The 71,835-nt window shown below is 32.1% G+C and overlaps 1 protein-coding gene across 2 annotated transcripts; it reads left to right on the plus strand.

The window, feature by feature from the left end:
• The first annotated feature begins 7,279 nt into the window (after positions 1-7,279).
• LOC140439842 (prostaglandin reductase 1-like) lies at positions 7,280-42,447 on the plus strand. Of its 2 annotated transcripts, XM_072529996.1 has the most exons (6): positions 7,282-7,501; positions 18,130-18,235; positions 29,340-29,519; positions 35,597-35,870; positions 37,863-37,968; positions 42,199-42,447. In XM_072529996.1, exons 1-6 carry the CDS (start codon positions 7,396-7,398, stop codon positions 42,426-42,428), a joined length of 1,002 nt encoding a protein of 333 aa, XP_072386097.1. In that variant the 5' UTR covers positions 7,282-7,395; the 3' UTR covers positions 42,429-42,447. The 2 variants fall into 2 exon arrangements, with proteins under 2 accessions (XP_072386098.1, XP_072386097.1); XM_072529997.1 differs by lacking the exon at positions 29,340-29,519 and having other exon boundaries at positions 7,280-7,501.
• Positions 42,448-71,835: the final 29,388 nt, after the last annotated feature.

A 71,835-nucleotide genomic window follows, 5' to 3' on the forward strand; every position in this document is an offset into this window, starting at 1 on the left:
TCAAATAGATTTGGAATGTGGCAGTTTATTTCTTTAATTCTCCTGAACAGAACCGTCACCATGATGATAGGACGGTGGGTGAGGGTCAGCTCGGGTGACCTAAGTATCTTCGCTTCCAGAACTTTGGCCACCCTTTTGGACCCACTAAAAACCCGAACTGGGATATCTGCCAGAGAACTTCAAACTAAGAGGGGAACTTAAGGTTCAAATCTGATTAAAAAATAATCTAAAGAGATAGTAGGAACCTAAAGGTGACAAATATTTAAAAAGTGGGTGCTTCAATGACAAAACATAGAGATAATTAATTATTTATTATTATTATTATTAACATAGAGTTAATAACCGATGTAATAAAGAATAGTGAAATAAGACGTATGTAAGTATTTTCAGTAATCGCTTTATTGTAAATCACGTGAATCATAATTATTAACAAAAATCTGTTTTATTTTTATTGTAGTGCTTTATGATATACAATGTTTTTTGTTTGATTACCTAGTGAATATACAAACAAATCTGATGGTTTTCCAACACGAGAACAGCAACATACAATAATTGACCAATGAAAGAAACATGGGTTTTCTAGATTAATACCACAAACATCTAATGATTGCCCCTGAGATTTATTTATGATCATAGCAAAATAAAGCCGCACTGGAAACTGTTAGTCGTTTAAATTCAAATGGTACATCAGTAGGAGTCATTGGGATGCGTGGTATCAAAACGTCAAAAAAATCCTTTATACTTTCCCTTCAGTATAGTTGCTTCTATCACGTTGTTCAATAATTTTTTTATCGCTAACCGTGTGCCGTTGCAAAGATGTGGTTGGTATATTTCTCAACATTATAACTACCGATCCAACCTTTAATTGAAGATTGTGAAGTGGCAATCCTAGCAAATCCAGCGAGTTTAAAAATTCAGGCGAATAGTTAACGACATTATCTCGGTTAGTAGCCGAATCAACTGATTTATATATCCTCAATTCGCCTGTAATTTGTTCTTGAATTTTGAAATTTAATTCATTTACATCTATATTTTTAGCAGCCAGTACAGCCAGTTCGCTTGACCAATCATGGTTTTTGCAATTTTGAGCAACATCTGGAAACACCTTTTGAATAAGTTCACCTTTTGATCGAGTTAACTGACAAAAACTTTCAGGAGAGTTAATGCAACCAGTCAAGGTGTCTATAGGAAATTTGCCATTACCAATGTCAATGAGATGTTTAGAGAATATGTCTCCATATTGGTCATTTTGCAACTCTACATGCATATTCTTGCTTAAAAGTAATACCTTGACATGTTTTCACAAATTGGAGGACTTTAAACATGCATTGAGTTCATCAGCTGGCGTTGATGGTGGAATATCTGGCAATGTTTGACGATAATCTCCTGCTTATAAAATCATTGCACCACCAAATGGGTTATGATTGCTCCATAGATCTTACCTGTTCGTGTATTGGAAAACCATCAGATTTGTTTGTGTTTTCACCAGGTAATCAAACAAAAAACACTGTATATCATAAAGCATTATAATAAAAATAAAACAGATTTTTGTTAATAATTATGATTCACTTGATTTACAATAAAGCGATTATTGGAAATACTTATATACGTTTAATTTCATTATTCTTTATTACATCGGTTATTAACCCTATGTTAATAATATTAATAATAACAAATAATTAATTATCTCTATGTTTTGTCATTAAAGCACCCACTTTATAAATATTTGTCACCTTTAGGTTCCCACTATCCCTTTAGATTATTTTTCAATCAGATTTGAACTTTAAGTTCCCCTCTTAGTTTGAAGCCCTCTGGCAGACATCCCAGTCCGGATTTTTAGTGGGTCCAAAAGGGTGGCCAAAATTCGTGGAAGCGAATAAATGACACTCACACACCGCCCTATCATCATGGTGACGGTTCTGTTCAGGAGAAAGAAAGAAATTCAGAAGAATTAAAGAAATAGACTGCCATATTCCAAATCAATTTGACAGAACGAAGTCTGTCGGGTCCGCTAGTAATTTAATATAAACTTAATTGAATAGCGATAAAGTTCAAATTGACTCTACATTAAGTTAGAAAATATTTGTATGGGAAAAAGATTTATGGAAAAATTTTATTTTTACTTATTAAATATTCGAAATTATTTGAATTTTTCTTGCTGTAAAAACCATCCTTAGACTTCAAGGAACATTTTAAAAAAAGAATTGTTAAGATTGGTCCATGCGTTGTTGAGTTATGCGCTTACCAACACATTTTGTGATTCATTTTTATATTATAGATAAAACGGAGTATTATCTTTTCGTTATCTGAGGCATTTTTGCTATCATATCTACCATCTAAAGTCCCTTTAACATACACTGATTCTAAAGGTCTATCAAGAAGGTACTACAGATTAAATAATATCTTGAAGCAAATCGTTTTATAAACTGCTTTAAAAACCATTGTCTCATATATTTTATTAATAAGAGTATGCCTCATTTATTTACGTTTTAAAATTATATTAAACTAGCTGGAACGCCGTGTTGCCTTAAAATTAAATAATGTATCAAAGTTGAATAAGCTCCTCTTTCGAGTCTGTTAAAAAAGTAACAGAAATCTCTGGGTAATAAAATAAATCCGGTCGAGGTGTCAATAGCGACTTTACCATTTCCAATATCTAGCAACTGCTTTGAAAACACAATAATAGCACCTTGATTTTGTTGCAAAAACACTCACATGGTATTTGTGAATTTATGCTTCTTTACATGGCTGGAGAGTAATTATTAAACAAGGAACTGTCTGAAATAGAATAATGTTTCTACTAAAAATGTTTTTAATTGTCACGAATATATTTTAAAGTTCTGTCCAGTCCCTGTAATGACCTCTTGTGGACCAAGGTATATCCATTCCAAACAATTAATTTGCATACCTGTAAAATCTTCGCCATTGCTCTATTTTTGACGATGTTGCAATATGGTGTTATATTAATTTGTATGTTTAATGCTAGTTTGAAGGCAAAATTTGCAATTCGTCCGCCTTCCAATAAAATTGCAGATATTCCAGATGAAGCCAACGCTAGGGCTACTGCGATCTGATCCTTGCCAATAACAATAAAATTAGTAGTGGTTTTTCTGTCCATCATGACTCAAGTAAATTTCACTAGATCCAATATTTACAGCCTCTATCAAAGTATCGTACGCAATCCTTTGTTGTTGAAAATTTGTAACAACTATTTTAACAAATGCTTCAGTGTTGAATTGTTGTTTTCTTTGTAACTGTTATTATCTTTTAGTAAGTTAAAAGGACTTTACAAGAACTGTCGAATAATAATGGTGCGCCATACATTTTCTTTGAAAGATGTATTAAACTACATAAAAAAAATATCCCTTGATAATAAACTAAAATAAAAAAACAAACAAAATAAAAGATAAACCAAATAATTTAATTAGCATACAACAGGTCTGTTAATAATTGTCAAATTTCAGATTTGATATTATTATATTTTATTTTATTGTATTCTTTTTTATTCTATTTTATTCCATTTTATTTTATTCTATTTTATTTTATTTTAATTTAATTTTATTTTATTTTACTCTATTTTATCCTATTATTCTAATTTAGTTTATTTTATTTTAATTTATTTTGTTTTAATTTAATTTTATTTTGTATTATTTTAATTTCATCTAATAATATTTTATTTCACTTTATTTTGCTCTATTTTATTCTATTTGATTATATTTTATATTGGGCATTTTATTTTAATTTTATTTAATTTTGTGTTGTTTTATTTTATTTTTATTTAATATTATTCTAATTTTATTTTATTTTATATTATTTTAATTTATTTTTAAATTTTGATAGCTGACATCAAAATAAAGCGTTTGAGCTCAAATTGCTTAGGCAAAATGTTGCTAATTTTCGTTCTACAGGGTGATTAATTAATATTTATTATATATTATTTTTAGGGGTATATTGAAAACTATTTAACCGATTTAAGTGAAATTTGGTATCAAATAACTTTGTTATTTAGTATGTTTAATATAAAAATGATATTAGTTTTACCATTGACACTAGGTAGCACTACCTATTATAACATTGGTTCATTAATGTGGCCATTTTTTTTGTCCGCCCTGTATAAACATTCTAGGAAAAAAAACATGAAATAACATTTTATTCTACACAAAAAAGGTATTCCTGTTTCAAATCAAAAAAGTACACTGTTTTCGAAACAAACATATTTTGTTAATGATACGCATGTCTGTATTTGATTTTTCGCAAAAAAAGCAGGTACCTAGGTATGCTGTGAACTTAATGGCAAAGTAAAGGCGTAAGTACGAATTTGTTTACTATTTGTTATCAAAGTGCAGTGCGAGTCTATTATTATATAAAAAAAAGAACATGTGTGTACTTTGTACGCTGGTAAGAAGTTATAGTTCTATTATATGATTTCAACGAAATAAATATATTTTAAACAGTTTATTTGTGTTTTATTAAAATATTAAACTAATTTTAATACTTACAAGTTTCCTAAAAATATTCTTAAATAATACCGAAAATAAAAAAAAAGTAAGCGAGGCAATAACATGACATGTTCCTAAGCAGTCACCCATCTAAAACTTGACCCCGGTTGACACTGCTTGAGTGCTTGGCTCCTGTTTTCAAGCGACAACAACTGTTATAAGCCAGTATGCTATGGCCGTAAAATTCATACTAAAATAAATTATTTTGACAGATTATATCTGCAAATAATATTAAGATTGCCTTTTAAACGTCTTTTCATCATAGTTTAATATCTATTATCATATTTCCGACGAAGACAAATTCAAAGACACAAAACTTATAAAATATATTTTTTCACACTTTATTTGTACTGATACATACGTAACTTTAAAGATTTAGCAACTAACTTTATACAGCCGGTAAGAGCGTAGGTACTTCATACTGTCATTTTTATAAAAATTCACTCTCAACATTTTTCCCAATTGCACCTAAAGAAGTATAACTTCAAAAACAAAAACATGAACTAATATTCAATTCTACACAAAAAAGGTAACTAGTATTTTTTTACATCAAAAAAGTACACCGTTTTCGAAATAAAAGTATTTTTTATTGATGTGTCTCTATATATTTTTTTTTGCAAAACAAGTATGCTTTGAACTTAATGGAAACGTGAAGACGTAACTACAAATTAATTTATTATTAGTTGTCAAAGTGCAGTGCGAGTCATTATTTGTCAAAGTTTTTTCTAAACCACTTAAGATAAATGTAAAATGCCAAGACATAGTGAATTTTCTAATGTAGAAATGCGCGATATGATCTGTTTGTATGCCCAGGAAAATTTTTGTTCTCCACAAACAGGAGAATGCTTTCATCCCAAAAACAGGAATGCTGGAAGACCGAGAGTAATTGATGCGGATATGGACGATGAAATTGTTGTGCGTGTTTGCAGAATATCCAGAAACCAGTACAAGGCTTGTTTCTGCGGTCACTATTATAAGCAAATCTACGGTATTAAGAATAATACGGACAGAAAATCTGTATCCGTATCATTTTACTCCAGTACAGATTTTTTTACCACAGGATTTTCCAGCAAGGCTTCGATTTAGTCAGTTTATGATAGGACGACATTTAGACGATCCAATGTTTTATAATAAAATTTTATTTACCGATGAAGCCACATTTACTAGAAGAGGTGTGTTTAACTGGCGCAATAGCCATACCTATGCATCAGAAAATCCTCATGCATTTCAAAAACATCATTTTCAACATAGAAAGTTTTCCACAAATATCTGGTGTGGCGTTTTTGAGGATTATATTGTAGGACCATTCGAATTGCCAACTAAGCTTGACTGAGTAACGTATCTAAATTTTTTAAGATAAGATTTACCAACTCTTTTAGAAAATACACCTCTAAATTTGAGACCTAACTCTTGGTACATGCACGATGGATGATTATCTAGAAGGAATTTATCCTCAAAGGTGGATTGGTAGAGATAGTGTATACCCATGGCCAGCACGCAGTCCCGAACTAAATCCTCTAGGCTTTCACTTGTGGGGCTACGTTAAGTCACTTACGTAAGTTATACTTAAGTTATATAAAAAAATAAGTAACCGTCAAGAGGTATGGCAAAATATTGTAGAGGGAGTTAACGTAATAAGGGGCCCAAAGAAACTCATTATTTAAAATAAGACAAAACTTACACAAAAGATTTAGATTATGTAGTCTATAATGGTGAACATTTTGAACACTTATTGTATTTTTTTCGTTTCGTTTTGAATTATTTACTTTGTCAATTGTTTTATATTCACTTCATTATTTAATTTAATTTCTGATTTTTTTTTAATTTGCTACTGATTAAAAAGGTTTAATAAAATTAATTGTTTCAATCATATGCATTTTGTTTGCACAAAATATCTACTACTAATACATTTAATATTCACTGGTATTTAAGACCTTTTGAATAATGTTTGAATTTACATGTGTTTACAAGTGTTTGTAAAATTTTTTCATTTTATGCACGTCTCTAAAAAACACTTTTATTTCGAAAACGGTGTATTTTTTTGATTTGAAACATGAATTCCATTTTTGTGTAGAATTAAATGTTATTTCATGTTTTTTCCTAGAATGTTTATACAGGGTGTACAAAAAAATTATGGCCACCTTAATGAACCAATGTTATAGTAGGTGGCCCCACCTAGTGTCAATAGTAAAACTAATACCAGTTTCACATTAAGCATAGTAAATAATAGCAAGATACCAAATTTCACTTAAATAGGTTGAATAGTTTTCAATTTATCCCCAAAAATAATATAAGAAAATATTAATGAATTACCCTGTAGAACGAAAACTAGCATCATTTTGCATAAGCAATTTGAGCTCAAAGGCTTTATTTTGATGTTAGCTATCACCCATTAGCTAATGTCCAATTAATTATGGGACACCCTGTATATGTTGTCAGGTCTAACTTTTAAGAAAAGATTTCAACGTTGTCGTTGGTGATCATTCAGCTCTTTGTGTCTTTTTGTTACAAGACCAAATCACAATTGAAAATACTTTATATTTGACGTTTTGATTGACGAATTCAAAATACAAATTGAACATTTTTTTTTCTTAATTTGTATTTTATTAATTTGTATTTTCGGAAAGATTTCTCAGGTGGAAATCATATTTTCAATTCTAATTGTGGTTATATCCCAATAAGTACACTAAATAATAAAATAGATAAAATTTTATTCTATCTATATGTGACGCATTTGCGTATCAGATCATAATATCATTATTGCTTTATCTCAAAGGTCAAACACTTCATTCTCCGACAAAACCACGTTGTAATCACAACAACTACATCAATATAAAAGGTTCATCATAAACATCAGTTTAACATTTGTTAAACATAAATAAATTGTTGTTTTAAAATGGTTAAAGGTAAGCGATTCGTTTTGCAGAAGGTCTTTGAAGGATTTCCAAAGGAAAGTGACTTTAAAGTTGAGGAATATGAGTTACCACCAGTTAAAAATGGAGGTAAGACGAAATATTATTAGCCATATATTAGGTATAAATCTAATTAAATACTTAAGTTTAACTTTTACCCACGTATCTTATATTATTTAATTTTGACCTTTAAATTTTAAAAGTCTACGTCCACATACATTATAATTTGCTAATTAGCGATAGTTATTTAAAAAATATGATTAGTATTAGTAGTCCAGACAGTATCTGTTGTAAAAAAATCTACTTGTTTTTGCTTAAATCGCTTTGAAATATTATTAGAAATGATAATTTAACTATGCGTACACTTCATAAGGTGGACTAAATTTTTTATTGACCGATTTGCGAAAAAATAAGAAAAAGTGTTTTTTCTCCTTTTCGTTGCTATATCTCGGCAGCTATAATAAATTTAATAAAAAATTGTAACAACAAAAAAGTTTAACAATTAAATTTCCTGTAAAAAAATTGATTACAAATTAAAAAATAATTATTGTTATTGCAAGATTAGCAAAAATAATTTAAAAAAGGACCAAGAATAAAAGTTTCTTTAATAATTTTGTTCAGGTATTTAAGAGCCACAATGAATTTTCAAAATTCACCCGGAGAATCCTCAAAATTTAAAAAACACTGTACAAATGTTTAGTACAATCGATCAAGTAGTCGTTGCAAAATAATTTCGCAAACTAAATTTTTGAAAAAAATGTTGAACTGTCAAACTTATGCAGAGCCAACAAAAAAAAGTTTTAAGTACATGAAATTTTTTTAAACACATAAAATAGTATTTAAGCTGTTAAATAAAGTCGAGTCATTACAATTATTTGAAACACTTTAACGACCAGGCTAATATAAGGAACCTTTACTGCTGGTCCTTTTATTTCATACCATACCTTTTATTTCAAAAAGTTGATAGATGTAGACCAAAATAAATAATTTTTTAGAAAAATCAAACTTTATTTTAATTGCGTGTCTATTTTTGGTACACACAGTCTGGTATAAAACTCAACGACGTTTAGCTTCATATATGACCATGTGCATCAAATTTTGACACATTACTTTTTTATAGAAACAATATGAGTAGTAAAAAATTATGTGTGACATAGATACAGATTAACTTCTTTACATGGTATGCACGCCGTGGACACCTTTTTAGCATCTTTTATGGCCTCTGCACGTCCATATTTCATAGCAATATTCCTGTATCATGATGAGTATCACGCTAGTTTTGTTAGGTCTGTGAAATAATGGTCCGATTCTTTTGGTTTTGTTTTTTGTCATTGATATCTAACTGAAGTAATGCCTTTACTAATTGTTAACGAAACTGAGTTATTGACATTTTCTTCTTAGTTACTTCTGTGAATAGTAGATGGGTGTTTACAACTGCTGTGTTTGTTAACAACTCAAAAATAATTTTTCTGTACCACTTAATCCCTAGAAATAAAAAAATAATATTATGTTTGGGTTTTCGGCAAATATACAAATTTTACAAACCTTTCCGAATTAAAGATGCATATGCTGCTTTCTGGTCTGACACATCAATAAAGGATTTCGTTCTGTTGTATTCTATTATAGTGGTTTTTTAATAGTGCCTCTTGATGTATATACATCTGGCATTTCTGGTACATCTTTAGTGGTCAAAAATAATACATTTTTTTATACTTTCACTTGCCTACGATTATGATTAAATTGCTCTGCATTGCTCTTATTTTGCCCTTCTTCAATATAGCAGAAATCACATGTGACGGATTAAATTTCCTTTTGGAACGTAGAGTTCTGATTAAATTAGTATTAGCTATATTTATTTGCTAATCTTAAGTAATTCTTGTGTAAAAATTTTCTGTCACCAACGCTCTACCACTATTTAATAGCGGTGCCATAAGTTGCAACACTACATCTGTCGCAACACTTGTATTCCCTAGTCTAGTAGATTTTCCTCCATACAATTTTACTGCATATGTTTATCCACCATTAGCACATAGTCTGAACAATTTGAGTCCATATTTATGTCGTCTACTGGGGATATACTGGCGGGATTCAAGTCTACCACGAAATAGTATCATCGATTGATCTATACAAACATTTTCCTGTGGAACACACCATTTTCGGAATTTTGAGTTTATTAGTGTTATCAATGCACTTATTTTATATAACTTGTTATCTTTGTCGTATTTCTGGTTACTAGTACCATGAAAAAAATGGAGAATAGATTAAAAAAAAAAGTATCTATTTTAGTATCTATTTCTGCTCATTCTACATTGCGTACTAATGACATTTTTTTAGCAAGGGTTGTTGCTCCAGTAGTCTCGTATTGATCTAGTCCCATCCAAATTGTCAGTTTAAAAAAAACATTTTAACTTCGTAGAAGACAACTCTTTTCCATTAGCAGCCAAAGAGTGTGGTGTAATTTTTTCATCAACAATACCATCAAATATTTTTTTTCAAGTGTTTGTTTGATTCCCTAATCAGTAAATGTATAACATCTTGGTCAACAAATAAACAATAAAATTCAATTGGTGTAGTTAGTGTTGTTAGGTGTTTCCTGATCTTGTACAGGGTTAAATGTAAATTTGTTTAGTTTATCGATATTAGGAGTATCCCATATGAGACGTGGATTTGGTGTAGTAAGCAAAATTTCAGCTGAACCAGAGTTAAAACTATTGTTTTATTCTACACAACTGGACTCATCTTCTAACATAACCTCAATTTTATCATCAGTACTTGTACAGGATAAATCACATTTCAACGCTATTTAAATGTAGCTGTGCATCTGATAAGGTCACAGTCGAAAATGTAACTACATTACGTGTGCCCAAGTATGATGCACATGGTCTGTGGGAAAATTTCACTGTGGCCGAATTTGGTGCACATGGTCGTTAAAGTATTAAACAACTGTACAATTTTTAAGCTAATAAACAAATACAATAACCTATTAAATTTTTAATTAATATTTTGACCAAATTTTAAACAAATTTGACCGGCATATACAACAATAGTACGAAGGTTTGAGATCTGGTTTTTAAACAAATACCTTTGTTGTGCCAAGTACTGTCGCCAAGGTAACCAATTACGACAAAGATTGTTACTTTGTCCGGCCAACCACAGCGCATGTTATTAACTGCGCCGTCATTGGCCTCTCGGCGGAAATGTGCTGCAAATGCTCAAACACGATGTGTATAAAAGAGTAGCACATTTTCCGATCGGGATCCAGTCGTTTTTCACTACTAGCCCCGTTAGACCTTGTTGGCTCGGTGTGATACTACGCTACCTTTTAGTTTTATTATTTAACCAATATTTAACCAACCGACGTCGAAGACGTCAAAATTCAAGAATAATTATCCAAGAATAGTTATCCAACTTAGAAGTTAAATCATCAAGTGTGCAAGACCCGGCGTGTCGACTACAAAACGCTTCCTGCAGTAGAACACGACTTTCTGAGATATAAAAGACATTGGTCTTAAAACTATTTTAAATTGTGTCGAACTGACCACAGCGTTATTTGAGCCTGTCACGGTAAAGAGCGAATAAAAGCCCCGACGGGGACTTGTAATTGCTTTTCCGTTCAGGTTGAGTTGCAATAACACTTCGTCTCCAGAACCTTATGCAAATAGTAACTATAAGAAGTACTGTTAGCGAAAGGTAGCAATACGAAGCGACTGGCAACAGGAAGAGTCGACATTGCCGGCATTCTTGTACCTCTCTTGAGGAGAGGGAACGCGTCTACCCGAAGTGTTCTAACAGAATTCTAACACAAATAAAGTCATTGTAAGAAATATTGTCTGTAAGAAAGATCGAACTGTTAAAGAATTCTGATTGCCGGTGGCCCCAAACCTACCACAAAGGCTCGGCGGAACTTCTTGCCCGTAGAGGCCGGTATCTCAATTTAACTTCTTATAACGAAGATGGACTCTCAAAACCTGAGATCCTCTTCAAGAGCGGCGGCCGTAGATCGTCCAGAAACCCCTGAAAACCAGAAGGACGCTACGACAGTACCTACCTAGTAGATATAAATTTTCCCCTTTTTTCTTGCAACAACGTGCAACTTGGTTAAAATGTTGATTTAAAACTTTAAAAGTACAATAAAATCTAGGAGAGGCAGTGGTGGAAATATAAATTTTATCTGCCTTAAAAATGAAATCACGAGTTCAAAATAGCGACAAAATTTCAGTTATCTCAGCTTTTAATGACCCCATTGTGATAATTTTTTTTAAACTGAGGTCCCGTAAGTAAAAACATCCAAATATTATACTTTTAATAGACTATAATTATTTATTTTTCATATTTTACATATAAATGAATACTGACTTGCAAAATTACTTCACTTTTCCTTTTTTTTGTTCGTTGAGATTACAATATCAGTGTAAGCTGCAGTATGCTTTTATTAACTTATCTAAATTTATCCACTTGTAAATATTAATTTTAGAAATATACTGCAATAAAAAATTAATTTAATAGATCTCGGATCGATTACTTGTTAAGTCATTTTCGATCATAACTTCGGAATTAATTGACCAATCTTAATTTTTTTTTCTTAAAATACGCCTCTCTTACTGAAATTTCCACATAAGTTTAGAAAAAAAATGTTAATTGAAAATTAAAAAAGTTATTGTATTTGTTTATTAGCATAAAAATTGTACAGCCGTTTCTAGAATATCCTAATTAACTGATTTCTATTTTTATTAGAAAGCTTAAATACTCTTTTATATGCAAAAATACTTTCAAGTATATAATTTTTTTGTGTTGGCTCTGCATAAGTTTGAAAATTAATACATTTTTTTCAAAAATTTATATTGAAAAATTATTTTGCTAAGTCTACTTAATCAATTGTGCTCAAATTTTCTAGAGTATTTTTTTACATCTTAAAGATTTTCTGGGTAAACTTTGAAAGTTGTATGTGCCTCCCAAATACCTGAAAAAAAATTTTCAATGACTCTTTTTAAATTGTTTTTGCCAATTAGGCGATAATAATTATTATTTTTTTCAGTTTCCAATCAATTTTGTCTTATAGGAAATTTAATTTTTAAACTTTTTTGTCATTTTTTTTTAAATGTAAAGCTGTCGAGATGTAGTAACGAAAAGGATGGAAAACATTTTTCTTATTTATTTTCACAAACTGTTTATTAAAAATTTAGCCCACCTTTTGAAGTGTACTTATAGTTGGATTATCATTTTTAATAATATTTCAATACGATTAAATCAAAAAAGTGGGATTTTATACGAATTATGCAACCCAAAATAGATACCACCGGGTCTATAGTTAGAGTGTCCGTCGGCAAAAAAGTTTATGATAGATACTTTCTCCAAACTTTGAGGATCGCTTCATTAGGCCGAATCTGACACGATTTTGCTCTGCGATTTTTTTTTGTTTTGGTTCCTTTTTCCTCCAATTTTCCCAAAATATGTCGTTACTATGACATACCGAAAATGTATGATAAAGATATTATTTTTAATTAAATAGCTAAAAGCAAGCACAAAAATAAAAATTTTCGATGATAAATATAGATCATTCAACGTGTCTGACGACTCGACCATGTCAGAAAAACGACTGTGAAGAAAATCATAGATAACCAGCTAATTTTTTAGGAAATTTTCATTAACAGCAACAACTTTTCATATTGTCTGACCGAACTTGTTTTTCGGTTTTCCTGTCTGACGTGTATAGGTAGTCGATTTTATGCCATCAAAAAATGTATTAATATCCATTTTTTTTTCAAACGTCTTTTGGTTTTAAATGATAATATTTTATCTGACTTTTTATTGATGCAATTTGATTTTATGATGATCTAGTACATCTTGCATCAATAAAAATTCAGACATAGATAAACTGAGCAACATTTATTGTTACTTACTGGAAAAACATCCAAAATAAAATTAATATCTACCTGTACCCGTACCCACACAAATTTCACTTATATGCATAACATGTTGCATACCATTAAGACAGGTTTAAAAATTAAAATCACCAAGATGGGCCTCTAGTATTTCTTAAAAAGAAATATAATATTAAGTGCACCTAATTACTTTTTAATCATAGGATTTTTTCTTTTTGTTCTCTATGTGCCAGAGTTAAAATACACCAGTAAAAGATGGCAAACAAAATTTTTATTATCTGTACCTAAGTTTTAAAGATTAAAAATTTTATATTTTATGTGTGTGTTATTAATGTTGAGTGTCTATGCTTTTATAAATAATATCAACGACTAGTAAGTTGCACTGAAGATTTGTGATATTTTATAAATATTTACATTTTTTTTCTTATTACAGTGTCTTGAAAAAGGAATAAAACCATTCCGAAAGCTAGACAAAAAGTCATAAGAGTGTTTCATTAACATCCCGGCCAATTTTCTGACTGCAACCCTAATAAACTGTGTTGATTGTATATATATATATATATATATATATATATATATATATATATATATATATATATATATATATATATATATATATATATATATATATATATATATATAATAAATATTGTCTGATAGTAAGATATGATCGTTTTAATAGAATTAAAAAACAAATAAATTGTATATTCATTTTTCTACATTGTTTTCATACTTTTAACAACATTAAAAAATAGTGAAAACTTTGAATTATCCATGTCGGCCTGTCCGACCGTCTGTCCGTCCATCCGCCCGTAAACACAACTCTTTCGTTATTAAATCAGATAGAATGACAAATGAGGTGTCGAATGAGAGCTTATAGCCCAAAGAAGGTATTAACGGTGAGAATATTGACCTTGGATCTTTGCTTCAGGATCAGTGACGTTTAAACAGAACCGGAAGTACTATTTAAAAGTAACTGAAATAGTACATGTGATATATTAATCGACGCGTATTGAAAATTCGAGCTCGAATATTAAGTTTTTATTTTGATATAGTTTTAGGTTAAAAAGTTATAACCTGAACTTTTCAAGTTCAGGTACAACCGTTAAAATAACAATAAATGCAAAATATGTGATTAAAATCACTCCTTCACAGGAAAATCGGAAAGTTCTGTGAAAAAATACGAATTGTTATCTATGAATTTCGTCACACTCGTTTTTTCTACATGTTCGAGTCGTCAGAAGCGTTGAATGACCTACATTTTTTATCAGACAATTTTATTTTCATGTTTTTTTTTATAATTTTTAAGCTATTTAATTAAATAAATAGCAGTATTTATAAATATTCGGTATGTAGCAAAATCGACATATTTCGGGAAAATTAGATTAAAACGCACCAGAACCAAAAAAAGTCGCAGAAAAGAGAAACCGTGCAGCTCGGCCTAATGAAGCAATATTCAAAGTTGAAGACAGTATCAATGGTATCATATTATTATCATAAAATTTGTTGTCGACGGGCACGTTAACTAATATTTACCCTAAAATATTTCCACGTCATTTTCTTTTAAAACTAGGTATGATTTATCCAGGTGGAAAATAATAGATACATTGTGTACTTTCCATAAGATTATAAAAAAGTTTATTTAATTTATTGTAAGATACACAATGCATAAAGTATCTGGACAAAATTACATCTTAGGTCCTTAAAGGTCGTTTGGTCCTTAAAAAACGACCTTAAACATTATTGTTCAAGTACCCTAGAACGGCCAACATTCGATCAATACCTTCTTTTCCAAGACATATAATTATTTGTATAATATACAGTGATGAGTGCCTTAAGAAGCGGCAAAATAACGCAAAAGATAGAAAACATAACACTGTGAAATAAAAAGAGATGAAAGTAGTAGAGGTGGGAAATTATCGATAGAAACCTCTAATTTACATTAAATTACATCAGGACTATCGATAGTTTCTCAATTTTAGACGTTAGCTTATGAGCTAGTTGACTTCAGTCATAATATTACAAGTATGACGTCGAATATTTACATTTTTTAAATTTCGCATAAAATAAAAACTGAGTGAAGGCAATAAAGTAAATGTAAGTAAACAGTTTAATTAGTAGTAATTTGATAATTAATTGTGTGTTGACGAATACAGAATAACAAGCTTTGATAATTCTGTATTGAGAAGAGTGTATGCGACGTCTCAAATCATAGTTTATTATTGATCAATACTTTAATTTTGTATAAAAAAATACTCCTACTTAAACTGTTTTTACTTACATTAAAAAAAATCAAAGATAAATATACGTTCAAGGTTAATATACTTAGTGTATATTATATTAATAAGGTATGTTATGAACATAAATTTTATCATCACCGATCACTACTCATCATAATAATAATTTAATAGGTATGTACTTTGTACCTAACACGTTTTTTTATTTGTCGATTTTGTTGATCATGTATGATATCACTAATATGATGAATAGGCGGCCAAAGCTGAAAAATTGAAAGACTTTAATCAATGAGTCGGCACTTTTTTATCCTATTTTAAATTAAGGTTATGTACTATTACTTTACACATTAGATACAAATAAATTTACTGTTACCCTTAATTTACTATTAGCTGCAAGGCTATATAAGGTTATAAATACTGTTTTAGTAGAAATTATTTTTATGTTTTTGACCATTGTTGTTTTAAATCCTTTCTTTTTTGTACTTCCTTTTCTTTTTGTGCATACATGATTTTGTCCGTTTTTTCTATGTGCCTCCAGTAAATTGTCTTTCGATCGTTTTGCGTTAAATTCTGCCTGCCATTTCTTTTCCAATATTTTCATTTCTCCATATTCTTTCATGCAGGCAATCTACGGCTTTGTTTGCTTTATTCACCGAATCTTTCGCTTCTGTTCCGAGCTTTGCGTAGCTAGATATTGCGGTGCCAAAATATTTAAACTCCTTGACTTGTTCAATTATCTGACCCTCCAGCTCTAATTGAAATCTTAGCGGATTTGCTGTTATAGCCATGGATTTTGTCTTGGAAAATTAACATGTTGAATTTTCTGGCGGTTACATTAAATTGGTGCAGCATACATTGTAAGTCATCTTTACTTTAAGAGATTAGTTTTTTAGTTCTTACTTTTTTTATTATTTCATCCATGATTAGGTTTAACAATAGCTAACTTAGGGAATCCCCCTGTCTTTTATTATTACTAGCTCTAATTGGGTCAGTTAGTTCTTCTTCTACTTTTGGTGTTGTCCTGATAGATATTTTCGATCATCTCGATTATTCCTAGAGATAACTCTCTTGTGTACAATAAGTGGATAACATCCTTAAATTTGACCCTGTCAAATGTCTTCTTAAGTTTTACGCAACATACATATGCCGGTTTGTTATATTCTAATGAATTTTCTTTGCCTCATAAATATAGCGTCGGTGCATGATCTTTCTGACCTCAAACCTTATTGTTATTCTGCTAGTGTTATAATTTTATTCAGTTTATTTGTTATCACTTTAATTGTTAATTTTAATGTTGTGTTTAATAAATTAATTCCTCTGTAATTCTCCGGGTCTAATTTCTCTCTCTTTTTGAAGAGAGGTATTAAGATGCTTGCTCTTTATTCTTGTGGTATTCTGTTTTGTTCTATTCTTTTTTGATTAGCTTTAACAGTTGTTTAGTCAGATCTGGTCCTCCGTACTTTAGGAGTTTATTCGGTAATCACATGGTGATTTTCTATTTCTTAATTTCTTTTATGCTTCCTTTACCTCTCCCTCATTATTCGATATTTACTTTTTTGTTCGTCGTCACTTCTGATGTTAGTGGTTCATTATTGTCACTTTTAGGAAATAGATATCGAATAAGTAAAAACAGTTTAAGTAGGAGTATTATTTTATCCAAAATTAAAGTATTGATCAATAATAAACTATGATTTGAGACGTCGCACACACTCTTCTCAATACAGAATTATCATAGCTTGTTATTCTGTATTCGTCAACACAGAATTAATTATCAAATTACTACTAACTAAACTGTTTACTTACATTTGCTTTATTGCCTTCAATCAGTTTTTACTTTATGCGAAATTTAAAAAATGTTAATGTTCGACGTCATACTTGTAATATTATGACTGAAGTATCGATATTCCTAATGTAATTTAATGTAAATTAGAGGTTTCTATCTATAATTTCCCACCTCTACTACTTTCATCTCTTTTTATTTCACAACGTATTATATTTTCTATCTTTTGCGTTATTTTGCCGGTTCTTAAGGCATTCATCACTGTATATATATATATATATATATATATATATATATATATATATATATATATATATATATTTATATATATATATATATATATATATATATATATATATATATATATATATATTTTAAAAAGTATTTTAACGTGCTAAATTTCAGAATTTTACAACCACTATTCCTGTAAATCATTTTTCTACAATTAAAAGTTTATTGAAGCTATTTTTTTTTAATTTGAAGCACTTTGTATTTTCAAGATGAAACAGTTAACCAAAAAATTTAAGACGCTATCGTTTTCTCTTAGTAAAACAGTGCAATCAACTAATTTCTAGGCAACATATTGATTTGTAGTAAACCAGATTATGAATAAAAAATATGGTATTCCAAATTTTTTCTTGAAAAAGTAGTAATAATCTTCATATTCCCTAGACATTCTTTATGTGCTTTCTTCCCATCTCTTGGTTTATACTTGGATGGAGAACTTTTGTATCTAATTATATGTTTTAACTCCTCTGTTAGCATTTTGTAAATATCGTCCTTTTTGTAAGAAAATAATTTTTACAATATTATTTTCAGAATTTTTGGCGGAAGCTATGTACCTAAGCGTTGACCCCTATATGAGGGCATATGTATCCAACTCATCTATGATTGGGACAACCATGATAGGATCTCAAGTTGCGAAGTTAGTAAATACATTCTATTATTTAAAATAATTTTCATACATTTTAACATAGATACACTGAATTTACTTAAATTTTTTCAAACAAATTTTGATTATGCCCCCTTATCTTCTATATTAGATGTGCATATTAGATATTTGATTATTAAATTTTACAAAAATTAAGACATAAAAAACAAGATCCAGGATAAGCAGCTATTGAAACATTGAACCGTTTTACGGTGTTACATTTCGATTAGAATTACCCCTGTAAAATTTGAAGTTATTTAGTGATTAATCCATTTTAACCTTTTTTTAAATTAAGTACGTCATCGTCATCTTCATCGCAGATTAGGCTATCTGACCTGTTAAGGCTTAGCTGCCCAACTTTTCCAGGGCGTCCTATGCAATGCCTTCCTCGTGGTTAGTATTTTATTGCTATATTTCATAAGCGGTCTTCCCTACTAAAAAGTTCTACGCCGATGTAAAACCTGTTACTGACCAACTCAAGACTAGAGATCTTACCATTCTGATGAGTGACTTTAATGCTAAGACAGGAAAAGACAGACATAGTAACATTATTGGAGATTTAGGAATAGTTGATAAAAATTAAAGGGGAGACTATTTCGCAGATTTTTGCAAAGAATATAATCTATCTTTAATAACTACCTTTTTCAAACTACCTAAATGGAGATTATATACATTAAAATTGCTCCAAAATAATAGTACAACACTATGAAAAAGAGCTAGAAGTACAGATATACGACGTAGATGCAAGATGGAGAACATCAACGACCGGCTAAGACACAGAAGAGTTGAATGGAACGATGATATAAGCCGAATGACATCAAATAGAGTAGTAAAGACGACAAAAGACCGTTTCCCAATAGGAAGACGATCAGTAGGAAGACCACGAAAACGACGGAACGACAACTTACTGAAGGCACATTGAAAAACAGACAGAGTTATGTCTACATAAAAAGAAGAAGACAGAAACCTCCAGCAGATACCGCTCATATTATGGTAAGAAATCAAACTGACTACATAACCATCAGTGAGCGTTATCGAAAGGCAGTCAAATCTGCAAAAACTTTTCCTTGTGAAGATGTTCCATCTGACCACAGTTTTTTGTTGGTGTTGTTAAAATTAAAGCTTAAAAATAATAGTCAGGTGATTGCAAACAATCTAAAAAGCAATTTTAAGAATAACGCACAACAATAATCCATCGAGGGTCATTGAAACCAAATCAAAACTATTATAAAGAGCTCAACTCCAAACTTTCAAAAAGGTAACAATCGAAAAAAGCAACAGTGGATGAACGATGAAATTTTAAATCTAATGAAAAAAAGACGCAAATTTAAGAAACAAAACGTCGAAAGATATAAACAAATTAATAAGAAGATAAGGACTAAAATAATAAAGCTTTTCGAAAATCACAACTTAGTGACACGCAGGTTGAGTTCCGCAATAACCTTGGAACCAGCCAGAGAAGCAGCATTTAATATTCAGGTTATGGTACAGAGATGCAGAGATGTCAGCCATCCAGTTTGTATGTGTTTTAGTGACTTTGGAAAGGTATTTGATCAAATATAACATACTGAAATGATCGTTATTCTTTTGCAGGTAGGTATTGATGATAAATACCTACGTGTCATTAAAAATCTTTACTGTTGTCAAAGTGCAAAAATCAGGATTAATTGGGATAATTCTAAAGAGCTTTAATTACGAAGAGAAGTAAGGCAGGGCTGCATTTTGTTCCTACTAATATTTATCATTTAGAAATTTCCAAACTCTCGTAAAGACACAAGGAAATGAAGAGCATATTGACATGCATCACATTGAGGGTGACACAGAAAATATAGAACTCCCGATGATGGAAGACGTAAAACAAGTAATACGAGCACAGAAGAATAACAAGGCTCCAGGTATTGACAAGGTCCCCTCTAAGCTATATAAATAAGGTGTCAAACACCTAGTAAGACAAATGCATATGCTTATGAACAAGAATTGGAATGAGGAAAAGAATCCTAGAGACTGGAAAACCGGGATTATATGTCCAATCTATTGATCTGTGTCAGGTCTAAGAAAAACCTCATGCCATAAAAATTGAGGGAATGATTTAACAGATCCTCTGCATCCCTTTTTCGAGCTGTCCTTAACAAAATTAGTTTAGCCAATTTGATAGCCAACGCACGATAATCGAGCAGAGCACCGAAAAAAGGTCTTCACTCACTCTATCTATGTGGGAGTACCAGTTGTTCGGTAGTGGGGAATTTTTCCTCTATTTAGAATATGCAGAATTTTTTCACGATTTCAGTGTTTCTTGTCTGATGTGATTCAATTGTGTACATCTCTTGACATTCCTTAAAAATTTCATTTCTGCTGTCTTAATTAGTGACATATCTTTCTGTTTTAAAATCCACGTCTCGCAATCATACAGAAGTGTTCGGCAACCGTCTTACAAAATTTCAATTGGGTAATCTTTTCTGCATTTACCTAACGTTCTTCGTATTGTGCCGCATACTCTATTGAACGGTGCAAGATTATGGTAGATGTAAGGTTCAAATCCGTATGATATGTTACATCCTAAAAATTTGTTCCAAATTATTATTAATACATAATTATTAATACAGATTTTAGATCTGACAATTTCCTTCCACTGAAAGTCTATGACTTTTGTTTTTGTTTTGAAAATTTCATAGTAGTATTTCTTGGCACCAAGGTTTAAAAGGTGAACTGCTTTTTTATTTGATTAGTATCCGATGTTTTGTACTTGTGTACGTGTAGGCCTCTTGATTCTCTTTTATTTATTTTATGAACCATGATGTATTGTTGTTGTTTCTTTTGTTCAGTATGACTTTGCGGTTTCCTAGAGCTTTTGTTGCTGCTTCTTCAATGTTGTTTTTAAGTTTCTCCTAGATCGCGTTTATATCTTTAATATCGTCTATTTGTTTCGTATCTTCTGTGCTAGCCTTCTTTGGTACATTTCTCTTGTAGGGTCATTCCACAGTGATGTATTTTGGAGTTATTTTCATTCTTATTTTTGCAGTACTAGTTTGTGTTTACTCCCTGCGTCTACTGAGTTTAAATTTCGGATATTTAGAATTTGCTTTGGGTGGATTTTTCTATTAGTGAATATAAAATCAATCATAGATTTGTGCCCCCTGGACTTTTCAAATATATATTTATACTGGAGCGTATGGTCGAAAAATGTATTACTGATTTTCAGTTAACCTTTGTGTCTATACACAGGTACCTGGGTATCATTGGTAATTGTTTTATGTGAATCATTGACGATAGTATAAATATTTTTATTCGAGCTTCTAGTTATTCCTAAAATTATTTAGAACGAAGAGATTTATAATAAAAACCAAAGAAAAAATGCATATAATATATTAAAATTACCTGTCAAAGTTTTTACACCATTACGTCCACACCCGTGGCACCAGGGTAACACTAATGTTTAGTAAATTATGAAGCTCTGTCTAGTTTTTTTTTATAATAAAAGTGATATGGAAACGTAAATAAAAGTTACATTTTAAACACATTGTCCACACTTACTTATATTTACTGAGTGTTCGTTACATAGTGGACGATTACAAACATTACATGATTTTCGTGTCTTTCTTAGCCGCTTTTTCGCTAAAGACATACAAATGTAGCAGTTTCCAACAATTTTGAGGCGTCCAGTGGAATCTCGAAGTGGTAATGACTCTGCAGTATTACTTGAATCTGTAGGTAGAGGTTTTCCTAACATACACTCTATTCCTGACCTTGATGAAAAATTTCGGTATACATTTGGTACTTTAGATCTAGCAGAAATTGCAGGCATCACTAGTTGTTTCCCTTAGTCTTGTAGAAAAATTCTACGCTTACTGGTTTCAGTAAAACTCTGTGGATTATTCTCTGTATAAATTATATAGGTTGCTAGGCAAGCTACGTCTAGGATATTGTAAAAGAAGGCTACTGGCCAACGCAAAGTTCTGCGTTTAGTGGAATAATGAGAAACCATTTTGTCCATGTTGTCTACGCCTCCTTTAGTTGTATTATAGAACTGAATTATTTCAGGTTTATTTTTTGGGCTACTTACATTATCGTTGTCATGCATTGTTGACAGCAAGATAACGCTTTTTTTCTTTTTTGGTACATATGAACAAATAGTAACACGATCTGCACTGAATCCGTGTAATGACGATTCAGGCTCACGCTCTGGCGAAGGCAGCATTTCTTGTGGAATATATGGTTTGTTTCTTTTTAAAGTACCATCTAGTGATAAATTCCAAGACAACAGGAGACGGGCTAGTGGAAGAGTTGTGAAAAAATTATCCATTGTTATGTTTTTTCCAGAATTTTTGTATCGGTAACACAAATCTTTTACTACGCGTTCACCTTGATTAGTTTCACGTCCAGTCGAATTTTTTCCAGTATAAATTTGTCCAGTAAGTGGATACAAATTATTGGCGTCACAAACCCACCAAACCTTGATGCCATACTTGGCAGGTTTTGCTGGCATATATTTCGTGAAACGTGTCCTACCTCTAAAAGGAAATAACTGTTCATCCACAGTAAGAGAATCCGACGGTACATAGTCACGACGTAAATTATCATTGAGAAGATAGAATATATCTGTAATAGCTGCAGCTTTATCATTTTGCAAATGTTCTGCACGTGTTTTGTCATTGTCAAACCGTAAGAATCTGCTGATGCTCCAAAAGCGATTTATGTTCATACTTGCTCGGTACAAAGGATGAGAGTCTGTTTTCCATAAATTTTTCGAGTGCTCTGAATTTGAATGCCGTACTCCTGCTGTAATAAGAATACCTAAGTATGCATCAAATTCTTCTGTTGTGAGTCACTTCCAAACATTTCGAGGTTTGTCGGGGATTTCAACATTATACTTTTCACAAACGCTACTAGCTTTTCGATTGGTTTCGCGTATAATTATGTCACACATTACGTCACTGAAAACACATTTGAATGTATCTCCAATCGAAAGAGTTTTAGTAGAACGTACTGGGCCCGTTTTTTCACGCAAAAGGTTACGTTTCAGTGTTCGACTTGCAGTAAACGGTTTTCGTTGCCAAATCGTTTTATCTTTTGCAACCAGAACATCACTTTGGGAAGAACTTTCTTGAAAATCGTCAAAATCTTCATCACTACTATCGTCGCCGTCGGTATCGATTTCAATCTTATTATTGACACCAGTAAAAATGTCCTCTACGTCAGAAGCTTCATCTCCATCCGGTTTGCTTTGCGAAACATAGTCTTCATCTGATTCCTGGTTTTTGATATTTTTGTCTACTTCCTCATCTATATCGTCTATAAATTGTTGCAAGTACTTCTGTTGCTTTTCATACGTTATTCTAAAATTGAATGATCTATGTATAAAACATTGTAAAAATAAACAGTAATAACTTACCTTCAAAATTCGCTAGCATTCACTTCTCTTCTTGCCATTATTACAAGTGATTACAACATAAAACACGCATATAGTCACAAAAATATTAACAACTTATAAGCACAGTTAAATAAATACTGATAGCAAACAAAGAAAAATCCCGATTGTCTGTTATTTTCGGAATGTACAAGCGAAGTTTACCGAAACAATGCCGGGTACCTGGGTAGCACGGGTATAGACTCCCGTATCAGGTACTTGGGTATTGACATAACGGTTAATATAGTTATTATTATTTATATTATATTTATACTTATAAAAAAACTAATATTACACTGCAAGGTACCAGACCCATGGAGAAACAACATAATGTTACCAATGTTCAAGAAATGAGATAAAAAAGATCCCAACAATTATAAATGTATAAATCTAGTGAACACTGCACTTAAAATTGCCACGAATGTCCTAACCAACAAAATCAATAGACTAACAACTTAATTAGATGAACAACAAAGATTCAGATTTGCGGAAGGTACTGCGTAGACGTCATATTTGTACTAAGACAAATCACAGAAAATGCCGTCGAGTACAATAAAACAGCATATCTATTTTTTATAGACCTAACAAAGGCTTTAGATCGCATCCAAGTCGAAGACGTCTTACACCTACTGTATAAAAGAAACATTCCAATCAATATTATAAACCATCGAAAACATCTACGTTTATAATCGACTATAGGCAAAGATAAATGAAAAACTAACACAGTGTATACCAGTACAAAGCGGAGTCAGACAGGGAGACTCGTTAAGCCTAATTGTCTTTAATATAATAATGGATGAAATAATACAAGCAGTACTTAAAGGTCATGGTTACAGAATGAGCAACAACAAAGAAATCCAAAATCCAAAAACAAGAATCTATAAAGGAGCAATTAGAACTATATTAACATACCTGGTGGAGACAAGACCTGACACACCTAAAACGACAGACTACTAGAAACAACAGAGATGAAAATACTTTGACGAATATTAGGGAAAAGTCTGTTGGATAAGGAGAGAAGCGAAGACATAAGAAGAGCATGCAATATAGAAGACATAAATGGATGGGTGACAAAATGGAAACAGGAGTGTAACGAAGATATTAGTAGAATGGCAGAGGATAGGATAGTACGAATAGCACGAGATAAGTCACCAAATGGAGGAAGAAGTATTGGCAGACCAAGAAAAAGACCAGTGGCAGACCATTGGCTAATATTTAAGAAGAAACAGGCTTTAAAGCCTACATACAGGAAGGAAGAAGAAGACAATTGCCTATTTCTTTGGAACTTTTCTTGTTTTTTTTACGCAGAGTAATTAAATAAAGAAATCGTAGTTTATTCTATATTTTAGCAGCTCCATATTTATATTAATGATATCCGTTCCTGTATCTTTACGGTTTTTCATACGTATCATGTTACCCACCGTTCTTATTATGATTTTCGTTGTTATATTTCTTTTTTCCTTAGATTTCTATTTATTTTCTTGATTTCTGTTGCTCAAAAATTTAATATATGCTCTTTCTTTTGTTGCGCTGGTCTTTTAATTTTGCCGTTCCATATGTTTTCTTTGCCATTTTCTCATAATATTTTCTTCTCTTTTTACATAAATTAATTACCTAATAATAGAAAATGCTTTACGACCAAATTAAAGATGTTTATTCGCATTTTTAGATACTACGATAATTTTCGTACCAAAAAATAGAGAATTTTTATGATCAATTTTTAATAGAAATAATATTACTCTACTTTACTCAACGTGCCTCTAGCAAAATTTCATAAAAATACATTTAATAATAACAAAATTAGAACCTATTAACACTCGAAAATTCTATACTTCAATTTTATACAGAAATAAACGATTTATTTCTGGGTAAAATTAAAAAAGTTTTTTTTTATTTTTCGAGGCTACTACCACTCAATTCTGCAATCTTTTTTGCCTAAAATGTATTTTATATTGTAAAAATTAAAAAAGAATAAGGTACCGCTGTGGTCATTAAATAGTTTACACCGTTAATATCTAGTAGCTGATTTTTTGAATTTTTACATCGTTTAAACGTACATTTACCACATTTACAATTAAGTACAAACGCGCATTTAGATTGTAAGTCAATGTGACGTTAATTACCAGTGGCGGGCCCAGAAATAAGTTATTTTTTGAATAGAACGAATTATGTTTTTAGTAACGAAAATATTGAATTCTCTAGTTCGAAACTCAGAACCATCAAAATGATATTTTTCATGGAAGTCCACAGCCAGAAGTAGAAGATGCCAAACCATTATTACACGTCTACGACTTGGACACTGTAGGTATACTCATGCCTATCTCTTCTCAAATAGTGAACCTCCAAAATGCGAAACATGCAATACAGTAGACAGTATAAAGCACTTCTTGATAGACTGTCCTAAATATATAAATCAAAGACAGTCTTACAATTTGCCAAATAACCTGAAAGCACTTCTCAACAAAAGTTTAGTTCCAAACAATTTATTAGGTTACTTAAAATGTATAAATATGTTACACAAAATTTAACTTAATTAATTGTTACAAATGTTCAATTGTTCACAAATTGTAATTAATTGTTTAAATGATTGATTGTTGCAAATGTTAAATTTAATATTATTACAAATGTTACAGGAATGTCGCTAATAACCTTTGGGTGGATGCGACTTTGTTTCTTTAAATAAAAAAAAATCGGTTGCCTGTAAAGTCGGTTTTACGGGCGAAGATTTTACGTGACAACGTCTTTTTCTCGGTAGAATATTTATTGATATGAATATTATTAAATTGCACAATAGTTGTTTGCAGTTGAAACGCGCTGTTTCTTCTCAATCGACTGAATTACGATTGATTGCAGAGTGATTTAAACTAATAATTTACTTAACACTATCAACATTTGTCAATAGTATGATTATTAATTACTTATGATACTATGATATTATTAACAATAGTATCAATTATTTACCTTTATTGTTGTAGTTGTTGTAAATGACGAATCTAAACACTCCACATTTTCACTACAGACACAGCTGACGATACTTTAACCACACGTGTGAACTTGTATTATGACGCTTTCTCGGTTTTTCAACGCCAAGAACGCTCGAGAAAGACAGAGACACAAGCACGCACCGATTCAACGCGCCTAATTCTCTAGTGCTGCGCGCGCAGCGGACCGATCATGTTTGAGTGGGAGAGGGACGCAAGGCATTCGCCGGTCCGGCGGGCCTCTCTCTCGTTCGGTGACTCATCGTAACAGACGTGAGCGGGCCTTACACTTTTTCATGAGTGACTCCGAGCCACAACCTAATTTAAGACGTTGTCACGTCAAAAACAGTTTCCAAAAAATGAATCAGTGTTCTCAGGACAATATTATTTTTATTTTAAGAAAAACAACCTTAGTACACAACACTCTAAAAATCAGCTTGTTTCAACTAGTTAAAGAGAGCCGATGATATTTCTACACTGTCTTTTCCTGCCTGCTTCTCTGTACCAGTGGAGAACATGGTTTTGAGTTTTTATCGCTCAGGTCCAAGTTTTTTTTTGTTTTTGTTTAATAACCTAGGCCTATGTCTTAATTTGTGTTGTATAAATCAGACTGGCAATTATATTGTCTTGTCTTTTCGTGTCTGGAACTTTATAAAACTATCTTTTGAACGCGTTGATGTAAATAGGCCTTATTTTCATGCACGTGAAATGTTTATTATTGTGCTTAAATGGTACAAAAACTAGGGCTCTTTTAGGAGCTACATATCTGGTTATTTGTTTACTTTTCTTTTTTTCTCCTATAACTGTTTTCTTTCTAGTAACTTCATTTCCTTTATCAACACTTACACTTCCGTCTGCCACATTCATTATCCTTTAAATAATAAAGTAATTATTATTATTTTTTAAATACTTTGACAATAAACCCTCACATATTCTCAAATTTTTAAGACTCACTGGGTCAGCTGAGTGGCAGTTGCAGAGCTCCTATTGGTTGGTTGGAAATAAGCTGGTTAGCATGGACCAGTATAGTGGAAATAATTTGTTTTGCATGTCACAGATTTTGAAAATTGGTATCTAAAAATGGTCTACGACCGATTTATTTATTGAACAGTTTTATAGAAACGAACTTCATTAGTGGCAAAATAAGAAAATTGTGTACGAAAACTTCACTCTTTACTTTTAAACCACATTTTGTTTTTGGTTCACAGGACGCTCTGATCAAAAGATATCAAATTTTTATCGTCGATTTGATACAAATTTTTAACATTGATTTTGCGCGCGACTGACATCCAAAACTGCCGGTCGCTTCAAGCGTTGTTTCTAAGAGAACGGTTTATTCTACATAAAAAGTGCTAATAAAGATTTTTATTTAAAATTTTCTCAGCTACATTTTTTATAAGAAACATTTTTTCTACTGCGTACAAGTTCATGGTAAATCGATTTATTTGCGTTTTTATCACCCTACGTGTGAGGTTTTAGGGGGAAGTCGGGGAGTAAAAGTGGTAAACTGTTTTGTATCTTTTTTAGGGTCCCAAAATTCATATGCTTGGCAAAATTCAGCTTGCTCGTATGATTTTTAGTGGTCAAATCTCTGACTAGTGAACTATTAGTACTTTATTACAACTCTATTTGTTGTCATTTGGCTTATGTGATCATTTCATTCTACTCTTTAATGTCTTACCCAATCTTTAATGTATTTAAAGCTATTACACAAACTAAATTTTGTTTTACTCGAAAAAGTATGACACTACAACATTACAGTAACTTTAATTACTTTAAACAAATTAAGTTTACCCAAAGTTTATCCCGGAAACCTGCTTATTTATAACAATGAAAACAAGATTCAGCTTATGGCCAAGAAATAAACAATGTGTTTCGAACGTTGATCGTTTTTGTTATTTTGCAACATAAAATCAAAATAGAATTACTTACTTTGAAACTAATAGGCTTATGCTTTAATCTCACATTCTTGTTTTTATTTAATTGGATGTTCAACCTATTGAAAATTGGCCTCGAAAATGCTAAAATTGGTTTTTTCGCCGTTTGCAATTGTTTGTTTGCATTTTATGCTTAAAATAACCATTTCACAACAAAATTACAAGAATAACTTTCGTCTTAGAATAAACCAAGTTATATAAAAAAACATTTTTAAAACGAAAAAAGTAATTTTTTATAATTTGCTTAAAAATTGTTATAAATATATAAGTTGTCATTTAAACTTCTTGTAAAACTTTTAAACATAGCGTATTGGCATCATAATCTATCGATTAAAACAAGATTCATCTTGTAGGTATGAACTTGACCTTTTTCGACAAAAGCCACCAGCCTTAAATACACTCGTAGTAGTACTAATGATATATAATATTAAAACCACTAATACGTTTTCTATTGTCGGTTACCAAAATGTATTGTAGTATACCCTAATAACATTTTTAAATCGGTTTCTTTAGTACCTTTTTTAATTTGTGTGGTCTATAACTTATACCTTTTTTTCATATTTTAGAGAGTTGTTTTAAATCTAAGTAGAAGATTGACTATAAAATGAAGGAACATACTTTTACAGATTATTGTTATTGTTCTTGGTACTATTGAGTTATTGGTCCACATAAACTTTATTTATAGCTTGCTGTATATTTATGCATATGTTTATATGTATATGTTTTCATACTGTTTTATTGAAATAAAAATAATAATTATTTTATTTATATATTAGAATACTGGAAAGCAAAAATCCAAAGTTTCCTCCAGGTAAATATGTTGTGGGCTATTTTGGTTGGCAAACTCACACAGTTGCCTCTGGTGAACGAGCTGGTAACACATTTCCTCCATTTTTGATCCCAGATCTTGGGGAGTTGCCAATATCGCTTGCTCTTGGAGTTCTTGGAATGCCAGGGTAAGTAAATGTATTTGATTACGCCTCATATGTAATGTACTTAGATTTATATTAGGTCAGAGTTAAATAAATAATAAATTGTTGCTCCTTCCGAAAGAGAGAAATCATTGATTAATAACAATAATATGATATGTATTAATGCTGGTGTACTATATTTACTATATTTACTGCACTTTTTAGAAGGGCTAAGTCTTAATATCTTATAAACTTCTAAGCCACTCTTTTGGTTGTTTTGGATAGAATATTCTTTATATACATATTATAATGTATAATTTCACAATTTTTTCTACTTTGTGACATTTTGCACCTGTAAATTCTGTAGTATATACGACCGTAATATTGTACGTTCTCCAGTAGTACCACATATAAAAAAAAGTTTATGTCTATGTTTCCAAGCCATACAGTGCCGTAGCATTATTTGTTAAGAATCTTTATGGTTGCTGTGTAAGCTCTTCGTTTTATGAAAGTGCTCCTTGCAATTTCTTTTTTGAATCTAATTTCTTTAAGATCTACATCTACTGTTAACTATGTTTCTAAGTATGTTTATAGGATTGTTGTTTTTATTGTTTTGTAAATGACCACGTTATCTATATTTTCCTTTTTCAAATGACCAAGTTATCTTAATTTTCCGATTATTATCAAAATAACTTAATTTTTTTTCTTCATTTCCTGTTCACAATTTTCATACTTGTAGTAATATATACGTTGCATTATGTGTTGTATTTTTTACATAACCATAGGTATAGTAAGGATATTTTAAGCAATTTTCTTCAATAAATAGAAAAATTATTTAAATCAACTAGCACTTTTAGTAATAAACAAAACCGTCAACAAAGTAAGCAAATATTATATAGTAGGAGAGACCGGGGACAGTTTTCAACAATTTCTGTATTATTGCACACTTAATTGTGCTTCTTAGGCACAATATTATAGAATTTTGAAGAACTTTTACATTAATTTATATAGCGATGCCAATTTTCCGTGGAGACAATTGAAACAAACTTTGGTATAAGTGTAACAACTTGATTTATATCACAAAAATTAAAAATATAGTAGGTACAACATAATGTTTATTTTTTCCAAAACAACTAGGTATATAATACTAAATAAAAACTAGCACTGTTAAAAATGTGAAACATAGGTATTTAATATTATCTCAATGAATGCAGTAAACTAATAAATCATCATCATCATCTCTGCAATGAGAACCTTTGCAGAGTTGGCATTTCACATATTCCTCACTATGCTTGCCATTGAAGCATGGCTGGAAAGAATATAACCACTAAGCATTACCATTATCCGACGAGCTTAACTCTGTCTTTTTCTTTTTCTTCGAAATCTTTCTGTTCACCTTATTGGCATTCTGATTTCTTACTTTAGGTGTCTCTCTTTTAAGTACTATATTCTCTAGTGTTTGTATTAATATAGCTGTTTTCCTCTTTGTTCTCTTTGTAGTATTGTTCTTAGTAGTCGCAGGAGCTTTTGAAAAAATTGGAATGGTTTCGAATAGCTCCTTAGAAGTATTTAACTTGTCGGTTTCTCTAGATGTTGTTGCAACCATCATGGACGCTATTGCGTTCTCGCCAGTTCCATAGGATATAGATTGAAGTGGTTCTTTGGAGTTGTATGGTAGTAATGGCACAGGTTTTCTTGTGGCAGTTTTAACAAGCAAAGTATTATATTAGGCGAGCGGTTTACCCCTATAAGCAGAGCATCAACCGACTAAAATTATTTTTGCATTTCTAATGCACCAAACTTTTTTTATTCGATTCTATATATTTTTCCAAGATGAAATGTAATTTTTTTTAATTTTTACAAGTGGGCCGGCAATTGTTATTAACAAATAACTTATACAAAACAGCAATTTCACCGAATTGTTTCGGAATCAATTTTTTTAGGTGTATCTCATCAAAATAAACACTTTTTCTCTCTTGATAATTTTTCGAAAAATGCTTTCTTTTCGAGTTATTTGCATTTTTTTGTTGAAAAAATGCCGTAATTAGTAATTTTTGGGATTTTTTTTCTAAAAAACTACTAAATGAATTACAATTTTACAGATAGCTTTATAATCTTTAAACCGTCGAGTACAAGTTAGAATATTTTGACAAGGATAAATGGTTTCTATCTCGCTAAAAACGTGGACCCAAATATGTCGAATATGCCTTTCGAGAATATCCCGCTAAGCGTGTACAGCGGTTGAGGTGCTGTAGGCGCTAAAAAAAATGCATAATAATGAAAAATTACCACCTTCGAAACCAGCATTATTACAACATTACTTAAGAGCAAAGTGGCAAATAAATTAATGGATTTAAGCAAAAAACAATATTATTTCATCTCTTGATCCATTAACCCATGGTTGGACAATGGAAAATAATTGTTCCGATTTTAATTATTTTGAAGGCGAAACTAGTTTAGATATGTTACAAAAGTATTTCTGCTCATGTACCGGAAAATGTTCTACGAAAAATTGTAATTGTATTTCCTATAATTTAGAATGCTGCGCAGTATGTGCATGTACACCAGAGAATTGTAAAAATATTAAAAACGACTTTATTGAAGACAATGAAATCAGCTTATTAGATGGAAATCCTGTTGCTGTTGACGAAAATTTTCAAATTATTGACAATGAAAACGATGTATAATTAATATTAAATTTTAATTTTATTATATTTTTCAATGAAAATTAATTATATATTGCTTAATGTATTTCACTGTAATAAAACATTCAATAATATAGTCACCACGTATATTAAAAGAAAAATTACATTATTATAGCATTGTAAAAAATTAATTTTAATTGTTTTAATTATAATATGTCTATATAAAAATAATTAGAAATATCTTTTTTTTTAATAAATTGTACGTAATATTTGTATTGAATTAATTTTTTAAATTTAAACAAATATTTCTACGTGTCGCACGCCTGTATCGCCGCAACCGCTGTACACACTTAGCGGTAGACTGCTCGAAAGGCATATTCGAAATATTTGGGTCCACGTTTTTAGCAAGAGAGAAAAAAATTATCCTTGTCAAAATATTATTACTTGTACTCGACGGTTTAAAGATTATAAAGCTATTTGTAGAATTGCAATTCATTTAGTAGTTTTTTAGAAAAAAAATCCCAAAAATCACTAATTAAGGCATTTTTTCAACAAAAAAATGCAAATAACTCGAAAAGGACGCATTTTTCGAAAAATTATCAAGAGAGAAAAAGTGTTTATTTTGATGAGATACACCTAAAAAAATTGATTCCGAAGCAATTCGGTGAAATTGCTTTTTTATATTAGTTATTTGTTAATAACAATTGCCGGCCCACTTGTAAAAATAAAAAAAAATACATTTCATCTTGGAAAAATATATAGAATCGAATAAAAAACGTTTGGTGCATTAGAAATGCAAAAAGAATTTTAGTCGGTATATTCTGTTTCTAAGCGTCTTTTGAGGGGTAAACCGCTCGCCTATATGGCTTGTCAGTGGGTATAGATGGTGCAAACTCTTGCTCATCAAATATATCCCTATTAAAAGAGAGTATCTCAGTCACTTTAAAACCACTTAGTGTATTGGTTGGAGAAGTAGCTATGGGTAGTGCTTTAGCGACAAGTCGAGGCTAGTCATGAATGGTCATAGTTTGACCGGGATTATTCTTTACCCAATCATTCATTCAATTATTCGGATAAGATTTTAGTGGTCCGTATACACTGCTGTCTAAGGGCTGTAATTTGTGCGATGTATAGGGAAGAAAATACAGAAAAACAATGCCAGTTTACCAAAAAAAAGTCAATAGTATGAAAACCTAGGTGCGATCTATGGTTGTCTAGTACAAGTAATACCTTATTTTCAGGGAATGGCTTAGTATGCCTTGCAAATGTTTCATTGAAGAAAAAAAACGTGTCAGTGTCCATCTAACCGGAACCATTAGCTTCTACGATTGAACCTACTGGAACTTGAGTCCTGAAGTATGGTTTAAACTGCTTCCTTGGGAATAGAAACATTGGCGGAACATCATTCTCTACTGCGTTTACAGTCAGGCAAATAGTTACTATCGTACCTCTTTCCGCAAAGGTAGACTCGTATTTGTTTTGTCCCCTTTGTTGACACAATTTTGGTTATCTTTTACACAGTTTTAACCCCTGTCTTATCTAAATTGTATATATTTGCATGCTCAAATCTGTCCCTCTCCATCGCTTTGGCCGAATTGTCAAAAAATTATTACCATTTACCCTGTTAAAATTTACAGCTCTTGCGTGACTTCTGGTAGTCTTAATGATAAGGTGAAGTTTCTCATAATAAAATTGAAACATCAATCCCTTGATGCCATTTTTGTAAGCTGCCACTATTCTGGAACCTTTAAGTTTTTCTTTATGCAAAAAATTCATAGGACAAAGATAATAACAAAAATAGTGTAAGGCCATAATACAGGTCCGCCCAATTTCGTATATATTCGCACAATACTAACTCGTCCTCCACTTGGCTATGTGAATTGTAATTAACGTTAGGATTCTTAATGCTGCTTTTAATTTTTTTAATGTATCTGTGCAGGGTTACATGATAAATTTCAAATTACCTTGCCGCTTCTTTTTCGGAAATGTTTTAGTCTAAAACCAATTTAGTTGCCTGTTCTAATAGAGTTTTCGAAGGACTTTTCTCCGTTTTACTTATTCTATAACGTGGCATATTTCTGCAAACTAAGATATAAAATTCAATTTGTGTATCGTTTTGTATAGGGATAATTGTAACAATTTACAATCGTCTCTCATCACATGTTCTTATTCTTAAATTTGTTGGAAAACAATAATTCTACAAGAAAGCATTTAATTTGGTCCTTAATGACTTTAACGGTGAATAGTAGAAGAGTCACGAGACATCCAGTCATATTTTCAAAGCACTTGCAGCACATTTGCTTTCCTTTTTAACAAAATAATTAGAGTAATTAGATATTACATACATGTCTAAACTTTGAACAACTTCATGTGGAGACAATTGTACCACAACTAGCGCTTTGAATTTACAGCACTACGCGTCTCTTATGTCAACCGTGTCAACCTAAAAGCGGGTTTAAATTTAAATCATCCCTATAATAAATATGGCTACTGTTACAATTATATCATATTATAACTGTCCCCGGTGTCCTCTACTAAAAAGTGGTGTGATAAGTTATTTACTACAATTATTGAAGAAACCCTAAACTAATAAAAGAGTATCATTAAAACTTCTTCACTGATTCAAAAAATACAAACGGTATTATCAATCCTATTCATTCTCATAAAATCGTGAAAGTATTGCTATTTTGATGCCATTGCTTGTTTCATCGTCTTTGGAAAAGTTATTAAGAGGGTGAAACATAAAAATCTACTCACCTGACCTTTATCCGTATTCGTTTAAAACATCTTCATCGGCAGGAGCGGTCCAAGATAATTTCCCATTCGCTCCAACCTGCTGCTGACCAGTTCTAGGAATATTTATCAAGCTTTTGGTCTAATCCGCAATATTTTTTGGTAAAAGCAGTGGCGTACCCAGGGGGGGTTTGGGGGTTAACCCCCTCCAGGACTCTATTCCGACACTGTTACTCACACATTTTAAGTACTCAAAATGGAGGTAACATCATAAAAAAAATTAAGTGACTAACCAAAACCCCCCCCCCAAAGGCAAATTCTAGGTGCGCTACTGGGTAAAAGGGTTACCTTGAACGAGCTATATTTACATCGACTAGCTCTGGGAGTTTCTGGGGACTAGTGTCCAGTTCACTAACTTCACAGTTACTACGCCTGACTTCAGTGAAATAATTTTTTGTTTGCGTTTTTCATATTGAAAAAAAAATATCGTATAAAATAATTGATTACTCCATTTCTTCTAAAAATATACCACATTTATTATTATTAAAACGACTTGATTTATGGCGTTTCCACTGCCAGTTCGTAAATCGCTGTCAAAATTTAAATAAACTAATGACAAATATTCTGTTGTGTGGTGAAATTGGTGGTAAATAAATTTTCCTGGCATTTTTTTTTTGATGAGGTGGAAATATTTGAATCGATATTTTTGATATTAGTATTGACTTAAACTATTCTTGTTTTCAGAAACACATCCTATTTTGGTTTTCTTGAATTGTGCCAACCAAAACAAGGTGAAACCGTTGTCGTTTCCGGTGCCGCTGGAGCTGTTGGCAGTCATGTCGGACAAATTGCAAAAATTAAAGGATGCACAGTTATAGGAATTGCAGGATCAGATGAAAAAGGAAAATGGTTAACAGAGGAACTTGGATTCGACCATTTTATCAATTACAAAACAGCCAACATACCAGAGGAATTGAAAAAAGCTGCTCCAAAGGGTATTGATTGTTATTTTGACAATGTAAGTATTATCATGTACCCAGGAGTGTACTGTTTATTATTACAAGGCTAGTTAAAAAAACACAAATCTTTTCTTTATTTGTTTTTCTTTAAGCACCAGGTATCGACAATATAGAAATGGACTAGGCAAAGAAAAAACCTTAATATAGTTATAAAGAAAATAAAAAAAAAATATAAACAAATAAGAATATCAACTTGGAAGGGATGAGATGGAGAAACAATGATAGATAAAAAAAGATGGACAATGACTATATCTTTGGAAACATAAAAGAAAAGTTACTGAATTTTAACCCAATTACTGAAGGAATAGCAGATATAAGACTAAAAATAAACAATTGCTGACAATAATAAATGTATGTAAAGTGACAGAACTTGAAATGAAAAAATAAAATGAAGAGTTTGATAAATAGTTATGGGAAGTATACAACAAGATCAAAGAAAAATAGTAATCATGGAAGACTTAAATGTTCAATCGGATAAAGAAGAACGTCACATGAGAGTAGTAGGAAATGGAAAAGGGACCATAGACCAAAACTCAAACGATAATTGAAACACAATATGTCTGTTAGCAGATTTAATAAATTTAAGATTTCTTATAACAAAATTTGAACATAAAGTAGCTTGGAAACACCCAGTCGGGAATATATAAAACCAAATAGATCGCGTATCAGCTTCAAATGAAATATACTTTATTTCATATTTATATACATTATTTCATAGGTTTTAATATTTATTAATTAAATGCGAAACTACAATTTTAGTATTTATTTAATTTATTCATCAAAATGAGCTTAATCTTAAATAAAATTAGTATGGTTGAATAGGTATTTTCAATACATTTCAAACGAGGTATCACTGTATCTGTCACAGTGGCGCTATAACGTCATCTGTCACTATTACGTCACTTGTTATGACCAGTTAAGAAGCCTACGTCTGTTTATTACCTCCCTCCAAATTTCACTACTATAAGTAAAACCGTTCAAAAGATACGAGGGGGGAACGGACTTTTGACTAGCACTGTATATCAAGACTATTACAATAACGTACAGGGGAGCAAATGCAGATACGGATCACTATCTATATTTTATTGCGGATAAACATTAAAACTCACAAAAAAGGTAGTGAATAAGATTTGCGTGACTCAGACAAATATTAAGCAACAGATGGTGTCTCTCTGACAAATCGAATCCCAAACCAAGAAGTCGTAGAACAAAAACTACAGATGCTATCGAAAAAATCGCGTCATTAAAATAGAATTTGACAGAATATGTAGCCAGATTATCAGACAATCGATGGACAAATTTACATTGTCTAGTAGGAACCAAGACAAGAGGCACTACGGAGCATAGGACGTCACCAAGCAGATAGACTGAGAACCTAAAGCGTGTTTCCAGTAACTGGTTGCAAGCCACACAAGACAGATACAGATAAAAAAAGCTCAGCCAGACCTATGTCGAGCAGTAAACGCATACAGGTTGATGATAATGATGATGATGATGATTATCATCATCATCATGATCATGATGATTAATTTACATTAGAATAGGCGCGAAAGCGTAAGCGATAATCCAGAAATTGAACAGCCACAATGATTATGAAGAGGGTTAATATTAGACGTTATGCTTTTCCGAATAAAGAAAAAAGAAAAGTAAACTAAATGTTGATAAAGAAAGGTACCTCTCTTTCTGAAATTAACTGAGTTATGAATATTAAAAATTTACATTTCCGTTTCTGTTACTACAATATCTAATTATAGAAATATAATTAAGATAACTTGTGTCAAATGAAGAAGTTCTATCTACTGAAAAACCATAATCATATATTTGGATCATCAGGATCAAAAAACTCAAATAATCTATAGATCACGCTCACTCTCTAATATCCAAATGCGAGCCGTTTGATATACCAACTGTACAGCCAAACATCTAGTTTTAAAATTTTTTGGCATAATTTGTCTTCATCTTTTTTATATAAAAATATAATAATGTTTTAGGTTGGAGGAGAAATTAGTTCAGCAGTATTACATCAAATGAATTTGTATGGTAGAATCTCAGTATGTGGGTCAATTGCTAACTACAACGATACTACAAGAGCAGTTGGTATGTTTCATACTGTTATTTATTCTTATTTTTCATATCGTGTCGTTATTTTTATAAATACTATGCGAAACAAGAATCATTGTTTTCTTGATTTATTAAACCAGGTAATAATGGAACTATTTTTTTAATTGATGTTATTCCTTACACGTAAATTTCTCTTCCTGTAATATTATTGATAAAAATAAATTGAAGTTTTAATTTAGAATAGGTACATAGTAAAAATTTAAACAACTGAAAATGTCGGATTTATCATTGAACTTAATTATATTCCGTCAAATGGGAGATACGGAAAAATCCTTTTTATATCGGCAACTACGCCATAGTACATCATTTACGATGGAACCCATACAAGAACAGCTATCATTTCTTTGATAGAACAGAGCAAATAGGCAAATTTTAACTGTATTTTATAATAATATATTTTAATTTCCTTTTTAGTCATAAACCTGCTACAGATATCCTGTCATGACTTAAAGAGTTGATCTTTTCCATGCCCTCTTATTTCACTTTATCTCCTGTTATTCTCATATATTCTGACAGAGGAACACCTATGGTTGCGACAATTTAATCCTTATATTCTCTGGACGATCTACCCTTTTGCTTCTAACTTTTCATTAGAACAAGCTTCTCGAGACCATAATTTCAAAAAACCGGTAGAAAATAGTATATAATAGTCTTGTCTGTTCAAATCCACAAGAAAAAGTTTATTTTCTGGAGTCAGCTGTATACCATATATCACAGAAAATTTAGTAAAAACTCCTTTATAGAAGGTATATTTATTTAAAAGACGCTTTCGAGCTGAATCACAGAATGTTTTCGGAATAAATGTTCTATCTTCAGTGCTGCTAAAAATGGCTTTAAACATGTAAACACAACCTAACTTATATTGAATCACCATGTATTTCAAACCAACATTTATTTCTTTTGAAAAAAATTGTTATTTTTGCACAGAATAAAGGTTTTTATTGATAATAAACAAACCGATAAAACAATCAGCTAACGAAGCTCGGTCGTAATAGTTTATTTGCTTTAGTTGTAAATTGAATGAAAATAAATAAAATAACTTTTGCGTTTAATTACGAAAATATGTGGGGTTAACAGACCTTGTAGAGGGGAAAGATATACGGGTCTTATGGAGCAAGGAATGTCTCAGAGAAACACATCTGCAGTGGTAGCCGTAACACAGGGCGTTGTGCCAAAAACCTATGCTAGGTATTAGGACTGAGGAACGCTTAAGTATAGACAAAGATAAAGTCGCCAAAAAGTAACAACTGCTAGTCACGATCGTTTCATTGTCCAAGTAGCTAGAAAATACCCAACAATTTCTTAGCCGCAGCTCCAAAAGCAGCTTTTAGAAGCTACAGGTGTAAGTATTTTATTTGAAACGATAAGAAAAAGATTTTGTCCTTAAGTATTATAGAGTAGGAAGCAGCTACGCGTCCCGAGTTATCCAAACAGCACAAGATCAATCACCTTAATCGGTCGGTGTCTGTAACGCCAGAACTGGAACATTGGAAATTGGCAAAATGTGATATATCCAAACGAAACCAGGATTTGTTTAAAATCATGGCCGACTAATTCGTATACTTAGAGGGCAAAGAAAACAAGCAAGAACAGAAACTGTCAGATCTATTCACAGATATAAACGGAGAAGTATAATGTTCTGAAAAGACATTATGTTTGGTGAAAAAACTCCTTTAATTTCGATCCAACTAACTTTAATAGCTAGCAGTTATGTTTATTTTGTTTTAGAACCCATAGTTGGGCTCTGAAAAGATGCAATGGGAGAAAATTTAATTTCCATGCATAATAATGCATGAGAACTACATACCAGCAGAGTAACTGACAGACTTCCCTGAAGCAGAAGATATCACTGTTCTGGAGTTGCCTGCTTGCTCACCCAACCTTAACCCTTTAGAACGTTTGTGAAATATGCTTAAAAGAAGAGTTAAAGCTTGTTGGGATATTCCACAAAATACCGTACAGATAGCAGAAGCTGCTCTTGAAGTATGAAACAACTTACAACAACAAAATATTTGACAATTTGTTTAGGAACATGCCCACGCAAATTGAAGCTTGCATAAGGGTTAGGGGTGGTAACACTGACTACTAAAAAAACATAAATAAATAAAAACAATTTATACATTATTCGTTGTACATTGAAATTTTTTATGCTATTGACTTTTAAACAATTTGTTTTGCTTCCGCTGGTAGTGATGCCGCCATTCCATTTTAGCTTCTATTTTGAGGTATTAAATAGTGTCCTCGTATCAAGAGAGAGTTATTTTATGTTTTTAATATATTCTTCCTTGTTCTCATTTAAATACGGAATTATGTTCCCTTTTGAATTTTTTATATAAAGTAAAGAGTTCTTTTTCTGTGTCTGAATATTTCTTTAAGTTTTTTGTGTATGTTAAGCTCTTCATGTTTTCTGTGCAATTTCATTTTGCATATTTGTTCCATCCAGGTCCCTTTTGCTCTCTTAAACTGATATCTTATTTGTCAATATCGAGATTTGTCTTTATTTTTCTACTTGCTTCTTTGTTAGCTAGCAACTCTATAAATTCTATTATAACGAAAACCTTCGGTTGTACAAAATCCCGATCCTTTTTTCTCATGTGAGCATCTAATCATTCGAACTGGTGGTGCAGCCTATTAGTTATCTGAGTCAGTTCCTTTTGGATTTATTTCGGCGTACCATTACTGCCTTACTAAATTACTGCCTTTCAACTATCCCCTTGTATCCCGTTGTAATATATTTAGCTTTGGGTTTGAGACCAAAGCCAAATAGAAGTTTGTCTTCACATACATAAATAAACTCATCACCTGCGTACATTGCGTGATTGTCGTGTACAATGATACAAAATGCTGATTCATCAGGAATAGCATGTATATAGCCGAGTAAACGTCTATGTACACCAGCAGCTGATAGCTGTGAGCAGATTTTCCATCTAATTGCGACGGCTACGCCGGAAACTGGTCCTAAATGGTGAAAAGGTAGTTTCTTTGCAATATTCATTTTGGTTTCTTCCGAACCTCCCATGAATAAAGTAGGTATTATGCACTGCGTATCTCCTAGTTAGTTTGGCTAGTAGATTCACTTTACAATAGTTCCGGAAACTTGAATATATCTCTAGACTGTAGAAATTTCCAATTATCACAACACCAAAATAATAATTTTGCCAATAAATACTACACTGTCTTTATTTGATTTGAGAATTTGCATCCAACTTCAATTAATGTCGAATAACGTCTAGTATTTCATGTATGTCATGCAATCTTTTTTCTTTTTTCTTTATTTGATCTTTTTCTGGTTTTAAAACTTCTTTTGCTATTGTTACCATAGCGAAACTCATAATATTTAGTTTTTCATCTATATTTAATTGTTCCAAACTTTATAGTTGTTTTTAATCATACAATTTATCTCATTTTAAAAATAGTCTGCTATTACGGATTTTGTTATTTGATTATTACGTTTTCTGTTGGTGTTTGTAGCTTTCAATATGTTTAATTTTAGTTTGAATTTAGCACAAAGCAGATTATGGTTAGTTACTGCGTCTGCATGGTAGTATCTCCAGGCATATACTAATCTTTTAGGTTGCGATACCAAGTATTCGTTATAATACATTCCTATTTCTGGCAGAACTGTATCAGTTTGTGCTCCCATTCGTCCCTTACGCCAAGTTCATACTTCGCTCCCAAGTCTCCAATAATCATAGTCACCTCTTATTTTTCATCGGATTTTTTAGCAATTGGTGTATAAAATTGCATTAAGTTAATATTGGTTAATTACGAATGTCGTAAAAAGATGTTTCCTTTTATATAGTCACAATATAAATGAAAACAGAGCGTAATTTTGTAAGATTATTTTTAAGGGTATCATATAATAAGTAATTTATTATTTAAAAACTCGTTTTTAAGTTCGTTTAAAGGACACCCCCTGAGTAAAAGTTTCTAACCCTATTTGAAATTATCTTGTAAAATGGCGTCTGTTCACTATTTTTATTGATTACGTTACTATATACTATAAAAAATAATGAAAAAGAACAAAAAATTTAATCTGTATTTTATTATTTGTATATAAGAAGAATGATGCCTTAGTTCATTTACATAAAAATTTATTAATTTAATTTTTATGGATCGGGCATGTTCGAGTAAGGAACTTTTTCTAAAAATACCAAAAACCATTTTTGTATTATTTTTACTTTTTGACGATATATTGTATTTTAGCTCCAGTTGTCCAACCTTCAATTGTATTTAAACAACTTAAAATGGAAGGATTCATCGCAACAAGATGGGAAAACAGATGGATGGAAGGTATTAAACAAAATTTGGAATGGGTTAAACAGGGAAAAGTCAAATACCATGAAACTGTAACTGAAGGTTTCGACAATATGTTCAAAGCTTTCACTGGAATGTTGAAAGGGGAAAATACAGGAAAAGCCATTGTAAAAGTGTAATAAAATATAGTTAATTATTTTTTATTGTTTCATTTATTTGAAATATCTAAGTATTACTATTTAAGGTCTTTATCTTAAGAACCTAACTAAGCTTATTAGAGAAAAATTATCATATTACCTAAAGAGTCTCACTAAGCTCAGGAAAGTTGTTTGGACGTGAAAACCGGTTTCTCCGCAACTACCCAGCACTATGGTATCGTCATATATATATATATATATATATATATATATATATATATATATATATATATATATATATATATATTTATATATATATATATATATATATATATATATATATAGGGGTGTAAAGCTAGTTCGCGTCCGTAGTAGAATACTACACGTGCACCCTGGGTAATGCTAAATGAACTAGCACTATAGGCAGCCAGATAATCTAGACTCTCTAGATCTCCTGGCAAGAACACATCACGATAAGATAATAGATATGCCTACAACTAACAATTTAAACGGATCTTCTCAGGACCAAGCGACAAAAGAACTCGGACCAAGCGTTCGAATCTGCCATTTAAATATAGAAGGTATTAGTAGAAGTAAGTGTGAGTACCTTCAAAAGGTTCTCATCGAAAATAATATCGACGTAGTCGCAATTCAGGAAACACATGTAGAAAACGAAGAACAAATTCTCGCTAGAGGAAGAATTCATGGCTATGATTTATTGGGTGCAACTTACCATCCAGCTTATGGAGTAGCAACCTATGTTCGAAACAAAATAGAAAATGCACACGTATGTTCTACATCAGACATAAATAACATTCATATGGTTACCATACAAATGGGCGAAATTACTATCAGCAATATTTATAAACCCCCGGCAGTCCTGTGGCCTCCGCATGTTATTCACGCCCACCCACACCCCTCAGTTTATGTGGGAGATTTCAACAGTCACCATGAACTCTGGAAGTATAGGCAAAGTGATCAAAACGGCGAGGCTTTGCTAAACTGGAGCGAAGAGGTTGACACTTATTTAGTCTTTGACGCTAAAGATCAGGGAACTTTTCGATCTGCAGCCTGGAAACGAGAATACAACCCAGACCTATGCTTTGTCTCCACAAATGAAAACAATCAACCCCTGGCAACTTCACATACAGTACTCCCAGATTTTCCACATAGCCAACATAGACCAGTTGTAATAGAAGTTGGCATCAAAATACCAATAATAACATCTTTTCCTCGACCTAGGTGGAACTTTAAAAAAGCAGACTGGACAACTTTTACTGAGAGATTGGACAAATGTTTAGGATGGATAACCCCAACACGTGAAAACTACATGAGATTTGTTGGCGCGGTTATCTCTACAGCGAAGAAAACTATACCCAGGGGATATCGTAAAGAGTATGTCCCAGGATGGGATGAAAAATGTGAGAAATTATATCAAGAATACAACGAAAGCCAAGACCGAGAAATTGCGGACGAACTACTGCACAGTTTGGATGCAGCCAGACGACAAAAATGGATGGAAACTGTGGAAAAACTAGACTTTAGTAAATCAAGCAGAAAAGCATGGTCCTTACTTAGAAAACTTGGTAGTAGCAGACACACAACTAGAGATAAAGTACCAATAGTTCCCAACAGAGTGGCCTCCCACATTGTAGCTACCTCAAGAGCACCTAGAGATCGTGACCACACCACCAAAGTAAAGCAAGAACTAAAAATACTAAAGTTTGAATGCCCGCTTACATCTCAATACTCTGAAGCGTTTACTCTAGAAGAAATTAACTCAGCAATATCAGAAGTCAAGTCTGGAAAGGCACCCGGCTTCAATAAAATTCATCCAGAATTTTTACTCCACTGTGGCAAATATGCTAGGAAATGGTTGGTTGATTTCTATACAGATATGATAAAATCAGGGGAAATCCCCCACTCACTAAAAAGGGCCTCCATTATAGCCATATTAAAACCGGGAAAGGCAAATGATCAGCCTCAAAACTACCGACCGATTGCACTGCTGAGCTGTGTCTATAAACTGTTGGAACGATTAATCTACAACAGAATTAGTAATAACATATTTGAATTGATACCTATTGAGCAAGCAGGGTTCAGACCTAACCGCAGCTGCACAGATCAGATCCTATCCCTAACAACACATATTGAAGCAGGTTTTCAAAGAAAGCAAAAAACATCCGTTGCTTTCATTGACCTATCAGCTGCATACGACAGCGTCTGGAGACAAGGACTAATCTGCAAACTAATCCGTGCCATCCCGTGTCAAAAGATAACTAGACTCATTGATAGCATGCTCACCGACAGACCTTTCCAAGTCACAATGGGCAACTCAAAAAGTGTCCAAATGAAGCTCAGCAATGGACTGCCACAGGGATCTGTTTTGGCACCCTTACTGTTTAATTTATACATCGCGGACCTACCTAGGACAAATTCGCAGAAATTTGGCTACGCTGACGACTGGGCCATTGCAGCAAGACATAATAACATGGCAGTTACAGAAACAATACTAACGGATGACCTTGCTATTATGGGAGCAAATTACTAAAAAAATTACTACAAATTAAATATTACTTTCGCAAATGGAGGCTACGGCCTACTGCGACGAAAACCGAAGTGTGCTGTTTCCATCTAAATAATGCCCAAGCCAACAAAAAACTGTCCGTTCACTTTGAAGACAGACTACTAACTCATAACTCAACACCAAAATATCTTGGAGTGACTCTTGACAGAACTTTAAGTTTTAAAGAACACCTACAAAGAACGGCAGCAAAACTGAAAACGCGAAATAATATAATCCAAAAGCTATGTGGTACCACATGAGGGTCCTCAGCCTCCGTACTCAGATCATCTGCTATCGGACTTGTATACTCGACAGCTGAATATGCTTCCCCAGTATGGCTCAATAGCAAACACACGAAGATTATTGACACCCAATTAAACCAGACAATGCGAATGATTTCAGGTACAATTAGACCAACACCCAACTATTGGCTTCCCATCCTGAGTCACATTCCACCGCCGAAACTACGAAGAAGTCACTCCCTTCTCAGAGAATATCGAAAAATCCAGTCTAACCATCAACTACCCATCCACCATGATAGGCGTGATATCGAAATGAACAGACTGCGCTCCAGATATCCTGCCATGTTAAGGGCCATCTCCTTACATCAGGAACATTTCGACCTCACCAACGCTTGGAGAAGACAATGGGAGCGCGACTCACCACAGGAAGCACAGCAAATGGCCTGTATCGATCAGAAACCGCCAGGCTTTGAACTGACCCGGAGTACATGGACAACGCTAAACAGAATAAGAACAAGAAGCGGTAGATGTGCTGACAGCTTACATAAATGGGGAAAAGCCCTTACTCCGGAGTGTGACTGTGGTGCACAACGACAGACCGTCCGTCACATTGTTGAAGAATGCCCCCGAAGGCGGTTCCCTGGAGTTTTTGACGAGTTCCTGAATGCGACCGAAAATGTTTTAGACTATATTAATGCATTAGATATTCGTTTGTAATACTCCATGTAATGTTTTATATTGCTTTTTAAATACGTGTTCTTATTGTATGCCATACGATAAATAAAAATAAATAAATATATATATATATATATATATATATATATATATATATATATATATATATATATCGTTGGATCGGATAATATTATTTTACAACAATACCTTCTCGTGTCTCCTATAAGACTTCCTTAAATATTTCCTCTGAATACAATTATTCGTAAATATTTATTATCCAATCGAGCCATTTTAAATATTTCTAGCATATTGTTATGTCGTACCTTGCTAAAAGCCTTTTAAAAATTGATTGAATGGTTGTATATATTTTGATTTATATCTCCGCATCTCAAGATAAGAGGTTGGATATGGAACAAAGCTTCTCACATACCAAGATACTCCTAAATCCGAATTGAGTATTGGTAATTATCTTCTCTAATATCGTGTATATTCTGCTACATATTACTCGCAAGAAGATCTTCACAAAGTGACCCATAAGGCTTATTGTCCGATAATGACTGCATGCCTTTGTACGTAGTCAAAACATGTATACAAAATGAATAATTATGAACCGGTAGAACAGACTGGTTTCCGCAAAGTATATAGAATATCAGACTCCTGCTGGCAATAAGAATATTGACAGATAAGGCAAATAAATATTAACTACCCGTATTTTCTGCTTTCGTAAACTAGGAAAAGGGCATTTAATATCGCTAACGACATCGTGATTATAACGATTACATTCGAGGGAGATACATTCGAGAGACTGGAGTTTAAATATCTAGGCATCACATTATCTAGCTACGGAAAGCTCGAAACAAAAGTGAAAGATCAAGTGAATAAAGCAAACAGAACCGCAGGTTGCCTGACTAAATATTGGGAAAGAAATGAAAGGCAGAATTTACAAAACAGTCATTAGACCAATAATAGAAACACGACCTGACACAGAGAGGACAAAAAGGATATTAGAAACAGCAGAGATGAAAACGCTTAGAAAAATTGATGGTAAGACACTATATGACATAGCTAGAAGTACAGGTATACATCGTAGATGCAAGAGGAGCATAATAAGAACTGGGTAAAAAATAGAAGAGTGGAACGAAACGATCATATAAGCCGAATTAAAACAAATAGAGTAGTAAAGACGGCAAGAGACGGTTCGCCAATAGGAAGACAATCAGTAGGGAGACCATGAAAACGATGGAACGACAACTTACTGGAAGCATATTGAAAAACATAAGAGTCATGTCTACATAAAAATAAGAAGAATACATTTGAGGGACTACAAACTATGGTGGAGCAGACAGCTCACGATACGTCAACCTAAAAATAAATATTACAAAAACAAACACAGACGATCCCAGACGTATAAGTATAAATGGCAATAAGATAGAATTAGATAGGTACTTAAGAAACGCAAAATACTTTAATACTTAAAGGAGTAAAGAGTTTATTGACAGATAATATGGGCTAAACATAACGAACGTCTTACGGATGGCCGATGAAATAAGGAAATCGGGAATTGGCGTCCATATGAAGCCAAAAGACCACGAGGAAGGCCGCAAATGCGATGGAGCGACGATATTAAAAGAACTGCAGGGCCAATGTGGAAACGTTTTACAAATAACAGAGATGAATATCGAGAATTAGGAGAGGGCTATATTCGGCAATCCGAATTGAGAAGAGGGCTTAAAAAAGTGTTTAACCAGTGCATCCTTTTTATCATGACATATGGGTGTCAAATCTGGACTCTAACCAAAGCAAATATGAACAGATTAACCACAACAGAAATGGCAAGTTTAACTAGTTAAGATTAAAAACAAAGTCGATGATATCACAACAAAAATTTTCTTTAACTTAAATGGAGCTTCGCTGAGCACACTGCTACACGAACAGACCAACGTTCGAATGCCAGAATACAACATTGGAGACCTTACAAAGGTAGACGACCAAAAGTAAGACCACATAGGAGATGGGTAGTTAATATCAAAAAAATAGCCGAAACAAATTGGAATTGGTATGTATGTTAGGATAGAGATCGGTGGAAGGAGTTGGGAGAGCCCTATCTCCAAAAGTGGACTTTAGAAGGTTAAAAAGAAGAAGGGGGAGAAAAGGGTTCCAAAAGAGTTACTATGACCTATTTTAAAGTTTTGCTTTTTAAGAATTCCCTTATCACGTTATTACGAAATTTTAGGGTGGCCTAAATAAGGAAACAAAGAGAGCTACTCCACATCATCAGTCAGCAAAACATCATATCTTGTACACCTAGTAAGGCATCAGAAATATTTGTTCTCCCAAGTCGTAATAAAAAAAATTGAAGAAAAATGCAGTGTCGGGAAAAAAAGCTTTCTGGATCCGAACTATACGGCATTGGAAGGGTTTAAAGTATGAAGAACGGCGTAGAATAGAGAAAAATTTAACATTCATTAATTTAATTCTCCTTCTCATTCGTTGAGTGCTTTTCAGGGCGTGGTGACATTCTAAATGTTATTGGCTTGCAGCTTCCTGGCCATATTAATTAAATAGGATACCATAAAAAGAAGAAATAAGGTATTTTATTGTGTTTAAATAGCAGAATATTATTAGTGAAAAAAACAACTATTGTTTATTTAAAATAACTGTAAAACTTTAAAACAACAACTTCAAACATAAATATAAAGGTAAACTAATAATAAATAAAAAACAACTAATGGTAGATTTTTACTGTCCGATATGTATCTATATTGATTATTTATTTTTGGTTATACTGTAACTAACAATATTTACCACTTCTAAAATTAATTTAAGATTCTTGAACCCTTGATATAACAAAATAAGGTCAAATTGCCCTTTACATTCTGCTCTTAAATTTAATTTGCACAATTTTGTCTCTCCTTTGTAGCTATCAACATTGCAATCCAAATATCTGTTGTCATTAGAGCTATCTTCTCATTTCAGAGATAACTTTAATGTTATTAGAACTGCTTGTAACAAATTGCCCATAAACCATTTGCTTTTTATGGGGTTGCGCATCAAAATGTTATATATAAAGCCACCCCGAGACTCGTTGATTATTCCATAAAAGCCTATCGCCTGTAGAGTCTCAAAATATCGTCAAATTCAACATTTAGATTGGATCTTTCTTGATGGTAGGGTCCTTAAAGAGGCATTGGCGAGAAATTTTATTTAACTATAATCAGAGACGCAGAAATAAAGAAGACAATTGGGGTGGCATTTCTTATATTACTAATCTATATAATCTATGAACATTTTTATAAAATTTTAGCTAAATATATATATATATATATATATATATATATATATATATATATATATATATATATATATATATATATATATATATGTATATTACTATAAAATACATATACAATACCTACATATAGCTTTCTTTATATCTCTATATTTCGCTAATTGTTTGTTATCTTCATCATGAAAAACTTCTTCTTTTAAGGACCCGTTCTCATTATGACGGACCGTCTGTTTAGATGAAAGACGGCAGAATGCACCGGTCGGCTCCGATCAGTAGTTCAATCTTCGTACACGGTATACGATGGACGACGACGATATTCCACTGATGTGGTGGTATTTAAGACAAAGAAGAAGAAGACGACGTAAAAGAAAACATTGGGTGCATCCTATTATACGAGAAAAATTTTTAGCGGGAACATTTGAAACATTAATGGGTCAATTAAGAAATGATGAAACAAAGTTTTTTAACTACTTTCGAATGTCTGTTTCTGCTTTTATTGATCTCCTTGGACGAATTGCAATGGACATATTAGTATAAAACACACGATTCAGGGAATGCATTTGTCAATATGGTTAAGGTACAACACAGATTGTCCATATGTTTAAGGTAAAATTTTTTGTTTAATTCTAAAACTAATCCTTTACATCGCTTTGTTTACATTGTTTTAAATTAACAAAATAAATTTTACTAAGCAGTGGTTAAATGAAACACAAATTAAATTTTTGAAATTAACTTTTTATTGAAAAAAGTTATGAGCCTTTCCCCGTCGAAAGTATGTACATTAATAAATGACTAAAGTCCTTCAAAATCTATATCCAAGTCCTGTGAGTTTGGTGATTGTGCAGTGGATGTTGTTGGTGAAGGTGGAAATCGTTGAGAATGATAAGATGATTGACTGGTTGGTGATGGAGATTGTATGAAATTTGTCGACTGCTGGTTGGCAATAAGATGTTTGCGAGGTGGGTGACGGTGATCTTATGAAAGCTGTCGGCTGCTGGTTAACTTAATTTTGTGTATATTATCCACGATATTGATCTTGCCAGCCAGTGTTTTGAAAATCATATGTTTGGTAACCTACTGTATTTCGGCCTTTAATTTTCTGCATCAGAGCTAAGACTCCTGCTTGAAACTCTAAAGTTTCATCCATCGTGAACGAATACACGGCAGGTAGCATTCCTTTGAAAAATAATATTACTTTTATAAAGAGTTTGAGTATTGTCTTTTACTTTTGGAAACAGTTGTCCGTTTTCTAATACATTACATTTAACAATTTTTAAATGAGTAAATTGTTTAAATAATCTTATCATAGAAGCGGTTAAATGCTGTATCAATGGTAATTTTTTATATTGAATTGGCTGTACTGCTTCGATATCAGTGGGATCTTTAAAAATGTTAAAGGTAAATATCAGTTTTTTGAAGATATGTTTTGGATATCCGTTATTTTCAAAGATGTTTAATAACAAGTTTAAGTTTCTATTTATGAAGTTTTCGTCGCTATCGCCTTTTCCTGTTTTTCATTGCAATTACTGTATTAAACTTTTGATGAGTCGAATAAAAAAATTTTAAATATCTTCCAGATTATGTTGACTTTTGATACCAATCTATCATTATTTTGTTTTGTTTTCCTTATTATTCCTGTATCTAGAAATGATATTAAACACTCACTTTCCATCTCGAAAGTAAATTGTATATGTTTATTAAAAGTAACAGAACAAAGCAAAAGAACAAAATAAGGTCGTATTTTCTTTTTTTTTTTTGATTACGGTGTCACGTAAATGATCCAACATTATAGTGGCTACTATCAGACTGAGTGGACTATCCATAGGTTCTAGAGATATTTGGCGGTAAAATTTATCATTAAAGCTAAAATAAGTATTGTCAAAATATATTTAGAAGTTATATATTCAGATTGTTCCATAATTCTGAATTAAATTCCATCTGGATTCTATTATGTTGATAACCAGATTTATTGGTATAATTATATTATATTATATTATTATTATATTACATTCTACTATATTATATTATATTACATTATATATTGGTATATTTATATTATACTAAATAACGATATAACATCTAACAAAATTAAAACATAATTTTTCGGTAGAACCAACTCTCTGACATCATTAACAAAGGAAAATGTATCCCTTGCATTATATTTGTTCACTTCGTCAAAAGCGTCTTTAAGAATGTTACCAACATATTTGGATAAGTCATATGTTACTAAAATTATAGAGCTTACAATGGGTCTAAGTGGTTATTAATGGGTCCCTTTTTTATAAATTTTTGGTAAGCAGTAAAGTTTGGAACAAAGTGAATTGTTCAGTTTTTTTGCAAATTCTTGATTTATTTCTACATATTATTGAAAAAACAAACGGTTTCTTAAATGATAAAATTACATATATTCAGCTACAAAAGATCCAACTACTATGATATAAATTTCTTACAATAAACTTATTAAAGATATGAGAAACAACTTAGAAATTTGTTCGGATTTTCAGAGTTGTTATGTCGGTCAAACTTCACAATGGCTCAAACAGAGAATAACACAACACAAAAGTGACTATACAAAAGAGAAAAATACGTGTGCGGAAGTTGACCACCATTTAAAAATTGGCCATCATTTTGACTATCCAAATTGTCAGAGTTTTAAGGCAAGAAAATAGTTACAAAAAATTATTGTTTTAGGAAATGTGCAACATCAATAAAGAAAAAGAGTCAATAAATTACAAGGCAGACATGGGACAGTTAAGCAATATCTACTGTAATATTCTAAATAATTTAAATTAATTTTACTGTATAAACAATAAACATTTTAACCATCATGCATATTTTTAACATGTATAAAACTAACTATTGTTTGTTAAACACATACCTGCGTTTTTTTTATGTTTTCTTTTTGTGTTTTTTAATCACTAATTATAATTATACACCCAAGTGATATTATCTCTCAGTATTGTTTTGAACATTTAAATGTTAAAATACTCTTAATTCTTCTTTGTCGAGTGTCACTCGATGCTGAGGAATAAGCAGATTGAGACCTCAGTGCCCTTTGACGGTTCTTGTATTTTTTCAGAACAATATACTGGTACGTCACGAGTGATGGGAATATGCAGACTGAGACTTTGAACATGAAGGAAACCGTATCTCTCGTGATTATGGCTCCAAAATGGGTGCCGAAACGTCAAGTTTCAAATTCTCAACGCGGTTCTTCCAAAGAACTTAGTAATTAAATAATTTTATATTATTAATATTATATTTATTATTTATTATATATTATTAATATTTTATTTATATTATATTAATAATTAAAAATTAATAATAAGCGACAATTTAAGTTAAAATAAGTTTACTGACTTTTCAATTTCCACTTCGGATATCGTTCTCAAACTGCAAAACATTAATAAATTAAACAAATTTTGTAAAAAGTTTTTGCTAATAATTTAATTTTATCTCATTTATATTGACAATTCAGACATTTTAAAGTAGATGACTTTAAAATAATATGTCAATATTTTTGAGTTGTATTCCTGTGATGACTTTATTGGAACATAGTTATAGAATGTGAATTATCTTGAGAAAGACAATCACATGCAATGATGACTGTAAAATTCTCCTGTAAGTGATTCCATAGTAAATCATGAGGAAAAAACCCTAAAAAAACCTTATGATACTATCCCGATATGGTAAGTATTGTTTTCACCCATTTTACAATATTAAAATGTAGAATCCTTGAATTATTCATGTATGTCTGTCTGTCCGTCTATCCGTCAACACTACTCCTCCGGTATTAGAGACAGGTAAGGTGTCGAATGGGAACTTTTAATCCAAAGATGGTATTAAACGTGATAAACTTGACCTAGGACTTCCAGTTTCAGAGTTGCCACCGGAAGTACTGTTTAAAGTCGCTGAAATAGTCCAATCGATATATTATTCGACGCGCCTTATTAGACGAAAACAATTTTTTTATTATTATTATTAAACGTGCTAATACCACTGAAATCTGGTCACAGTTGACCAATTATCAATTCTTCTTTGACTTAAAAGACTGAATCATACATAAATTCTAAAAGTTTAACTCTATGGTGTCCTCTTCTTGTATCTAACGACTACGCACTATAACTAACACACAACACAGCACTACGCTCTGCTTTTACACTAATTAAAACTTTGCACTAACTCAAATAGTTTTCTTCGTTTGAGTCTTCTTTCTAACCTAGTATTATCGAGGAGCTGGATGGCCTCAATCTTTACATGACTATGGAGCCGTTGTTCGTGGTTACTTGCCTTTTTTTGATAACTTTATCTACATCTTTCATCTCAAGGTCCTTGTGAAGGTCGAAATTTCTGATGTACCAATGAGCATCAATCATGTTCCTTAACACTATATTCTGGAATCTCTGAATAGACAAATATATACTTCTGGTTCTTATTATCACTTCTGGCTTAAAAGTTGTAACCGGAAGTAACACATTAAGGTCGCAGGAATAGTATATCTGATATATCAATCGGCGCGTATTGAAAAGTCGAGCTCGAATATTAAGTTCCAGTTTTGATGTCATTTCCAGTTGAAAAATGATGACCGGAAGTTTATCAAAAATAACTCAAAATTAGTTGTTATACAGAAAAAGTTATACAAAGAGTTCAAATATCGACTTCCGGTTCTACGTACAGTTACGTTGCATAAAAACCAAGTACCTACTTACAAAGTCCAATTGCTTGTTTGGTCTTACGTTTACTTTCCTCTTAATATTAACAATAAATACTGATTTTATGTATGTTATATTAAAGCACAAACGATGCATCTTCTATATTTTCTGGACTTACTACCTTATAATGATATTTTCTTTCTTTTGATTTCCTTTGTTAATATGGGTAACTAGATCCTACTGCATTCTGCCGAGGAATTTGCATTGCAATTGATTTCATTTAACATAATAATATTAATAAGTCAATAACATACAGGGGATACATCATTTATTTTATAAAATAACGTATGTATAAAATCAGAGTTTACATTAATATTGCGAGATTTCCGAAGAGGAAATCGAGACATCAAATAAATATATTTTAAAGTAAAATTGTAGCTTTAGAACAAAATTGGATTTATTATGTTTTTAGAAAAATACTTTAACAAGATGACTTTTATTTGTAAAAATTATAGTTTCCTTATAAAACTAGTTCCTCTTCGCACTCTTTACGGGTAAGTTACCCCTTTAAAATTTTACAATGAAAGGGTAGCGTGTGATATTCAGTTTTAAAGGTTTCTTAATTTTCTATTTAGCAGTAATGTGGGACTTTTTAGATACTTATGCATTCATAATAAAAACAAACAAGAACAAACTAACAAATTTTATGTATAAAGCTATCTACTGGTTACCAGACTGTTCTATTAATAATACTGCCTGTTTTATGGTATGAAATAAAGTACTTTAATTTTAACTTTTGTTAGTAGTGGCGAAGTAAAAACTTTTTATCTTGTTACAATACACGATATAATGTTTTATTACCACAATTTTGCTAACAGCCATTATTTGAATTCATCGGAAACCCAGAAAATAAAAATTTTAATAATGCTTGGTTGTGGCAATAAACTACGAACACATTAAATTGTATGAATGAGTGGAGAGATAGTCTTATCAAAACAGTCAACGTGTAAGCACGTTAAGTCTAATCATTCGTTTTTATTTTATTGCAGAAGTTAAAAACGCGTTTTGTGAATGTGTGTATTTTAAAGGTAGGTTTGCACGTATCCAGTAACTAGCGCCAGTCGCACTGACACGACAGCACTGGCACAGTGTACAGTAGTGGCAATAATATCGTTTACATATTATGGCAAAAATTGTTTATATATTATGTAAACAATTTTTTGCGCCAGTCCAGCGCTGTCTGCTAGCGCTGCCTCGAATAGAGAGCTGGTCACTGGTCTAGTTTTTATGCCAGTGGCCCTCGTCTAACTTCCCTTTTAACTAGAATTACACGTATTCAGTAACTGGCGCCAGTCTCACTGGCACGATAGCGCTGGCACACTAGTGGCATCATGTAAACACTTTTTTGTGCCAATCCAGCGCTGTCTCGAATAGGGAGCTAGTCTATTTTTCATGCTAGGCTTACCCTCTATCTCCGCGCCAGCGGTTGTAGACACGTGCAAACACATCGTTCCAGTCGGTAAAGTATATTTTTGCAAAAAGTAACACGACACTGACAATACAACAAACGATTGACTTCACCAAGTAGGAACTGACATGCCAGTGAGACTAGCACCAACTACTGGATACATGTAAACGTGCCTAAAACACATCGTTAAAATTGCTAGCGTACCTGTAAAGAGTGTAACAAACGACTGACTTCGCCAAGTAGGAACTGGCGTGCCAATGATACTGGCGCCAACGTGCCTTTACAATAAACACTGGTAAGGTGACTTGATATAAATGCATATTGATAACTTAATAAATAATAATTAGGTCAGTATTTTCTGGAATATTAATTAATATTTTGTATGCCAATACTTATCGACGTCAACTCAACCTGATTCTGCACCAGACCAACAATCCCCACAACCTGAAAGTTACTCTGGTGTAACCAGACAACCAACCGCTAATGTTTTTCCATCAAGAAATCAAACAATCGTGTTTGATGCAAACAACAAAATTGAAAATTTACTTCACTGTTTAAGCGTAATAATTCGGCCAATCAATATTATTTTTTATGCTTCTGGATGGTAAATCACAGTGTGTGTTCTTAACTACCAATTTTTTTCTCATCAGAATTGTATCAGCATATCTCATTCTTACTTCTCCTAAGCCAACACTTCCTACAATGTCTTTCATCACTTTTCCTTTTCTATATTGGAATACAGTCACCAATGTTTATTTAAACCTCGTTAGATTATCTTGATTTTATGGTCATACAACAAGTTGTTGCAAAGTAGTGTAGAGTTTGTTTGATATAAAAGCTTATTTCGATTGAAAAGGCTCATAAAAATATTTAAAAAAAGGAAAAAAAGGAGGATAAACTCACCAAAGCTATTAAAAATCTTATAAACAAAAGAAGAGAATTTAAAGACAAATACGCAGATAATTTTGCAGCACTTAGACAGTTAAACAAAGATATCTTAAAATAAATTTGTAAAGATGTCAGAAATTACAATAGTGAACACATAGCTCAAGTCACTGATGAAAATAAAAGTTTAAAGGTTCTGCACCAAAAAATGACTAAAATAATCAAAAAATAGTTGCAACTTATAAATAAAAAGGGAGAAACTAAAACATAAGGAAGATATTTTAAATATTACTTAGGATTTTTACTTAGAATTGTGTAAACGATAAGAACTTCCAGATCGTAATTAAAGTAAAATATCAAAGCCCAAAATGTAGGCTCAGAAGACATAGATATCCAGATATCACAACCAAGAAAATAAAAAGAGTTCTCTCGGTGATGCAAAAATATAAATCACCTGGAGAAGATGGGATAATCATACAACAAATCAAAGAAGAAGAAGAAACGTTAAAAAATATTTTCAATGTTTTATAAGAGGCGTAACCCCCTTTCATTGGCATAATGCAATTATAACCATAATGCACAAAAAAGTTGAAATTTAAGATCTAAAGAACTACAGACCTATTAGTTTGCTCTCCCATACATACAAACTATTTATGAAGATAAAAATAAAACGGCTTCTGAACAAACTGAATAATTACCAACCTTACGAATATTCTGGGTTCCGCTCCCCATACGGAACAAATAATCTAGAAGTTATTCAAACGCTAATAGAAAATTGCACAGACTACAAGCCTACCCTTCTTATATTCGTAGACTATGAAAAGGCGTTTGATACTATAGATCAATTTAAAATGTTTCCAATATTAGCTGACTGTTGCATTGACTACCGATATATTGTTCTGATAAAGACTGTCTACGATACTGGTATAGCTCGGGTCTGACTTCATGAAGATACTTCAAAAAGTTCCGAATAGAATGTGGAATTAGAGAGGGTGATACTATCTATCCGAAAATGGTTACAGCTGTACTCGACTATGTGTTCAAGCGAATTTAATGAGAGGACAATATGGTAATTAATATAAATGGAGAGGGTCTGAACCACCTAAAATTTGCCGATGACATCGTTTCAATATCTGATATAGTTGTAACGGTACAAAAATGCTGGAAACGCTCTTTGAATGTCAAAAACAATTGGTCTTAAAATTACCAACCAAAGACGAAATTGTTGACTAACTTTGTAGTCAGCAATAAAATTCAGATTGAAAGTCATAGCATCGACCAAGTAATAGCTCACAAATATCTAGGGCATAAGATTTCAGAGACTTGAAATACAAAGAAGGATAGTTCTTACATGGACTGCCTTTGGTAGAATAAACAATATTTTCAAAGTTTAATATTCCAGATTGTTTAAAAAGAAAGATTTTTTACCAATGCGTTTTACTCGTTCTTATACATGGTGCAGATACACTAACTCTAACAAAAAGAACAATAAATAAAATAAGAGTTACACAACACGCTAAGGAAAGATCAATATTGGTTATTATTACAATCAGACATAAACTACCAAACCCAGAAATAAGAAAAAGAATAGGAGTCACAGATGCAGTTAAAAGAATCTTTTTCTTATGGTGCCCTATCGAATTAGTGGATGTTGGCGACAATTCTGACATACTCCTCTCGGTCTTGTGTGGTTCTAAAGAGTGCATGGGCATAGAGGTTTGTCCAACCCCTTATGTTTTTAAGCCATGAGTTTTTCTTTCTTTCGATGTCCCGTTTTTTTTCTATCTTCCCTTTCATAATAAGCTTTAAGAACTGGTACTTGGAATTTCGAAATATATGACCCAGATAAGCAGTTTTTCTTCTGTTTATTATTGGCAGCAATTCTCGTTCTCTGTCCATTCGATTTAATACTTCGACATTTGTTGTGTGATCTGTCCAGGAAATTTTAAGTAATCTTCTAAATACCCACGTTTCAAAGGCCTCCAATCGGTTCATCACATTGGCCTTTATGGTCCAGGTTTCTACACCATATAGCAGTATGCAGTAAATGTAATATTTTACAAAGCGATATCGAAGCGTTAAGTTAAGGCTGCTGTTGCTTAGCAAGTTTCTCATATTATTAAATGCTGTTCTGGCTTGCTCAATCCTGCTACGTATCTCTATGTCTGGATCTATATCTTCAGTTATCCAACTACCGAGATATCTGAACTTGGGGAGCTTTTGGATGTACTTATTGTTTAATCTTATATTTAATTGCATATTTCGTGTTCTGCTAACCACCATTACCTTCGTCTTGTCTGTATTAATCTTCAAGCCCAGTCGTTTTCCTTCAGTGTTTATTCTATCTATTAGTCGTTTTAGCGCTTCTTGGCTATCAGCTATTATGACTGTATGATTAGCATAGCGAAGATTACTAATAGTCTGTTCGTCGATTTTGATTCCATCTGAAATATCCATGGTTGCAAGAATAGCCACGGCTAAATGAATTTGGAATTGACGGATAATAGATAGATCAGAAAAATTCTGGAATGGCGACCAAGATAAGAGGCATATCGAAGCAGAGGACGACCATTGACTAGGTGGACGATTGATACTCGTATAAAGGGTATCACCACAACGTGGATGGAAGAAGCTCAAGGTCGAAATAGGTGAAAAATTTTACGGGAGGCCTACGTTCAGTGGTGGACAAATATAGGCTAACTGATGATAAAAAAGTATTTAAATTATAGCGATTTTATTAAAACGTGGTCATTAATATTTTTTTTGCATATACCATTATAGAAAGAAGATACCATTATAGAAATCTTTAAGAAATTGCATACTCTATTATTATGTTCATATATTCCATGTTATTATTTTATATATTTACTTTGATATGTCAAGCCGGGAGATTCTTAGAACACTTATATCATTTAACACTTGCCTGAGTCTGGGGCATTGCTTGCGCTTTTTTCTTGTCATAGTGAAATTACGGTGAACAGAAAGATTATCCATAAATATAAATATCTATATGTACGTCGAATTGTAGGTTCCTATTTTTTTCAACTAGTGGATTTACATTTTCTTAATTTCAGTTCTTACAATTATTTCACTTTTACTCGCTGGTTATAGTCTCGTTTGTTATATAATAGAGTATACCACGTGAAAGTTAGGTTAACTTTGATAAGAGAAGCTGTTAAACACGCTGTCTACTCCATTAAATTATCATAAAGCAAATACTTCATTGAAACATATTACGTATTACAAGATATTAATTAGTTTGATACCCTTGATATACGCCTCTGGTGAAAAAAGTCCAGAACAATATTTAAAAAGCTGAGTATCAAAGGACATTCGCCCTTTTATCATTTTTCTCACGGACAATATGACTGGCACTGAAATGACATCGTTGTAATATAACAGCCGTCACAACTTCTGAGTAAAGTGCAAATTCCTGACGGACCCATCTTCAGTGGACCTTCGCCATCACCGTTAAGCTCACAATTTGCCTTAAAATTGGAACACGTCCATGCAAAGTTAACGACGTACTATACACGTTTGGATCGTTTTATTGCCTGTTTGAAAGTTGATTTAAACGGCAACGGCGAAGTGAAAGTTTGTTTAAAAGCTTTACGCTGGACTAGTCCGAGGGGCAGGATTGAATGAAATCAGAGCGTGAAAGTAAAGCTTGATTAAAACAGTTTTAGCCAGTTGCGATTTTCAATACTGTAATCAATTAAAATATTTAACAGGATAAGGAAACATGTGTATTGTCTCTTGCAAATATAACGGTATAGAGATATTAAATACTATTAGCACTTTTACATGGTTAGTACCAGGTATTTTTATTATATTTTTATTGCTTCCAAGAGAGTGCGCCAATATTGTCCCCAGCGTGATATAAATATATCACAAAAACTTAATTTAAATCAAATTGTAAACACAAAAATATAGTTGAACCCAGATTATCAGTTCAGTGGGTTTAAACTTGCACCATGCAGTAAGAAACAAAGTAAGTATTAAACCTGGCTTTTTCATTTAGGTTATCTCAGCCTGACAGACCAATTTGTTATGAATAAAACAAACATTTTTTCAACAAAAATTTAGGACAAGGGTTACACTTTTCTCGCCCAGGGGTCGTTCTGAGCATTTTTTTTAACAAATGCTAGGTAGACCACAGTAAGGTAGGTATATAAACAAAAGAAAAGACATTTAGGGTAATTTTATACTGAAGTATGAAAAATAAAATAAAATATAAATCACCTTTATCATTTAGTGCATTCACAAAAGATTCAATAGAGTGTAGCGACCGTAAACGTTTAAACCTCTTAGATTTTTTCTAAGGATGTCTGACTGATGAGTATACTTGTTGGAATTAAAAAATATATGATCCAAATCTGTAGTTTCTCTGTAAATATCACAAAAATTAATGTCAATTATATTTATTATATGATAAACTAAAGGCCTTCGAAATGTGGATATACAGAAGAATTTTGAAAATACCTTGGACAGACAAAGTAACAAATAGTGAAGTTCTTCGAAGAATGAACAAAGAACGAGAGCTGTTGATCACCGCCAAGAGAAGGAAGTTGGAATATTTTGGTCATATGATGAGAGGGAAAAAGTACCGATTGCTCAATTATCCAAGGAAAGATTCAGGGCAAACGAAGCGTGGGGAGACGACGTATATGTTAGCTCCGCAATTTAAGAGACTGGTTCCAGTGCATATCTAACCAATTATTTAGATCAACAGCTTCAAAGATACAAATAGCAATGATGATTGCCAAACTCCGTAGCGGAGAGGGTACTTGAAGAAGAAGATATTTATTATATATAAGTGGGCCGGATAGCAAGCATGTCCGAACTTCATCCGGGGATATGGTTGTTATGGAACTTCTCGAATAGTTGTAATTTGCAAACCAGTAGTTTTTTCGAATGTAGGGTTCTAGCAATGTGTATTTTTTGCATTTTCTCCCAACTATAACCTCTTTTCCCAAATGTATGCTTTTTGTAGCTGCGTTGTCCACTTGTTGATTGTATGTGATGTCTGAATGAGCTTTTATCCCAACAAAAATCAGTTCTTTAGTTTCTTGAATTTGCGTGAGCAACGTTTGTATTTTGGCTATGTAAAGATGGTTATATGCGAAGTTGATTTGCAAATGTGATTATAGACTAACTAAAACTGAAAGGTCATTAGTAAAAATCATGGAGTATGTAGTATTATTCTCTATTATAAATTTTATAGCTGTCATAATAGTAACAGCTTCTGATGTAAAAATGGATTTAAATGTGCATTATACGTGCAGTGGGACAATAAAAGCCGCACTTTTTGCGTAAAAAGGTATATACATTTGGTTTTTGTTTAATGTATTATTGATTATTGTATTATGGTATAAGATATGGTACTTCAGAATATCTAGATATCCTCACCCAAATATTCAACAATAAAACATCAATATTAATTTTAATTGATGTAGGAATGAAGTCTATTGTCTTTCTAAATCCCTCATATAGTGTCCTCCGGAGGCGTGTCAGCCGATAGCTGACAGCCGTGCCGGACGCATCAAGGAATTTGGATATCGGTCAAAATACTTGGGAATTCCAAGTTTGGCCAAATCCAAATTTCTAATTGATTCGATGCAGGGAAATTCCACTTTCGCTACGTAAAACAAAGGATTTGTTTTACATAAAAGCATGTAGATTTGCTCTCATCGATCAGTCGAGCTTGCCTCTTCTACTGTAGACCTAGTCGGTGCTATTATTGTACCTACTAAGTTATTTTTTTATTTCTGATTTCCTATATACCATTTTTATTTTAGCATTATTGTATATTCAGACCTTTTCAGGTTAGAATATTACATTGATCTATATTTGTTCATGTACTGATTGTTTGATTGTTTATTTTTCTTGTATTTTGTGTCTAAGTTGTTCTTTCGTAAGTTAAGAACACTTAGAAATATTTATCTTGCTTTTTCTATTTTATATTTTGATTTGTACTTTGTCTAAGTAGTTCTTTCCGGTAAGTCAAAGAACTCTTAGACATATTTCTCTGAATATTTGACTTGTTATTTTAATTGTTTGCCTAAGCCGTTCTTTTCCGGTAAGTCAAAAGAACACTTAGAAATATTTTCATAATCATTGTTGCATTATTATTTCCGATATTTTATCTAAGATATTTTCTTCCTTAAGTTAAGAAAATACTTAATACATTTGTCTCTTTCACTTTCTATTTTATGCTAAGTTGTTTCTTCCGTAAGTCAAGAAACACTTAGCAATATTTCTACATCTTTTCTATATTTAATTTTTCTTATTTTCTATTATAAGTCGTTCTTCCGTAAGTCAAGAAACACTTATTTGTGCATTTATTTTACTATATTTGATTCTCTTGTTTATTTTCTGTTCTAAGTTGTTTCTTCCGTAAGTCAAGAACACTTAGACATATTTCTATAATCTGTTTCATTTTTGCATTTCTCGTTTTATATTTTGAGTATTGTATTTTTCCACTCTAAGTCGTTTCTTCCGTAAGTCAAGAAACACTTAGAAATATTTCCATATTTTACTCTCACATTTACATATTTCATTTATCTATATTTCTGTCCTAAGTTGTTTCTTAAGTCAAGGAACACTTAGAAACATTTTTCTTTGCAAACTGTTCCTTGGAACCGTTACCTATAACAGATATTTGTCACTGGAACTGTTATTTATAACAGCGGTGGTATTTAACCTTTCTAACAGCGACAAACCAAAGATGGTGAATACCCGATCCAATTCCGGGGATAGGAAGAAGCCTGAAGAGCCGGCGATGGGTCCTACAGGCCCAAATGCCCCCTCGCGGCAACAATAGTAAAGTTAAGTTTCTGTTTGTCCAGTATGACAGCTAAGAAAGAGCTAAGAATACCAAATCAGTTGGTAAATTTAACAAAACTAACCATTAAAAAAGTAAAATGTAGAGTAAGAATTAAGGGAAAACTGTCTAAACCTTTTAAAACAATTAACGGGCTGCGTCAGGGAGACCCTCTCTCCTGTATACTGTTTAATCTAACTCTGAAGTATATGAAAATAAGCAAGCATCCACAAATCCTATTGGATTGTAAAAAACGACGTCATCGAAGCAGAGAACGAATTTGTATACCTGGGACCCTGGGAGCGCTCCGTAACACTGAAAATAATAATGCCGCAGAGATAAACCGCAGAATTTGCACGGCAAACAGATGCTATTTTGGGCTTAATCTTCTCCTTAAATCCACAATTATATCGAGAAATACAAAAATAAAACTCTACAAAATAATAATACGTCCAGTCGTCACATATGGTTTAGATACCCGGACTCCACAAAACCAAAAATAATGAAAACATGTTGGGATGTTTCGAAAGATAAGTACTAAGACGAATCTATGGAGCAGTGAATGACAATGGAGTGTGGAGAAGACAATACAACTTTAAACTTAATAAAATATACCAGAAACCTGATATCGTAAAACATATATTAATCTGAGGTGGATGGAGCATGTAATGCAGATGGAACAAAATGATCCAGCTAGAAAAATGCTCCTTGATAGACCCGTTGGTCAGAGAAGAAGAGGAAGACCCAGAAGAAGGTTCCTTGATAACATTGGTGAAGACATGAAAAATATGGGAATACATGCTTGGCAGAGAAAGGCGATGGATAGGGACGGCTGGAGAGAAATTCTTGAGCAAGCTAGGATCCAATTAAAAGCTTTCAGTATGGAAATCATGACTGTCTAAAATAAAGTATTACAGATAATTTCAGATATACATCTCAAAGTCAGAGCATCTGATATCAAATTTAGGACTTTTATATCCATAGACAAATATTCATTTGTAACACAAAAGGAATATCCAGATTAACATATTTGAGCGATTCTGCATTTTCAGAAATAAAAATACTTCAATAAATGCATTGCAATCGGCTAACGGACGAACATCTTCATCGTCGTTGCGATTGGCACTCAGTAATTATTTACTGCCTCACAAAAAGTTTGTATATAAAAGGCTGTGCCCTCAACATTGAAAAAAAATTAGTGATTTAAGAAAATTATTAGTTTGTAGATATTAGTATTACATGCTTGATTAGAAGTTATAATTATATTTTTCTCTTGCACTTGCCGCATTATAAATATAATGCATGATCTTCCCGACCTAAAACCTTGTTGTTCTTCTGCTAATGTTATAATTTTATTCAATTTATTTGTTATCACTTCCGTTGTTAATTTTAGTGTTGTGTTTAAAAAATTAATACCTCTGTAATTTTCCGGGTCCGATTTGTCTCCCTTTTTGAAGAGAGGTATTAGGATGCTTGATCTCCATGCTTGAGGAATTCTGTATTGTTCTATTATTTTTTTGAATAGTTTTAATAGTTGTTTGGTTTAATCTGGTCCTCCGTACTTTAGGAGTTCGTTCGGTATTCTGTCCTCTCCTAGTGATTTTCTATTTTTTGAATTTCCTTAATGCTTTCTTTATCTCTTCCTCCTCAATATTTATTTCTTCGTTTGTCGTCACCTCTGGTGTTGGTTGTTCATTATCGTCAGCTTTAGCAAATAGGGATCGAAAGTAGTCTACCCATGTTTCCTTCTGAATGTGTTTCGTTTTTATTAGTTTGTTTATCTCTTTTTTTGTCCTCTGATCATTCTCCATATTTCTTTTTGTGTTTTGTAGAAATCGTGTTCCATCTGTTTTGAGAAACTCTGTCACTGTTGTGTTTGTTGTGTTCTGTATTGTAAAAAGGCTTTCGTCTTTTCTTCACATTTTGAGAAATCATTGGAATACAACAAACCGGAATTTCTATGTTTCGTGGACCTTACAAAGAGAGATACCTCTAGTAATAATCAAAACGATCGAAAATATCCAGCAAAACAACACAATAAAAGTAAAAGTAGAACAAGAACTAACCGACCCTATTGAAGCTGGCAATGGGATAAGACAGAGAGATTCCCTGAGTCCTCTATTGTTCAATCTCATTATGGACGAAATAATGAAAAAAGGAAGAACTAAAAAAGGATATCAAATGGCAGAAAAACAACTTAAAATAATCTGCTATGCAGACGACGCAATACTACTCTCTCAAAGTGAAGATGATTTACAACGTATGCTGCATCAATTTAATATAGCCGCCAGAAAATTTAACATGTTAATTTCCCCAAAAAAGACAAAATGCATAGTTACAACAGCCAATTTACTAAGATGTAAATTGGAGCTGGAAGGTCAGATAATAGAACAAGTGATGGAGTTTAAATATCTAGACATCACATTATCTAGCTACGGAAAGCTCGAAACCGAAGTGGAAGATCATGTGAATAGAGCAAACAGAGTCGGCTGCCTAAATGAAACAATATGGAGAAAATTGATGGTCAGACACTATGGGACAGAGCTAGAAATACAGATATACGACATAGATGCAAGGTAGAGAACATCAAGAACTGGTTAAGAAATAGAAGAGTAGAATAAAACGATCATATAAGCCGAATGACAACAAATAGAGTAGTAAAGATAGCAAAAGACGATCCCCAATAGGAAGACGATCAGTAGAAAGACCATGAAAACGATGGAACGACAACTTACTGGAGGCACATTGAAAAACAGACAGAGTCATGTCTAGATAATAAGAAGAAGAAGAATGAAAAAGAATTATATTTTTATTTACAAGCATTTACAATGAAATCATTTTCATTAATCTAGGTATTTCAGTATCTAGGCTATGATAGTCGATCGCTTGTCTTCTAAATATTTTGTGGTATACCGTAGACCCTACAAGTCTGTTTTCTGTGCTATCAACAATTTCTTATAATTTTAACCATTCGATTTAAATTTGTTTGTATATCTAGAGAAGCGGCTAAAATTGGGTAAAGAACCACAAAATAGTTCCTGAACACCTTTAATATGTCCACATGTTAAGCTGTGCCTTAAGAGGATCACTCCCTTGAAGTTTTTTAACACACTGTAATGAGAATTGTAGTAAAACACTAATTTACAATGTTCGTTAAACAAATTAGGAATACATGCTGAAATTAACTATAGCCACTCACCATTTATTTCCAGACTTACAGAAGTAACAGTAGGTAAATTTTGTTTTTTGCTTTGTCTTGGCTTATATTAATTATATTGATTTTTTTAGTAAAGTTTTTTTAAGATTAAGCAAAAATGTTTTGCTCCAATTTTGAAATTAAACCTCAAAAAATTGATAAATAGATAAAATGCGTATCTGGTATTGATTTTTCTTGATACTACTATTGAATTGAATTCAAAGTAAAATATAAAAATATATTTTAAAAGTATCATCGTCATCATCATCTTTGGCTCCACAATCATCTTTGGATCCCGGCCTGCTCTAAGATTTGTCGATATTCTGTTTGGTTTCTCGCAACGTGTTGTTATCTTCTGATTTTTAATATTCCTAATTGGGTATGAAGGGCTCATAAATAGGCCCTGTCCCAATCTACCATAACCATATTAATCCTTAAGTTGGTCTCAACTTTCTTTCTATAGTTGTTCATGTCGTTAGCTTTTTAGCAATCATATTGTCAGGCATTCATATTATGTGCCCATATCACTATGTTTTAATAAACATTATGACATCTGATTCATTAAAGAGTTGGTATAATTCGAAATTATATCTTTTGCGCCACTACCCTTGATCGTTTATAGCTCCAAATATTTTGCGAACTATCTTACGCTCGAATATTCCTGAAAGTATTTCATCATTCTGCGTTAGAGTTATGTTTACGCCCCATATTATGTGAGGACCGGCCACAGCAATGATTTGTATATAATAGTTTTAGTAGGTATTTCTTAAGTGGAATTGTTCTTAGTATTATGTCAATATCATCAGCGTATGATGATATTGACATAATATGATCGAGAATTAACACTGGCTTTTAAGTTAGACATTGTCATTCTTGTTAATCGGAGAAGTTTTTCTGGCATGATAAAATCTCGCATTGATTGGTGTAGTACTGTTCTCTTGACACTGTCGTATGGCCTTGAAGTCCACGAGTAGGTGATGGGTTTCAATGTTAAATTCTAATGTTTTTTCGAGGATCTATTTTATTGAATGAATCTGGTCAATTGTTAATTTTTTTAAGTAAATCCGGTCTGGTATGTTTTAACTATGCCTACTATGTAAACTTGTAGCCTTTCGTAGAGAATATTTGCTAGTATTTTGTAAGCAGTTGTTAACAGGGTTATACTTCTGTAGTTGGTCTACAGGAGCAGATCGCCTTTTTTTTATGTAACGCGTATATCACTTCTTAAGACCATTCACAGGGCATGGTCTTATTTTGCCAGACAAGATGTAAAAGTTTATGCAGTTTTGAGAGCAGAGCGTGGCCACCATACTTGTAGAGCTCACTGCAAATTATATAAGGTCCTGGTGATTTATTTTTTATAAGCTTTTTAATGTCTTAATTTTAAAAGTATTAGTAACATTTAATTTTTGTACCATCTTTGTAGATAGAAACGCTATTTTTGAAGTTAACTTAACAAAATGTCCCTAACATTCCCTATTTTCTTTATGATCGATTTTATGTATTGAAATGAAAACAAGCTTACTAAGAGTTCCTATATTATTGGCTGATATGTGTAGCGCGCAAAAGGACTATATATTAGAATTTACCTTCGGCGATAACATAAAGAAAAGTCCCTACAACCCTCCAATTATATTTCCGATTGTTTCTGACAACTGCTAACAATCGGGGAGATCTTTTAAATTGAAAATAATAAAGGCTGATGGATGGAGACAGAAAAGAATTGTCTTTTGCGAATATGGCAAATCTGAGTTAATAAAAGGGAAGCATTGGTTGGTTGGAAATTCAATTATTTGATAAGAATTACAATACCTGCACTGCACCTTTAGTTGTATTTTGATACATGGTCCATGGGCGTAGTTCAATGATATTTATTGAATATTGGTATGTTTACAGGCATATATATATATATATATATATATATATATATATATATATATATATATATATATATATATATATATATATGTATATATATATACATATATATATATATATTTATATATATATATATATATATAAATATATATATATAATCTAATATATAAATATATATATATATATATATATATATATATATATATATATTTATATATATATATATATATATATATATTATTATATTATATTATATTAGGAATAAAACAATTCCGAAAGCTCGACAAAAAGTCAAAAGAGTGTTTCTCTAACATCTCGGACAACCTTCTGACTGCAGCCCTAATAAACTGGTGGTTTTGTTTATATCGACAGTCACTAATATCCTGTATTTCTTGTATTTACATGATGGGGTATTTTTAGAACATTCGAAGAGGATAAGGTTCTGCTAGCGTAGATTTCCTTAAACAATGGGCCAAATTCAACATCAAGCTTGCATCACTCAACAACAGAAGGATTTTGCTTCTGAAATGTAGAAGAAATCGAAAAATAACTGGAACAGCAAACTTAGATGTTTTCAGAAGAATTTTAACATTTATATTTGACTCTTACATCTATCTGTTGAATGGTAATTTTTTTAAACAAATATTTGGCACTCCAATGGGCAGTAAAATATCCCCAATACTATGTAACTTTGTTTTGGATGAACTTATAACAACGTGTAAAGAAAATATACCATTTCACATGCCTTTTATTAAACGATATGTAGATGATTTGATTTTGTCGGTCCCTGAAAACAAAGTAACTGATGTTTTAAACACATTTAACTCCCAATGTGAACACCTAAATTTTACGGTTGAGAGAGAGGCAGATGGTATGATTCATTTTTTAAACATGCTTATTAGGGTGAAGCGCTGTTATATGAAGAAAAATAAAATAGCGATTTTCACAAACGCGGGGTGCGGAATCGATGCTACTGTGGGACAGTATTCGAAAAGTTCATTGTCATTTTTTTATATTTCCACTCTGACATCTGCCCCAACGTGATATAAGCATTGCTTATCCATCGTGGCAGTGATGGCATTTTAAGAACGGAGTGTTATCGTAAACCTTGTTTTAGTAACCGTTTCATAAATTTTCATTCTCAACATCCATCCAAGATGAAAACAAATTTGGTTTTGGCCTTAAAAACTAGGGTTACTAACTTGTCACACATCGATTTCAGGGACAAGGGACTAAAAAAGTTGAGATCTATACTACTAGAAAACTCATACCTCATAGGACTTTTAAATAAACTCATTTTTGGTTCTCATTTTCGTTCTCAATTTTCTAACGACCAAAATTTTTATAACGATGAGTTCCGACAATTGACATTGACATACAACACTTCAATAATACCATCTAAAATAACTTATGGTTCCTTACCCTACATTCCAGTTCTGACACCTAAGCTAATGAACATTTTCAAAAATGTTAATGGCTTGAAAATTACAACTAATAATGTGAAAACGGTATCGAAGTTATACACAAAGAAAAAAGATCCTTTCACAATACAGAAGTCATCGAATGTTGTTTATTTAATACCGTGTGCTAATTGCAACAACGTTTACATCGGAGAATCATCTCGTAATTTTCGCAGTAGGGTGATCTCAAATCGTAGTGACATAAAGACCAACAAAATAAATGCATGTGAACTTACAGAACATGCAATAACTAAGAAACATGAGTTCAATTTCGAGGATTCCTGTATTTTGGCAAAAGAAAACACCATGCAAAACGTGTTTTCTTGGAAATGTGTTTCATAGAATCTAGTACATCTTGCATAAATAAAAAGTCTGACATAGATAATTTGAGCAATATTTATTGTAATTTACTGAAAAAACATCAAAAATAAAATAAATATCAATTTCTACATATTCTTGTATGCATAACTGGTTACATACCATTAAGACAGGTTTAATAATAAAAAATTAAAACAACCCAGTATGGGCCTCTCATTTCTTAAAAAATAAATACAATATTAAGAACAACTAATTACACCTTAATCACATTGGTTTTTCTTTCTGTTCTTTATGTATCAGGGTTAAAACATACTATCAAAAGATATCATGGCATAAACTAAGTTTTACTATCCTGACCAAAATTTTTAGAATGTATTGTCCATTATTATATTTTATATTTGTGTTATTAATGTTGAGTGTCAAAGTTTATTTTAAGTAATCTCAACGACTAGTAAGTTGCACTGACGAATTGTGATGTTTTGTAAATATTTACACATTTTTTATATATATTAAAGTGTCTTGAAAAGGGAATAAAACAATTCCGAAAGCTTGACAAAAAGTCAAAAGAGTGTTTCTCTAACATCTCTGCCATTTCGGCCTTCTGACTGCAGCCCTAATAAACCCTGGTGGGTGGTTTTGTCTATATATATATATATATATATATATATATATATATATATATATATATATATATATATATATATATATATATATATATATATATACAGTGTGTCCGTAAAATATGGATATTTCCTAAATGAAAAACCTTTTTAAAAAAATCTAAAACAAGTCGATTTTTAAATTTAATGTTCTAGATTTTACTATAAAATCCCATTATACAAGGTGATACACAGTACAAAGATGACGTCATGGACTCTTTTTGTAATGTAACACAATGTATTTTAGACCATTTTTAGATCGATAAAAATGAGCTGATTTTAAAAAAGTATAATACTCGGGTCTAATGGATATATTTTGAAAGATATGCGCTTAGAAAATAAATTATTTAATATCAATTGCAAAAAAAGTAGCCTACTTCTAGTTTTTGGTAAACCGTAATTATTTTTAGTAACGTTCAATAACAATTAAGTAGTACAATAATTGTATTAATTCGTGAATGTTCTGTATTATTCCTTAGAATTAATTTGAAGTAGAAATGAATTTGAGTGTAAAGCAAAGAATTGATAATGATTGCTCATGATTTATTTAATGATAAATATCCAGAAATACCCATCACGCAGTCAACAGTAAGTACGATTGAAAAGAAATTTCGAGAAACTGGTACGGTTGAAAATGCACGCAAATCAGGTCGTCCCTCTGTAAATTATGTTACAACATTAGATGTTCTACTTGCTTTTGAAGAAGATGCGCACACTTCTATTCGTAAGGTTAGTAGTGATCTCGATGTTTGCAAAACTCTCGGTCTTTCAGAAGGTATTCTTCTATATCTACTGGTTTTCTGTCGACTTCTTCTCTCCAACTCTCGGTCTGACCTTCTTTTGTCTTTCTTGCGGTGTAAAGTTTAATACTTTTTTTTTGGGATTCTGCTGTCATCCATTCTTTGTACGTGTTCGTACCATCCTAGTTGGTTCACTGTGATGTCCTCTGTTACTCTCTGTTTAACGCACATGATACCTTAAATTTTCTCGTTTCTTCTCTGGCTCGGTCTAATCTTGATTTTCCGACTGCTCTCCTTCAACAATCCATTTCTGTTGCTGTCAAAGTCTTTATGGTTGTCTCCTTTAGTGTCCATATTTCGCTTCCACATACTCCAATGCTTTTAACAATACTAATATAAATTCTGTATTTATTTTCTCTCGAAATTACTTAATCCCACAGTATGCTGTTCATTTTTTTCCGGTTTCGGTGCTGAACATTGTTTGTTTGAGCAGTATTCGTTTTAAGGATTGGTAGGTTGTTGACGTTGCCAATCACTTTCCACATTTTATCTAGAATTAAGACCAGCGGTGGTAACTGCAGAGCTACTTAATCCACCC

This window comes from Diabrotica undecimpunctata, chromosome 4 (genome assembly GCF_040954645.1).
Source record: "Diabrotica undecimpunctata isolate CICGRU chromosome 4, icDiaUnde3, whole genome shotgun sequence".
NCBI classification, from domain to species: domain Eukaryota; kingdom Metazoa; phylum Arthropoda; class Insecta; order Coleoptera; family Chrysomelidae; genus Diabrotica; species Diabrotica undecimpunctata.

Bases quoted from the DNA above. Each gene is read 5' to 3' on its own strand.
- LOC140439842 (XM_072529996.1), top strand. From the start codon at position 7,396: ATGGTTAAAGGTAAGCGATTCGTTTTGCAGAAGGTCTTTGAAGGATTT. The intron at 35,871-37,862 runs GTAAGTATTATC...ATAATGTTTTAG, and splicing joins TTGATTGTTATTTTGACAAT to GTTGGAGGAGAAATTAGTTC. The intron at 37,969-42,198 runs GTATGTTTCATA...ATTGTATTTTAG, and splicing joins CGATACTACAAGAGCAGTTG to CTCCAGTTGTCCAACCTTCA.